Source organism: Cnephaeus nilssonii, assembly GCF_951640355.1.
Source record: "Cnephaeus nilssonii genome assembly, chromosome: 17".
In the NCBI taxonomy this organism is placed as follows: Eukaryota; Metazoa; Chordata; class Mammalia; order Chiroptera; family Vespertilionidae; genus Cnephaeus; species Cnephaeus nilssonii.
In genome coordinates, this window is record NC_137088.1 from 55,162,834 (window position 1) to 55,223,781 (window position 60,948).

At 51.1% G+C, this 60,948-nt stretch overlaps 1 protein-coding gene across 2 annotated transcripts; it reads right to left on the reverse strand.

The window, feature by feature from the left end:
• Positions 1 to 5,977: 5,977 nt before the first annotated feature.
• EOGT (EGF domain specific O-linked N-acetylglucosamine transferase) lies at positions 5,978 to 60,037 on the reverse strand. Of its 2 annotated transcripts, none has more exons than XM_079794843.1 (16): positions 59,902 to 60,037; positions 53,991 to 54,199; positions 52,475 to 52,575; positions 51,142 to 51,250; positions 49,076 to 49,170; positions 48,626 to 48,730; positions 44,339 to 44,445; positions 41,024 to 41,127; positions 30,994 to 31,086; positions 30,507 to 30,578; positions 30,278 to 30,364; positions 29,556 to 29,624; positions 20,179 to 20,240; positions 11,933 to 12,052; positions 9,493 to 9,595; positions 5,978 to 8,937 (listed from the first exon to the last, which is right to left on the reverse strand). In XM_079794843.1, the coding sequence occupies exons 2-16, from the start codon at positions 54,183 to 54,185 to the stop codon at positions 8,791 to 8,793; spliced, it is 1,569 nt and encodes a 522-aa protein (XP_079650969.1). In that variant the 5' UTR covers positions 54,186 to 54,199; positions 59,902 to 60,037; the 3' UTR covers positions 5,978 to 8,790. The 2 variants fall into 2 exon arrangements, with proteins under 2 accessions (XP_079650969.1, XP_079650970.1); XM_079794844.1 differs by lacking the exon at positions 59,902 to 60,037 and adding an exon at positions 59,048 to 59,657.
• Positions 60,038 to 60,948: the final 911 nt, after the last annotated feature.

The following is a 60,948-nucleotide window of genomic DNA, read 5'->3' on the forward strand; positions in this document are numbered from 1 at the left end:
GCCAGGAGGAGGCCTTCTGGGGCCGAAGAGCACAGAGCAGCCTCGTGCGGAGGGCTTGGCAATGCTAAGGGTGCTGAGTACTGACAGGTCACCGTCCAGAGGCCTTCATGCGTGAGGCCCTTCTTTCCTGTGGGCAGGGGCGTGGCTGCCTCTGAGACCACCTCTGGCTCCGGCCAGGGCCTCTGGACCACGACCCCGCAAGGCGCATGAGTAGTAACGCCTGCCCCAGGAGCCTCCCCCCCCCCCCCCCAAGCGGCAGTCTAGTCATTTCTTTTTCACTAACACCAGCCTTGGTTTTCCCTCCTGGAGGGCACTTGCCTACTTACAACGGGCAACTCGGGGCTGGCTGCGGCAGGGCTTTAAGTCTCCGCCCGGCCCACCGCTCAGCAAGTGCATGCAGCCCGGCCCTGGGCCCAGCGCAGACGCTGCAGGAACAGGAGGGGCCCAGCCATGCTGTAACCACGGCTGCCCTCCCCCTGAACGTGAGCTCCCAGAGGTGCGTGTGTTCGCGCATCTCCACGGACAGCTGCCCGGCGCTGACTCAGCCGGGGGGGTGCAGCTTAGATGCTGGTGCCTTCACCAGCTGAGCGCGCTGGGCCGGGAGGGGAGTGGGTGATGCTGGGGAACACGCTCAGTGGGAGCCAAGTTCAAGTCCCACTCCCTGGAGGCCACGCCTCGTCTGTCTGGGCCTTCTGGTCTCCCCAGGTCTCCCCGAGGCTGTCCTGCTCTTAGCCTCTGAGCGAGCACCCCGAGTTACAGGCCTGGGCGACAGGCCTGGGCGCCTGTGGGATTAAAGGTGGCGCCTAAACAGAGGCTTCTCCAGTGCTCAGGGCAACCCTGCTTCCTACTGTCTCCTTTCTGCTTCCCAGCACCTCCTATTCTTCCTCCTGGACCCCTCCCCCCCCCCCCCCCCCCCCGCCGCCCGCCCCTGCTGTGGAGGCCTCTGGGTGCGGTGTTAGCTGTGATTGCGGTCCCCTGGGTAACCGCCCCCCCGCCCGGAGCTGCCCTGGGGCACAGCACGCCCTTCCCTCCAGGGCACCAGGCCGTGTATCGCTTGCCCACCTGCGTGGCTATCTGATCAGCCCGTCTCCCGGCCCTCACCCCTGCTTCCCAGCACATGGGATGACCAAATACATCGCACAACACTCAGGCGGATTCCCTCATAGCCCCATGCACAGATGGGAAAACTGAGCTCCGGGCGTGTGGCCACTCGGACAGCGCCGGGCCTGTGTGAGGCCGGAGCCTGGAAGCCCAGCCACGGGGAGGCCTCCATCACCTCCCATCCCTGCACCTGCACCGCCTCCAGCGCCCGGGCCGGGAGTCTGGTGGGAGGAGTGCATTACCCCAAGTGGCCAGGTCCCCGGGGCAGCCGCAGCCACCAGGAACTCCAAACCGCCCGCAGTGTCCTGGGCCACAGGGGCCCGGAGCGGCTGCAGGAACGGGGACACGGCCACCCCACAGCGGGCTCTGCCGGCTGCTTTCTCCCATCCACAAAGCAGCCGCAAGTGCTAACCTCGGAAAGCGGGGATGGGGTGAGAGTGGTTGGTGGAGGAGGAAACGGACAAAGAAAAGCAAAATAGAAGGTCTTTCCCAGCTGTCGGCCCTTTCCACCAGTTTGAAAGCAAAGCCACAAAAGAAGGGCGCCTTTTCCTGCCGGCACCTCGGTTCCGCCCTCGGGGCTCACTGCTGACACCAGTGGCCGTGGCCCGGAAGCTCTCCACGGAGGCTTTGGGGGGGGGGGGGGCGGGGAGCCAGGCTACTGGAGAGCATAGTGAGAAGGCAAATAGGGGCAGCTTTGGGGTTTCAGTGCCCCGGTGGCTTGGATCTCTGTTGGTGTCAGTACCTAGTTAAACAGCAATCTTACTTCCCCATTCTGACCGGCCTGGGTGGAGCTGCAAAGGCCACCCTGAGGCCCGCCACAGGAAGATACACTGGTGCACGTCAAACCTCCCCGTGGGCAGTTCCGGCTTCGGACCATTCAGGCCCTGAACTAGCGCGCTGCGCACTCAAGGTCTTCCTCTCCGATTCCTCTGGCGCCGCTGTCTTCTCCTGGGCCATCTGCCACACGACAGGGTCCGGTGGGGGGACAGGAAGGACCACGAGCAGGCGGGTCTGCACGGGGACCCCTGGCAGGCGGGGACCCCTGGCAGGCGGGGACCCCTGGCAGGCGGGCCCAATGCCAGCTGGGCGCTCTGAGCGGGGCCCCACGTAGGTGCTCTGCCCTCGCACCCTCCTGCTCATGGGACAGAGAAGCAGGCCAGTGACATCTGAACTGGAAGAGGGCCGCTGTCCTGTCCCCAGAGGCCGAACCACGAACACTGCGAAAGCAGCTGGGTAAGTGCCCTCCCAGGAAGGTGCTCAGTGTCGCCTGCTCTTTTTCTTTAACGACTCCGGGCGAAGGCCTCCGCTCAGGACTCACCCTTCCTCTTGCAGTGAACCGGCTCTCGCCCTCGCCCCCACCTCCTGCCCTGAGTGGGGAGGCTGCTCCAGGGCCTATGGCTCCCTTCCATTCGCCATGGTCCCTTCCCCCAGCCGCTCTGCACGTCCCCCTACCCCCATGCGGCCTCCCCCTGCCTGAGGCCCGTGCCCGCCCTGGCGCTGCCCTCCCCTCGCCCCGCCCTCGGCTTGGTTTGGGGCCCGCACCACCTGCCCGGGGCCTCCTCTGGGGCTGCCACCGTCACCCCCTTCATCTCACCCAGGTGCCTCGGGTCCAGCCGGCCTTTTCCCTGGCACCTCCGTTCGCCCACTGCACAGTGCAGGTTCCACCACGGCTGTGGGCATTTCCACAGAACTGTCCTTGCCATTCATTTTCCACATTTTTCTGGAAACTACAATTACTTTTTGCCTACCTGCTGATTGGCTGGATGGCCTTAAACCGGGGTAGGGAGATCTGGAGAAAAGCACGCGGGCAGTGGGCATGGCTGCCTGGGGCGGTGCAGCCAGGCGGAGGGAGGCCGGTTCAGGAGGGAGGCCGGTTCAGGCACGTGTTCGCGGGGATGACAGGGAAGCTCAGCCCGGGGCCAGGGACCTCAGCGCTCTCCAGGTCCCACCTGTCCCTGCAGAAGGGATCTGGGTGGGTCTTTTATTTACTTCACCTTGCAGCCTCCTGATTGGATAGCTTCGGCTCAGCTATTGATCTCTGGTCCAATCAACGGTGACCACGTGGCACAGCTGATTTAACTCACAAACAGGTGCATCTGGCTGAGCCTCTTCCCGGGAAAGCACTACCCCCCACCCCCACCCCACCCCAAGCAGCCGCCCCAGCAACGCCGGGCGCCGTGCAGCGCTGATGCTGCGGCTCCTGGAGAAAAGGATCGGGCGGCGAAGTGAGGTCGGAAGGAGCACAGCCACATCCACGCGCGGACGCGCAGCCGCACACGCTCTGCCTGGCTCCCTGAGGCCGCGCTCTGGGAGCAGCACTGGGCCTGCCCGGGCACACTCCACACGGAGCCTCCTTTATGCTGGGAGCGTCCTAGCTACCGCTGCACCGGCCGCCGTCCAACCCTCCGGGCATCCGCTGGTGCCGTTTGGTTCTGCGCAAACTGAACGACAGCAGCCATGCATATGCCAATACCAGAAGGAAATGAGCCCCTAAACATGACTGAGGAGCTACGGTGCTATGGATGACCCTAAAGTAAAGCTCCCACCCCAGGGAAATGGCTGCACTTCAATGGAAACGCACCCACTGCGCAGCTGCTGCCCCTGAAAATCAGCCTCCGGGGCTCAAATTCTCCGCACCAGGCGTGCATGCCCTGCAAGGACCCAGGTATTGGCTGCAGCTAAGGAATGTCACACTTCAATGGGGAATGTTTTTCCGTGATAATCTTCCTACTTTCCCTCAACCCAGGGATGGAAGAATCCTTCACACAGAAGCAAGGCCTCGCTCCTGGGGCTCAGGTCCCTGGAATCGGCGATGGGGTTATCGCACCAGGTTTCAGGCCACAGAGGCCATTTGGAAGGGCTTGACTGCCACCTCGCGGTCACAATGTGCATTGCCGTCCAAAGCAAGGGCCCCGCCATCTGTGCACTGCTCTGGGCCACTTGCTTGCTGGCAGGAATGTTTCGGACATTTTGTAATTTGCCCCAATAAGCTAAAACAGAAGAAAGATATCAAAGTTCTGGCAATAGCCGTTGGTTGGGATGGTTAATTTAAACATCTTGTTTCTCTGAGGCAATCGTACCTGCGCTGATTTGCTTACCTGCGCCTAGTTTCAGAAAAGCAAGTCTTCATTGACTGTTTTGAAGAAAACTATTTGTAACACCAAGAAGGGGCCTAACTCCAGGACTATTTGCTCTACTCCCTATTCCCCAACTATTCTCTCTTCTCTTTCCTTCTCTTCCTTCCTATGTCGCCTGTAAACTTCCCTTTAACTTTAAATTATTTTGCAAAGAAGTTCTCTCCAATCCATCTGTTACCTTCTAGCTGTGTGGCTTTGGGAAAGTTCCTTGATCTCTCTGTTCTCTACTTAAACGTCTAGTAGGAGAACAGCTTTTATATATGTTTATTTTTTTATTGATTTCAGAGAGGAAGGGAGAGAGAGATAGAAACGTCAATGATGTGAGAGAATCATCGGTCAGCTGCCTCCTACAGACCCCCACTGAGGATTGAGCCTGAAACCTGGGCATGTGCCCTGACCAGGAATCGAACCATAACCTTCTAATTCCTTCCATAACCTTCACTCATGCTGAAGAGGGTTAGAGCTGGCTTTGCGGGCCATGTGTTCTACACTCAACCGCTGAGCCACGCTGGCCGAGCAGATTTTATATTTTTAAAGATGGGGGAGCAATAAATAGCATGGGAGAGAGAACACATGGCCTGCAAAGCCAGCTCTAACCCTCTTCAGCATGAGTGAAGTTCACTGCGGGTCTCTAGTGAAGCCCACCCATCTAACTGCCAGGTGGCGGGCTGTGAGTGGGAGGCTGTGGGGGTGGGCTGTGGGTGGGGGGATATGGGTGGGGGGCAGGCTGTGGGGGGCGGGCTGTGGGTGGGGGACGGGCTGTGGGTGACGGGCTGCCAGCGGCTCACGGCCAGCTCCTCGCAGGAATCGCCTTGCCCTCAGGTCACCGCCCTCCGTGGGGATGGCTCTTCTCAGATTCATTGATCTGAGGGTCCCTGCCTCATTTGGGGACCCCTCTGAAGAACCACCCGCTCTCCCTCCCCTGAAGAGGCCTCCCCTGCTGCTGCCTGGCAGTTCAAGTCCTCCCTGGCCCACGCCCGGCCCCGGCCCCGCTCACAGGTGCAGATGGTGAGCAGCGCCCCCAGGAAACCTGCATCCACAGCTCCGTCCGGAGGCTGTTTCCGGAGAACTGGACGGAGACAGCCCTCTAGTTACTCCCCACACAGCGCCCGAGTGCCCTGTTCAGTCAGATCACCCTCCTGCTGAGCTCTCATCGGCACCAAAGCCCTGCAGGGACCCAGGACCTGGGCCTCAGCTCCTCTGGGACATGCCGCAGCCCCGCCTCCCGCTCGGCTGTCCTCTCCCTGATCGCACGGTGCCGTTATCTGCACGCTTCCTCCGTGGCCGCCTGCAAATCTTGTCTCAGATGTTGCCCGTGGGACTTCCCTGACCCTCCACGGAAGCCTCTGGAACTCCACCTCCCCGCAGAGCTCCACAGCCCTCCTGCTTGAGTATCCTCTGCAGACACATCGGCACCTCGCACATGCGTGTATTTGTTCCCGCCGTTTGATGTCAGCCTCGTCCCCAGAGGGCCAGCGCGGGCCCTCCCCGTCCTCTCCACTGTGTCCGGACCCCAGCACAGCCGTGCACTCAGGAGCTGCTCATCGCACCGAGGGGGCACACGAGGGCACGGAATGCAAGGTGTGGGCTCAGCCTGGGATCTTCAGGGAAGTCCCTAAACAGCATCTGCTTCTCTTCCACAGAGAAATGGGGACAACGCTTATGTCCTCCTTGTAAGGATTATGCAATACAACATTTGTGACAGCATCATATAATAAACTGCTAAAAAAATGTAAGGTATAATTTTTATTTAAACTGAATTCTCCATCATCAAGATACTTAATTTTTATAATCTAGACTTGGTGGATTGCCAAAAAGCAAGCATATAACATTCAGACACAGAAGACCTTGAAAATGGTCTGGTATTGAAATGAAATATATGAAAATTTATTCCAAAGCCATACCCCAAACCCCCAAATGTATAAACTATGAAATACATCTCTTTTAAAGACTTAGTAAAAAGAGCAGTCTTGACTTTGTAAATTTTATAACATTTAAAGGCCTCTTTTGCTACCATAAAAGTTCATTCCATAGTGTCAAATGTACTTAGTTTATATAAAACATATTCTCTTTAAATATAAAATATTCAAATATTATAGTTTTATTATAAAATTGTTCTCAATTTCTGAAAGTCTCACATCTATTGCTAGCAAATAAATAGAATCCCATTTCCACGTGCTTCTAGAATGAGGTAAGAAGATAGCTTTTCTGATGTTGATGTCTCCAACTAACAGTGCGACTCTGCCTCAGCTCCCTCTGCTCCCCTGGCCACACCCGGGAGACACGCTCTCTGTGACGTGCCCTCCGGCCAGGACTTGGGATCCTGCACAAAACACACAGCAATTCCACTCACTTACACTCATCTTGCCATTCTTTCCACACAACTTCAAGACCCAGATCAAAGCTACTGCTACAGCAGGGCACTGTTTTTTGCAGATGTTTTCATAAATATTCCTAACCTCCAGAAGACTGTTTCTAACCCTTTAAAGCGGGGCAGCAGACTTGTTCTTAGCCGGTTCAGGTTGCTCAGTCATTCCCTGTGACGCATTATTCTTTTCTTTAATAACTCTAAAACGTAAAAGAGTTCTTAGCTCTGCTGTAGTCTAATTTTAAAAGAAGACTTTAAAAAACAGAAGTCACCAGCCTCTAAATTAGACAAGTCAGATGCTAATAAAATGTGAACACCCCGTTTCGCAGTAAGAGAAGCCCATGATTTTCTACTGCAAAAGCAAGCTGATCAACAGTCAGAAATGAGTCCCGTTCCGATGGGCTGCACTTCAGACATGCTCTTCCGTCGACGGCACTTCCTATGGCTTCTTTGCGTTTGAAATGGATGATGCACACGTGTCTTTTTATAGGAAAGACTCTCCATGGGCTCATCTGCAGTTTGCACAAATACTGGAACACGTCCTGGGAGGGGGGGCACGCACGCAGGCACTGCAGCTGCAGCGCCCACGCTGGAGACCAGGGCTGGACAGACATGCTCCCAGCAGGAGCAGGAGCCGTGCAGGCCCGCTGGGAGGTGCCCAGGCAGTCCCAGAGATGTCCCGGTGTGCGGTCATCACAGGGAGAGCATCGTGGGAAGCCTGATTTGCGTATGAAATACATGACTATAAATTAGCACAGCAGAGATTCCTCTGGGCTCCTGATGCCTGTGACCTGCAGGCGGCCGAAAAGACACAGCAGGGAATCAGTGCGGGGTCTGGGCTCGGACAGAGCAAAGCTGATTTGCTTACAGCACATCTATCTGCAGGTGCGTCCTATGGCCTAGCACTGAGACTCGCACCTGTGTGGGGAGGGCTGAGGGGTGTGAGTGTGTGCACGTGCATGTGTGTGTGTGTGTGTGTGTGTGTGTGAGTGAATGTGTGGGGGTGTGAGTGGAGTGTTAGTGTGTGTGTGTGTGAATGTGTGTGTATGTGTGTGAGTGAATGTGTGGGAGGGTGTGAGTGGAGTGTTAGTGTGTGTGTTTGTGTGAATGTGTGTGTATGTGTGTGAGTGAATGTGTGTGAGTGGAGTGTTAGTGTGTGTGTGTGAATGTATGTGTATGTGTGTGTGTGAATGTGTGTGGGGGGTAAGTGGAGTGTGTGGGGGAGTGTGAGTGGAGTGTTAGTGTGGGTGTGAGTGGGTGTGTGTGTGGGGGGGGGGTGTGGGTATGTGAGTGTGTGTGTGTGAATGTGTGTGTTGGGGGGTGTGAGTGGAGTATGTGGGGGTGTGAGTGGAGTGTTAGTGTGGGTGTAAGTGGGTGTGTGGGTGTGGGCATGTGGGGTGTAAGTGTGGGTATGTGAGTGTGAGAGTGGGTGTGTGTGTGTGTGAATAGGTGTGTGGGTGTGCATGAGTGTGTATATGTGGGTGTGAGTGGAGGTGTGTGAGTGCATGGGGGTGTGAGTGTATATAGGTGTGTATGCGAGTGGGTGTGTGTGTATGAGTGTGTGTGTGTGAGTGGGCATGTGGGGGGTGTGAGTATGTGAGTGTGTGTAGGTGTGTGTGAGAGTGGGTGTATGGGTGTGTGTAAGTATGTGTGTGTGTGTGTGTGAGTAGGTGTGTGTGGGGGGTGGGTGTGAGTATGAGTGTAAGTATGTGCGTGTGAGTAGGTGTGTGTGTGGGTGAGCGTGGGGGTGTGTAAGTGTGTGGGTGGGTGGGTGTGAGTGTGGGTGTGTGCTGCATGCTTCCCTTTCCCACCACAAACAGTGCTATGAATAAATTATGACAAACAAAGGCCATGGCGAATTTACTCGACGTCATAACCAGGTTGGGAGTCTCGAGAACAGAACCAGGTACAGACTCTGAAGCTGAGGAAGCTGAGTCTTGGGTCCCCGGAGAAGAAAGGTCAATCCTCGGCGAGCCATGGCCAGTTTCTGGACTACAAAAAGGCATTTCAGTGCAAAAAGAGTATCTTGACAAAAAGCAGTGACACGAATGCCACACGAAACAGTATAAAGCCCACAGGGAGAGCCCTGAGGCCGGTTCGGTCCAGAAGTATCACCGGGCTGAGGAACACCGGCTGCCTCGCTGCGGGGCTGAGGGGAGTCCACCCAGCCCCCCGCAGCCGCAGTCACAGCTCGTCCCGTCTGCTCCTCCACGGCCACTTCGGGTGTCGCGATACGTGGGCTGCAGCCTGCAGGACAAGGTCCATGAACTCTTCGACGTCGAAAGAGTAGTTGGTAAACTTCGGATGTTCCCCCAGAGTGGGGTGGTGGCCCTGGAAAGGCAAACCAAACACGTCTGTAAGTCAGAGGACGTGGTTTTCTGAACAGGAAAAAACTACTTTACTTTGGCCAAAGCCACTGTCTTCATTCATGCTCTCCCTCGGAAGCCAGCAAATATTTTTTGGTAAAGTCCAAAGAACACATATTTCAGCTCTGTGGACCACAGCCTCTGTCACATGACTCAACTCTGCCATCGAAGGGCACGAGCAGCCAGACAACATATACACAGAGGGCATAGCTGTGTCCCAATAAAACTTTATTTGTAAAAACAGGTGAGGGGCCAAATTTGGCCTGCTGGTCTCCAGTCCGCTGATCCCTCCTATATGCAATTGAATAGCCCCTCTAGGCCCCAATTTCATGAAGGTTTCTTACTAACATTAAAGATACAGAGTGAATCTACCCTCTTCCTCCAATTTGCAAATATGAGTTACAACTCAGTGTTCCAGAGAACAATTTCCCTTTGAAGTTCAGCAACGGTGTTTCACATTCATAACGACACATGTCACACGGCCTGAGAAGCAAAAGCGGGCATTTCGCCATGCACTTGCCTTGTCCTGCGGAAAGACCTTGCTCTGCCTGCGCCAGGTGATGTAGTGGACGCCGCGGAGCCGGGCCAAGTCCAGGTAGCAGCGCTGGTCTCCACAGTTGTACCTGAGGCAGGGCAGCCACATGTGAGACTTGTCCGCAGTGTGTGCCCGGCCCACAGTTCTCTGGGAAAAAACACACCTCCCAAACAGGTTCTCGCAAAAGGTCGTGTACACAGTGAACAAGACTGAGGGAGTTTACAGGTGGACAACACAGGCTTACAGGGGTCAGTACGTGAAGCAGTTTATTGTTGTATTCTCATTTATTAATTACTAGAGGCCTGGTGCATGAAATTTGTGCGTGGGGGAGGGGGGGGAGGGGGCTGTGTCCCTCAGCCCAGCCTGCACCCTCTCCAATCTGGGATCCCTCTCACAATCCAGAACTGCTGGCTCCCAACTGCTCGCCTGCCTGCCTGCCTGATCGCCCCTAACTGCCTGCCTGATCTCACCCCCAACTGCCTCTGCCTGCTTAATCTTGCCCCCAACTGCCCTCCCCTGCCGGCCTGATCTCACCCCCAACTGCCCTCCTCTGCCGGCCTGGTTGCCCTAAACTGCCCTCCCCTGCCAGCCTGATCTCGCCCCCAACTGCCCTCCCCTGCAGGCCTGGGTCCTCCCCCAACTGCCCTCCCCTACAGGTCTGGTCCCCCCCAACTGCCCTCCCCTGCAGGCCTGGGTCCCCCCCCCCCAACTGCCCTCCCCTACAGGCCTGGTCACCCCTAACTGTCCTCCCCTGCAGGTCAGTGACCTTGGAAGTGTTATATATTTGGGTAGCACAGGAAGGCAGGCAGGCAAGCAGTTGGGAGCCAGCAGTCCTGGATTGTGAGAGGGATGTCCGACTGCCCGTTTAGGCCTGATCCAGGTAGGGTCTGGCCTAAACAGGCAGTCGGACATCCCTCGAGGGGTCCCAGATTGGAGAGGGTGCAGGTTGGGCTGAGAGATACACACCCCCATGCACAAATTTCATGCACCAGGCCTCTAGTAAATAAATAAATATCCTTGGGTGAGGATTAGCCAAAAAAAGAAAAATGCTCAAGGTCACTAATCATCAGAGAGATGCAAATAAAAACTAAAATAGGTATCACCTCACACCTGCAGAAATGGCTACCATCAATCCTATATAATAAAAGCCCAGCAACCATAATGGCATAACAACCAGAACCACCACTCAACCAGTCGCTATGAGGTGCATTAACCACCTTGCGGTCCCTCCCCATGGCCCACAGATTCCGATTGCAGCATGGCAAACGGAGAATCACGGGAAAATATATAGCCCAGCCGGCATAGCTGAGTGGTTGAACGTGGACCTATGAACCGAGAATCACAGGAAACAGGGTGGGTGGTGGCGGGGCGGGACTGGGGACTGGTGAGCAGGTGGAAGATGGCCCTGATCACAGGCTAGGCGTAGGGACCCTACCCATACACAATTTTGTGCGCTGGGCCTCTAGTAAATCAATAAAGGAGTACTGGTGAGGATGTGGAAAAGGGAACCTTAGTGCACTGCTGGGGGGAATGCAGACTGGTGCAGCCACTGTGGAGAACAGTATGGAATTTCCTCAAAAATTTTAAAATGGAACTGTCTTTTGACATAGCGATCCCACTTCTGAGAATATCCTAAGAATTCCAGAACACCAATCAGAAAGAATATATGCCCCCCTATGTTCATAGCAGCGTTATTTACAATAGCTAAGATCTGGAAACAGCCCAAGTGCCCATCAGTAGACGAGTGGATAAAAAAAGCTGTGGTACATTTATACCATGGAATACTATGCAACAGTAAAAAAGAAGAATCCCTTAACCTTTGAGACAGCATGGAGGGACCTGGAGAGTATTATGCTAAGTGAAATAAGCCAGTCAGAGAAAGACAAATATCACATGATCTCACTCACATGTGGAATCTAATGAACAAAATAAACTGATGAACAAAATAGATCCAGAGACATGGAAGCATGGAACAGACTGACGATTCTCAGAGGGAAGGGGCAGGGCAGGAAGAGATTAACCAAAGAACTTATATGCACATATGCATAACCTATGGACACATACAATAATGTGGTGAAGGCTGGGACAGGGAGAGGACAGGGTGAAGGGAAGCAAAGCGGGGCGGGGGGGGGGGGGACATCTATAATAGAGTAAACATTAAAAAAAATAGTAAAAAAGAAAAGAAATCACAGATTCACATCTCCCACTGAGACAGGGAAGAGCAAGTGGTTTGCTTGCTAAGTGAAATGGCATGCTGCAGCCTTCTCATTTTTAGTATTAGGCCTTTTTTCTTTCCAGATGCCTATATGATGTGGCTTCCCTGGAATGATTAAGTACTTAGCCTTTGGATGCGCTGAGCAGAAGTCTCAGCATGCATACAGAGCATCATGAGCTGCGGCAATGCAAAACCGCCCCGAATACTTACAGTTCAAATACAGCAGCCCAGTCCGGAAGGAAAAGTAAATGGGTAAGACCAGCTCCATGCATTCCAATAAATATATCCGTGTTATGGGTGATCCTTAGCTGATCTAAAAACCCAAGTTCCCTGTGAATATACAGAAGACAGATGGAGAGAACAAAGTATTAAGTCCAGTTGAGCTCAAGACTCATAGTAACAATATTTATACAAGTGTCTTTCCCAATTTAATTCACATTCCACCATGATCTTTTTGCCAATTTCAAGCCTTACTCCAGTATTTAATAACTTAATGAGTCAGTAATTGTACATTTCTCCCAAGTAAACACTTCTTTTTAAAAACTTAAATGCATTTATCTTAGAAGGAACCTTTTATAGCTCTCTTGAGTGGAAAACTAGTAACACAGGCCATAAACAAAATTGTAAAAATAGGTATAATCAGCCCTAGCTGGTTTGGCTCAGTTGATAGAGCATCGGCCTGCGGACTGAAGGGTCCTGGGTTCAATTCCAGTCAAGGGCACATGCCCGGGTTGAAGGCTCAATCCCCAGTAGGGGTGTGCAGTAGGCAGCTGATCAATGATTCTCTCTCATCATTGATGTTTCTATATCTCTCTTCCTCTCTGAAATAAATAAAAATATATTTTTAAAAATAGATATAATCAAACTAAAAAGCATTATTCAAATCAAGGTAGATATCATTGCAAGGCAACCCTCTAAGCCCATCTGCCTGCTCTTGATGAAAAGAGAAATTAGGGAAGGTTGAAGAGACACCAGCACAAACTGAAGACTATTCCCTGGTGATAAAGTGAGTTTTAGCAGGAAAATAATTCCTCCTGAGTGAGCTGACTTATTCTGAAGAACTAAAATGGTCCCAATACCACCTAGCATTTTCTTGCCTTTGCAACAGACAAATCCACAATTTTACGCACGTTAGGGTTGTAAAAGTGCCCTTTGAATTCAAGACGCTAAAAGATATGAAACGCTGAACTAAAATCAATGCCAAGAGATTAAAAATGGCTGCAGAGTAAGTGGATGCTGCACTGACATGCTCCCAGGACCAAACCGGAATTACAACTAAAATACAGAAAAACTTCCTGAATAATCAACGGAAGACTCTCTGGAGAGAACCTTGATAACAGAGAACAGAGAGCAGAGACCACATAGAGACTGGTAGGAGGGGTGGAGGCACGAAAAGGATGGCCAGGCTCCCACAGACAGACAGCTGAAGTTCTGGTGAGATATCTCAGCTGTGGGGGGTTCCCACTGAGAACTCTGGGATCTAATCCCCAAGCTGGGCCCCCAGCGGAGAGCACCAGAACTGAGAAGGGTACCCACATCACATCTGGCTGTGAAAAGCAGCAGGGTTGCTGTCTGCCAGGGAGAGATGGCTAGAAATGCAGGCATCATATTAAAGAGCCAACACACAAAATTCCCTGTGGAGCCACCCACCTTGCGCTCTGGCAGAGGGAGGGCAGAGTGTACTGGAGCTGAGTAAACAGAATCCAAATTGGGGGTTGTGGGGTTAGAACTCAGAAGTCAGACACCCCGGTTTCCTGTGCTGAGTCATTACCTCACTCTACAGAGGTCATCTTTCTCATGCAGACATTTTCTATACAGGCGGCCTTGCCTGGGGGAAGACAGCTGATCCACCCTATTGGAAAACACCTTGCCCCACCATACGGAGGTTCTGATGATGCCCATTAAGAGACTGAGAATAACAATTAGCCTCCAGGCAGAAGCAATTGCCTGACCCTGTTGAAAAAAAAACTCTCAACACACCTGTGGACAATTGCCTGAGGGCAATTCAAGATGGAACCTTATCAGTCTATAGGCAGAGGCTGTCTCTAGAGGCTTTGAGTCTTTGCCTGATCTAATTAGTCAGAAACAGCATTTGACACTGTCCTGCACTAGAAATTGAGAGGTGTAGCAGATCTACCTATTACATAGTCACAAACCCAAACAGGCAGCCAAAATGAGGAGACAAAAAAACAACCCCCAAATGAAAGAAGAAGAGATAAATGAAATGGTGATAAGAAATTTATCTGGGCCCTAGCCGGTTTGGTTCAGTGGATAGAGTGTCGACCTGTGGACTGAAGGGTACAGGGTTCAATTCCAATCAAGGGCACATGCCTGGGTTGCTGGCTCGATCCCCAGTAGGGGGCATGCAGGAGGTAGCTAATCCATGATTCTCTCTCATCGTTGATGTTTCTGTCTCTCTCTCCCTCTCCCTTTCTCTCTGAAAGCAATAAAAATGTATTTAAAAAAAAAGAAATGTTATCTGATACGAGTTCAGAATAATGATGGTAAAATGCTCAACAGTATGAGAAAAGATATAGTAACTATGAAAACAGAAATAAAGAATGGCATAGCACAAATAAAGAACACATTGGAAGGAGATTAGGGGAATCTAAGGATCGAACCAGTGAATTATAAGACAAGGTTGGCCCTAGTTGGTTTGGCTCAGTAGATAGAACATCGGCCTGCAGCCAAAGGGTCTCAGGTTTGATTCCGATCAAGGGCATGTACCTTGGTTACAGGTTCCTCCCTGGCCTGGGCCCTGGTCAGGGCATAACCAATTGATGTGTTTCACTCACATCGATATTTCTTTCTGTCTTTCCCTCTCTCTTCCACTCTCTCTAAAAGATCAATGGAAAAATATCCTCAGGTGAGGATTAACAGCAACAATAAAAAAGAAGAGAGGGTTGAAAAAAATCATTCAATCAGAGAACCAAAAAGGAAAAACAATTACAAAAAAGGAGGACAGCTTAAGGGAGCTGTGGGACAATGTGAAATGTAGCAATATTTGGACAGTAGGTATGCCAGAAGAGGCAGAAAGAGAGAAAGGGGGAGAGAACATGTTTGAAGAAATAATGGCAGAAAACTTCCCTAACCTGGTAAAAGAAAAAGTCATGCAAGTCCAAAAGGCACATAGAACCCCAAGCAAGAAGAACCCAAACAGGCCCACACTCAGACACATCATAATTAAGATGCCAAAAATTAAAGACAAGAGAGAATCTTAAAGGCAGCAAGAGAAAAGCAAACTCTTACCTACAAAAGAGCTCCCATAAGGCTGACACCTGATTACTCATCAGAAACTCTACAGCCAGAAGGGAATGGCATGAAGTACTCAAGGTAATAGAAAGCAAGGATCTGAAACCAAGATTACTATATCCAGCAAGACTCATTCAAAATAGACAATGAAATAAAGAGCTTCCCAAACAAAATAAAAAGGGCTAAAAGGAGCACATCACCACCAAGCCAGCATTATAGGAAATGCTAAAGGGACTGCTGTAATGAGAAGAATTAAAATGGCAATAAATAAGTACCTATCAATAATAACCTTAATTTGCCCTTTCTCTATAATAAAAGTGTCAGAGATAAAAGAAAATTAGTGAAATGTATATGAAAAAAATAAAAAATAAAAAATAATAACTTTAACCCTTTGCACTCGCTTGCTTTTTTCATCGAGCTGCTACCGAAGCTAACCATGTCGAGTAACACTCGACATCCGAGTGCAAAAGGTTAAATGTAAGTGGATTAAATGCTCCAATCAAAAGACATGGGGTAGCTGAATGGATACAAAAACATGACCCAACTATATGCTGTCTACAAAAGACCCACCTTAGAACAAAAGATACACACAGGATAAGAGTGAAGGGATGAAAAAAACTTGCCATGTAAATGGGAAAGAAAAAAAGACTGGAATAGCAATATTCATATCTGACAAAAAAGACTTCAAAATGAAGGCCATCACAAGAGACAACAAATGTAACTACATAATACTAAAAGGATTAATCCAACAAGAGGATATAACCCTGATAAACTTCTATGCACCCAATATAGGAGCATCCAAATATATTAACCCTTTGCACTCGCTTGCTTTTTTCTCGATTCCTTTATTCTAATGCTAACCGTGTCGAGTCACACTCGACATCCGAGTGCAAAAGGTTAAAAATAAACAAGGAAACAGCAATCCTAAATGACACTCTAGATCAGATGGAACTAATTGACATCTTCAGAACATTTTATCCCAAAGCTATGGAATATACATTCTTCTCAAGTGCACATGGGACATTTTCAAATATAGACTACATGTTAGGACACAAGCTAAGTCTCTACAAATTCAAGAAGATTGCAATCATATCAAGCATCCTCTCAGACCACAATGGTATGAAATTAGAAATCAAATACAATAAAAATGCTCAAAAACAATCAACTACATGGAGACTGAATAGCATGCTATGAAACAATTCACAGTTTACCAAAGAGATCAAAGGGGAAATAAAATAATCCTCGAAACAAATGAAAATGAACACACAACAATCCAAAATCTATGGGACACAGTAAAAGCAGTCCTGAGAGGGAAGTTCATAGCACTACAGGCCTACCTCAAAAAACAAGAAAAAATGGTAATAAGTTATCTAACACTACAACTTGAAGAATTAGAAAGAGAAAAACAGGAAAAGCCCAGAGTAAGGAGAAAGAAGAAAATAAAGAGCAGAAAGGAAATAAATGACATAGAGACTAAAAAAAAAAAAAAAAAAAGAAAGAAAGAAAAAGAAAAAGAAAAAGAAAAAATACAAAAGGTCAATAAAACCAAAAGCTGGTTCTTCAAAAGGATAAACAAGATTGATAAACTTCCAGCCAGGTTTACCAGGAAACAGAGAAAAGACCCAAATAAACAAAATCAGAAGCTAAAGAGGTGAAGTAACAACTGACCCAAAGAAATACAAAGGATCATAAAAAAAAATACTATGAACAACTTGATTCCAACAAACAGGACAACCTGGAGGAAATGGACATAATCCTAGAAAAATACAACCTTCCAAAACTCAATCAGGAAGAACCAGAAAACCTGAATAGGCCAAAAACTACTGATGAAATTAAAGCAGTAATAAAAATAATTCCCAGCAAACAAAAGCCCTAGTCCAGACGGTTTCACAGGGGAGTTTTAGCAAATACTCAAAAAACTAACACCCATCCTCCTCAAACTATTCCAAAAATTCAAGAGGAAGAAACACTTCCAAACTCTTTCAATGAGACCAGTATTATCCTAATTCCAAAACCAGATAAAGACATGACAAAGAAAGAGAACTACAGGCCAATATCCCTGATGAACATAGACACTAAAATACTCAACAAAATATTAGCAAATCGGATCCAGCAATACATTAAAAAGATCATACACCATGACCAAATGGGATTTTTTCTGGGGATGCAAGGCTGGTGCAATATCCACAAATCAAGAAATGTGATATAGCACATAAACAAATTGCAAGACAAAAGTCATATGATCTTATCAATTGATGCAGAAAAAGCATTCGACAAAATCCAACACTTTTTCTTGATAAAAAAAACTCTCAGCAGAATGGGAATAGGTTGATCAGATCTCAACATAATAAAAGTCATATGTGACAAACCTATAGCCAGCATCATACTCAATGGGCAAAAACTAAAACCATTTCCCCTAAGAACAGGAATAAGACAGGGATGCCCACTCTCACCACTCTTGTTCAACATAGTACTGGAAATCCTAGCCATAGCGAACAGACAAGAAGAAGAAATAAAAGGCATCCAAATTGGAAAGGAGGAAGTAAAACTCTCATTATTCGCAGATGACATGATACTATACATAAAAAACCCTCAAGACTCCATAAAAAAACTACTAGATTTAATAAATGAATTCAGAAACTTAGCAGGATACAAAATTAACACCCAGAAATCCAAAGCATTTTTATACACCAATAGTGAACTCTCAGAAAGAGAAACTAAAAAAAAAAAAAAAAAAAAAAAAAAACCATTTACCATTGCAACCAAAAAATTAAGATACTTAGAAATAAACTTGACCAAGGAGGTAAATGACCTATACTCGGAAAACTAAAGAAAGTTGAAAAAAGAGATAGAGGAAGACATAAACAAGTGGAAGAATATACCATGTTCATTGATTGGAAGAATTAACATCATTATAATGTCCAAACTACCCAAAGCAATCTACAGATTTAATGCAATCCCCATTAAAATACCAATGGCATATTTCACAGACCTAGAACAAACTTGCCAAAAATTAATATGGAACCATAAGAAACCCCGAATAGCCACAGCAATCTTGGGAAAGAAGAACAAAGTTGGAGGGATCACAATACCAGATATCAAGCTATACTACAAAGCCACTGTGCTCAAGCCCGCTGCTCACACAAGAACAGGCATATAGATCATTGGAACAGAACAGAGAACCCAGAAATTGACCCAAGCCACTAGTCTCAATTAATATTTGACAAAGGAGGCAAGAACATATAATGGAGTCAAGACAGTCTCTTCAATAAATGGTGCTGGGAAAATTGGACAGATACATGCAAAAAAATGAAATTAGACCACCAACTTATACCATATACAAGAATAAACTCAAAATGGATAAAGGGCTTAAGATGGGAAACCATAAAAATCTTAGAAGAATCCATAGGTAGCAAAATATCAGACATATGTCATAGCAATATCTTTACCGATACATCTCCTAGGGCCGTGGTCGGCAAACTGCGGCTCGCGAGCCACATGTGGCTCTTTGGCCCCTTGAGTGTGGCTCTTCCACAAAATACCACAGCCTGGGCAAGTCTATTTTGAAGAAGTGGCATTAGAAGAAGTATAAGTTTAAAAAATTTGGCTCTCAAAAGAAATTTCAATCGTTGTACTGTTGATATTTGGCTCTGTTGACTAATGAGTTTGACGACTATGGCAATAGAAACTAAGGAGAAAAATAAACAAATGGGACTACATTAAAATAAAAAGCTTCTGCTCAGCAAAAGAAATCATTAACAAAACAACAAGAGAGCCCACTGCATGGGAGAACATATTTGCCATTGTTATCTCCAATAAGGTTTAATCTCCAACATTTACAGGGAACTCATACAACTTAACAAAGGAAGATAAACAATCAAAAAATGGGCAAAGGACTTAAATAGACACTTTTCACAAGTGGACATACAGAAGGCCAAGAGACATATGAAAACATGCTTAAAGTCACTAAACATCTGAGAGATGCAAATCTAAACGACAATGAGTTGCCATCTCACACCTGTCAGAATGGCTATCATCAACAAATCAACAAACGACAAGTGTTGGCGAGGATGCGGAGAAAAAGGAACCCTCGTGCACTGCTGGTGGGAATGCAGACTGGTGCAGCCACTGTGGAGAACAGTATGGAGTTTCCGCAAAAAATTAAAAATGGAACTCCCATTTGACCCAGTAACCCCACTTCTAGGAACATATCCCAAGAAATCAGAAACCCCAATCAAAAAGTACATATGCACCCCTAGGTTCATAACAGCACAATTTACAATAGCTAAGATTTGGAAACAGCCTAAGTGCCCATCAGCAGATGAGTAGATTAAAAAAACTGTGTTTCATCTACACAATGGAATACTATGCTGCTGTAAAAAAGAACTCTTACCATTTACCACAGCATGGATGGATATGGAGAGCATTATGCTAAGCGAAATAAGCCAGGGGGAGAAAGATAAATATCACATTATCTCACTCATATGTGGAATCTAATGAGCCAAATAAACTGATGAACAAAAATAGACCCAGTGCCCTGGCTGGTTTGGATCAGTGGATAGAGCGTCAGCCTGCAAACTGAAGGGTCCCAGGTTTGATTCTGGTCAAGGACACATGCCTGGGTTGCAGGCTCGATCCCCAGTAGGGGGTGTGCAGGAGGCAGCCAATCAATGATTTTCTCTCATCAGTGATGTTTCTATCTCTTTCTCCCTCTCCTTTTCTCTCTGAAATCAATAAAAATATATTTTAAAAAGACAGACCCAGAGACACAGAAGCATGAACAGACTGTTGAACATCAGAGGGAAGGTGGGGTCAGTGGGTGGAAAGAGCTCAACCCATGAACTTGTTGGCATATATTCATAACCCGTGGACACAGACAGTGGGGTGGTGAGGGCCTTGGGCAGGGGCGGGGGCAGGCTGGAAGAGGTTAATGGGGGGATAAAAGGAGCCTATGTAATACTTTCAACAAAAAACATTTTTAAAAAGAAAGAGAGAAAAATGAGATGGTTAGATAGCAACATGAGGCCCGGAACAGCGCAGAGCACTCGCCCTGTGCCCGTCCTCACCTGCCCACTTCCCTCACTGCTGGCCTCTGCTGCCCCTTCCAGCCTAGAGGGCCGGCACTCCAGTCCGAAACCCTTCTCTCCCCCCTGACGCATCCAAGCACAGAGATACCAGCTCTTCCCAGGGTGCTGATCACTTACTTATATTTGTAATCGACAATCCGTACTTCAAATGTGGAGACCGTTTTCAGTGCATTCACGAGCTGCGAAAGCAACAGAAACATGTGAAATTTCTTTTCCTTTTCCAGTTTTACTTGTATTTGAGTCTCAATTTCTTCTTTTTCATCCTATATAATAAAAGGCTAATATGCAAATCGACCGAACGCTGGAACGACTGGTCACTGTGACTCACACTGACCACCAGGGGGCAGATGCTCAATGCCTCCTGCCCTTTGGTGGTCAGTGCACTCCCACGGGGGAGGTCTGCTCAGCCAGAAGCCGGGCTCACGGCTGGCAAGCACAGTGGCGGTGGCAGCCTCTTCCACCTCGAGGCAGCACTAAGGAGCAGCGAGCCAAGTGGTAAGGAGCAGCGAGCAGGCGGGCGGTAAGGAGCAAAGGGTCCTGGACTGCAAGAGGCATGTCCGACTGCTGGCGTAGACCCGCTCCCTGCCGTCAGTCGGACATCCCCCAAGGGCTCCCGGACTGCAAGAGGGCACATGCTGGGCTGAGGGACCCCTGCCCCGCCCCCCAAGTGTACGGATTTCGTGCACCGGGCCTCTAGTATAAGATATTTTTCAGGTACTAAATACCTCAGGTCTATTGTTCTAACCTTCACTGAGTTCCTGTGTGGGCTGTGCCCCTGGACACATGACCTCCCTGAGTTCTGCAGAGGCTGGTTCTGAGGCTGCTCGGACCCGCTCAGGTCAAAGTGCTCGGAGGGAGTCTGGCTGCGTGCCAGCTCTTACTATCACCATTTGCTAGTTTTTCCCTCGAGTTTCAGCCTGTAGTTCCTGGGCCCTTAGCTGGTTCCAGACGTTATGTTAAGAATTTTCTTTCTATCCGTTTTCTCATTTCAGACAAACCATTAGTGCTTTGGACCTCATCCTCTGGAAATACTGAATTCTTGGCAGAAAGACATTTTTAATACTTCTACACAGAGAAACAACTGTTCTTTTAGCAAACAGAAAGTAAAAAAGCAAATTAACCTATTAGTAAAATCAAAGCCAGGGTATTCTATGTCCCTGAGAATTAGGCCACCTTAATCGAACACTGTGACTCCCGGCTCTTCACAAATGTCTGCGCCTGTGGCCTATGCCCTGTGTCTGTGTCCTGTCTCCTGTGTCTGTGTTCTGTGTCCTATGCCCTGTGTCCTGTATCCTTTGTCCTGTATTCTGTGCCTATACCCTGTGTCTTGTGCCTGTACCCTGTGCCTGTCCTGTACCCTGTGCCTGTACCGTGTCCTATGCCTATACCCTGTGTCCTATGCCTGTACCCTGTGCCTGTGCCTATACCCTATGTCCTGTGCCCTGTGTCCTGTGCCTGTGCCTATACCCTGTGTCCTATGCCTGTACCCTGTGCCTATGTTCTGTGCCCTGTGTCCTATGCCCTGTATCTGTGCCCTGTGCCTGTGTCCTGTGTCCTGCATCCTATGTCCTGTGCCCCATATCTGTGTCCTGTGTCCTGTGCCCCATATCTGTGCCCTGTGTCCTATGCCCTGTATCTGTGCCCTGTGCCTGTGCCCTGTGTCCTGCATCCTATGTCCTGTGCCCCGTATTTGTGTCCTGTGTCCTGTGCCTGTGCCCTGTGTCCTGCATCCTGTGTCCTGTGTCCTGTGCCTGTGCCCTGTGTCCTGCATCCTGTGTCCTGTGCCTGTGCCCTGTGTCCTGCATCCTGTGTCCTGTGCCCTGTGTCCTGCATCCTGTGTCCTGTGCCCGTATCTGTGTCCTGTACCCTGTGTCCTGTGTCCTGTGCCCGTATCTGTGTCCTGTACCCTGTGTCCTGTGCCCTGTGTCCTGCATCCTGTGTCCTGTGCCTGTGACACACAGATGCACAGCATCGATGGTTATAGAAGCCTTGCTGACCATGCCCTTACATGGTGCTGCCACTTCTCAGCGTAGGTGCAGGTCTCGATCCACATCCACTCCTCCCCGGAGCCTGACTGCTCTGTGCGCCTGTAGGTGATGCCCCGGAGGCTCCGCCCCTGCAGGACCACACCCAGGTCTAACAAGTCCCAGATCCCACGTTTAAGTCTGGGGTAGGCAGCTCCCCAGGAACACGCGTGAACCCTGCACAGTCCCCACGGCAGCGTTCCAAGGGCCCACATGCCCGGAACCTGAACTCGGGAACCTTTCTCAGAAGCAAAAGTCCATTTTCCAGGAAGAATCGGTGCTGACACCCGCAAAGCCCCACCGGGCCTGGGTCAGGGACTCAGACTTGAGCCTTGCCTCCCGCCTCCTCGCCCGAAGATCCGCCAAAAAGCCTCCATTTCCTCCACGGCCGACGTCATAGCATGGGCTTCTGTGTGGGCGGCGGCCCCGCTCGGTGACCATTCGGGCGGCGGCCCCGCTCGGTGACCATTTGGGCAGCGGCCCCGCTCAGTGACCATTCGGGCAGCGGCCCCGCTCAGTGACCATTCGGGGGGCGGCCCCGCTCGGTGACCATTCGGGCAGCGGCCCCGCTCAGTGACCATTCGGTGGGCGGCCCCGCTCGGTGACCATTCGGGCAGCGGCCCCGCTCAGTGACCATTCGGGGGGCGGCCCCGCTCGGTGACCATTCGGGCAGCGGCCCCGCTCAGTGACCATTCGGGCAGCGGCCCCGCTCAGTGACCATTCGGGGGGCGGCCCCGCTCGGTGACCATTGGGGCAGAGGCCCCGCTCGGTGACCATTGGGGCGGCGGCCCCGCTCGGTGACCATTCGGGCGGCGGCCCCGCTCGGTGACCATTCGGGCGGCGGCCCCGCTCGGTGACCATTCGGGCGGCGGCCCCCGCTCGGTGACCATTCGGGCAGCGGCCCCGCTCAGTGACCATTCGGGGGGCGGCCCCGCTCGGTGACCATTCGGGCAGCGGCCCCGCTCAGTGACCATTCGGTGGGCGGCCCCGCTCGGTGACCATTCGGGCAGCGGCCCCGCTCAGTGACCATTCGGGGGGCGGCCCCGCTCGGTGACCATTCGGGCAGCGGCCCCGCTCAGTGACCATTCGGGCAGCGGCCCCGCTCAGTGACCATTCGGGGGGCGGCCCCGCTCGGTGACCATTGGGGCAGAGGCCCCGCTCGGTGACCATTGGGGCGGCGGCCCCGCTCGGTGACCATTCGGGCGGCGGCCCCGCTCGGTGACCATTCGGGCGGCGGCCCCGCTCGGTGACCATTCGGGCAGCGGCCCCGCTCGGTGACCATTCGGGCGGCGGCCCCGCTCGGAGACCATTCGGGGGGCGGCCCCGCTCGGTGTCCATTCGGGTGACGGCCCCGCTCGGTGACCATTCGGGTGACGGCCCCGCTCGGTGACCATTGGGGCAGAGGCCCCGCTCGGTGACCATTGGGGCGGCGGCCCCGCTCGGTGACCATTCGGGCGGCGGCCCCGCTCGGTGTCCATTCGGGTGACGGCCCCGCTCGGTGACCATTCGGGTGACGGCCCCGCTCGGTGACCATTCGGGGGGCGGCCCCGCTCGGTGACCATTGGGGCAGAGGCCCCGCTCGGTGACCATTGGGGCGGCGGCCCCGCTCGGTGACCATTCGGGCGGCGGCCCCGCTCGGTGTCCATTCGGGTGACGGCCCCGCTCGGTGACCATTCGGGTGACGGCCCCGCTCGGTGACCATTCGGGCAGAGGCCCCGCTCGGTGACCATTGGGGCGGCGGCCCCGCTCGGTGACCATTCGGGCGGCGGCCCCGCTCGGTGACCATTCGGGTGACGGCCCCGCTCGGTGACCATTCGGGCGGAGGCCCCGCTCGGTGACCATTCGGGCAGCGGCCCCGCTCGGTGTCCATTCGGGTGACGGCCCCGCTCGGTGACCATTGGGGCGGCGGCCCCGCTCGGTGTCCATTCGGGCGGCGGCCCCGCTCGGTGACCATTCGGGCGGCGGCCCCGCTCGGAGACCATTCGGGGGGCGGCCCCGCTCGGTGTCCATTCGGGTGACGGCCCCGCTCGGTGACCATTCGGGTGACGGCCCCGCTCGGTGACCATTGGGGCAGAGGCCCCGCTCGGTGACCATTGGGGCGGCGGCCCCGCTCGGTGACCATTCGGGCGGCGGCCCCGCTCGGTGTCCATTCGGGTGACGGCCCCGCTCGGTGACCATTCGGGTGACGGCCCCGCTCGGTGACCATTCGGGCAGAGGCCCCGCTCGGTGACCATTGGGGCGGCGGCCCCGCTCGGTGACCATTCGGGCGGCGGCCCAGCTCGGTGTCCATTCGGGCGGCGGCCCCGCTCGGTGACCATTGGGGCGGCGGCCCCGCTCGGTGACCATTCGGGCGACGGCCCCGCTCGGTGACCATTCGGGCGGCGGCCCCGCTCGGTGTCCATTCGGGCGGCGGCCCCGCTCGGTGTCCATTCGGGCGGCGGCCCCGCTCGGTGTCCACTCGGGGGGCGGCCCCGCTCGGTGACCATTCGGGGGGCAGCCCCGCTCGGTGACCATTCGGGGGGGCGGCCCCGCTCAGTGACCATTCGGGCAGCAGCCCCGCTCGGTGACCATTCGGGCGGGGGCCCCGCTCGGTGACCATTCGGGGGGAGGCCCCGCTCAGTGACCATTCGGGGGGAGGCCCCGCTCGGTGACCATTCGGGCAGCGGCCCCGCTCGGTGACCATTCGGGGGGAGGCCCCGCTCAGTGACCATTCGGTGGGAGGCCCCGCTCAGTGACCATTCGGGCAGCGGCCCCGCTCGGTGACCATTCGGGCGGCGGCCCCGCTCGGTGTCCATTCGGGTGACGGCCCCGCTCGGTGACCATTCGGGTGACGGCCCCGCACGGTGACCATTGGGGCAGAGGCCCCGCTCGGTGACCATTGGGGCAGAGGCCCCGCTCGGTGACCATTCGGGGGGCGGCCCCGCTCGGAGACCATTCGGGGGGAGGCCCCGCTCGGTGACCATTCGGGGGGAGGCCCCGCTCAGTGACCATTCGGGCAGCGGCCCCGCTCGGTGACCATTCGGGCAGCGGCCCCGCTCGGTGACCATTCGGGGGGCGGCCCCGCTCGGTGACCATTCGGGCGGCGGCCCCGCTCGGTGACCATTCGGGGGGCGGCCCCGCTCGGAGACCATTCGGGGGGAGGCCCCGCTCGGTGACCATTCGGGGGGAGGCCCCGCTCAGTGACCATTCGGGCAGCGGCCCCGCTCGGTGACCATTCGGGGGGCGGCCCCGCTCGGTGACCATTCGGGCAGCGGCCCCGCTCGGTGACCATTCGGGGGGCGGCCCCGCTCGGAGACCATTCGGGGGGAGGCCCCGCTCGGTGACCATTCGGGGGGAGGCCCCGCTCAGTGACCATTCGGGCAGCGGCCCCGCTCGGTGACCATTCGGGCAGCGGCCCCGCTCGGTGACCATTCGGGGGGCGGCCCCGCTCGGTGACCATTCGGGCAGCGGCCCCGCTCGGTGACCATTCGGGCAGCAGGAAGGGACTGTGGCCTGGGGCCGCCTGCCTGAGGCCCTAGACCCGGGAGGTGCGCTGGAGGCTGTCTGCCCGCACGCTCACCTCCTCCGTGCTACTTTCTAGCGTCACTTCGGGAAAAGCAGCAGCGGTGCCCATGGTTGTCTAACTCCTGTCAGACCTGCGGGTCAGAGCCCTGTCCTGGGGCCCTGGGGGGAGCTAGGGGGCCTTGAGGGGCTGCGTCCCCAGCCCTGCGGGCCTTCCTCCACAAGAGCCTCCACCCTGCACTGCACGCGTCTGCGCCAGCGTCTGTGGGGGTGAGGCTCTACACGCCACCTCCAGCCGACCCTGAGGGCGAGCGAGGCGCCCGCAGCAGCCATGGCTCCGTCACCACCCTGAGCGAGCACGTGCGTGGCCACCCCAGGTCAGCCTCCCACTTCATGGACTTCATGGGTGCTGGTCCTGGGTGGGCAGCAGAGAGTGTGTGTGTGTGTATGTGTGTTTCTGTGAGTGTGTGTGTCTATGTGTATGTCTGTGTCTATATCTGTGTGTCTATGACTTTGTGTATCTGTGTGTGACTGTGTGTCTGTATGTGACTGTGTCTTTGTGTGTGACTATGTGTCTGTGTGACTCTGTGTGTCTGTGTGTATCTATCTGTGTCACTGTGTGTATGTGTGTATGTCCATGTCTCTATCTGTGTGTCTGTGACTCTGTGTGTCTGTGTGTGACTATCTGTGTCTGTGTGACTGTATATGTGTCTGTGTGTGTGGTTGTATGTTTGTCTCTGTGTGTGACTGTATGTGTCTCTGTGTGTGACTGTGTCTGTATGTATCTACCTGTGTCACTGTGTCTGTGTGTCTGTGTCTGTCTGTGTCTGTGACTGTATGCGTGTCTGTATGTGTCTGTGTCTGTGTGTCTGTGACTGTATGTGTCTCTGTGTCTGTGTGTGTGTGCGCGTGTCCCCACCCGCGCTGAGAGGCACCTCACTCAGCCCGAAGCTCTGCAGTCCTTCAGACACGGGAGCCCCACATGAATCACCTTGGAAGTGAGATGCTAACCCTTAACCTAAGCTACCGATATGTCTGAGGTCTTTTATTGTCACTTTGGGCAAATGGGTAATTTAATATTGTGTCACAGTGATATATGATCTTTTTGGTCAAGTATGTTTGACAATATTCCCAGGGCCCAGGTTTTAAAAGGAGACTCTTTTTTAACCTGGAAATGGCTTTGGGTTATTCCCCTATAATGCCTCAAACATTTGTTCTCTCTCCCTATAAAGGAGAAATTTTAAACTAATTTGGCCTACTTAATATACTAAAATTACATGGGAAGATTTGTCAAATGAAATAATTCTAGTTGCTATCTTGAAGCATTAGTGTTATTGTATATATGTTCAAATCTCAGTGGAGGCACGACTCAGGCAATTGAGTGTCCACAGGAAGGTGCTGTGGGGAGCCAGGCAGACACCACAGCAGGCAGCGCGCTCGGCCAGCGCGGGCTGGGCACTGTCAAGGCCCCTGGCCCTGTGCCCTGCCTGGCTCACTGAAGTGGACACCTGGTACTGGGGCTTTAAAGGGCCAAAGGAGCACCGTCCCCTTCCCGGACGGGGTGTTTGCGCTCACAGGCTGACATGAGACAGCAAGCTGCTCAGCTCGGCACCCGCCAGTATCCCTCAGGCCCAGCCAGGCGCTGGCTGGAGCCGGCAAACACCTGAGGGCCAGGCCTGGAGCCCCGACTGCGAGGGCTGCCCCGTCAGGGCGGCAACAACATACATGTGAAACAAGAGGGTAACGACCAGGTGTGACAGGCCCTGGGCGGCCCTGAGACCTATCAGCTGGACATTGCCCACAAGGAGCCCTGGGGGACAGCTGCTGTGGGAAGGAGACGCGCAGGCTTTTCAGTAGACACTGCGGCTACATATTCTGTCCTAAATACCAGACAAGGCCGCTCCCCCCTAAAACCATAGCTACCACAGACGGGGGGAGACCCCCAGGCCCTTCCTCCAGGCACTCACGTCACCTCGGGAAACCTTTAGGACACAGCCTCTGTGTGCACCTGAATGCCCTATTCCCTGTTAGGATGAGACCCACTAACAAAACTAAATGCCCAAGTGACTTTCTCACCAGAAAACGTCGACATCAAAGTCCTCCCAGATCAAGCCCACGCCCTCCAAGGTGTTGTTACAATCCTAAGACAACTTGAGCCAGAAACCCCTGAATAAACCTACAAAAGGTGACAGCGGTGTCTGGGCGGACCGCGGCCAGCGAGAGCCCACGCTGAAGAGCACAGCGTCATCCAGGCACTCAGATCTAAACGTGAGGCGACACCCTTCGGAGAGCCCTGCAGCCGCAGGGGCCACCTGTCTCAGTGCCAGTGAACGCGGCCCTGTCAATCCCCATGGAACACTGCGGCCGCGGCAGGAGCCCGGGACGGAGAGGATCGCTTTGTACGCAATTTGAGAGCCATCACACTGCAGAGGACATGCGTCTGGTGGCGCCAGATCCTTTTACTGTGCTACCACCTCGTCTGAGGCCTTCGCTGCTTACAGTTCTAGACTTAGAAGATGCCTTTTACCACACACCCCCGAGTCCTGAGTCCCAGGACCTGTGTGCCTTTGAATGGGACGGTCCAGAGACTAACGGGAAACACCAGTGTTGCTGGATGGTGCTCCCACCAGGAAAGACGGGAAAGGTGCGAGGCCCTCGGAATTACAGGCTCCACGGAGCACTGAGTCTAAGGCAGGACTGAAAAGATGACTATGTTATGAAACCAACTTAACTTGGGATGAGGTCTTATCAGTTGCCCTAGAGCAAGCTCGTCGAGGCCGTATGGAGCTTCCTTAAGCATACTGTTGAAAGGGTTAAAGAGAATAAAACAGGACAGAGAAAACTTATTGTGCTTAGCAGGTATCTTGCAGAAAGCTTGCAACCTTGGGCACGGCATAGCCCAGAGAACCCTGGACATCTGGCGCCAGGAGGAGCCAAGGACAGGACACGTCAGTCAAGCTCTGTATGTCAGCAGAACTGTTAGCAGCCTGCAGAGTGAATAAAACCCTGCCTCCCCCTTCAGTCTCTGCTTTGTCGGACTCAGCCCACCTGCACCCAGGTGCCTGAAAGCTTCTTTTGATACATTATGGCCTCATGTCATGGGTGCATGACCCCGGCCCACTCCAAACCTTTCAATTGTAAAAATGTTCGACACTATAAAATATGTGCAGTCTCCAGGTGCTACTTTATCTAGCTCTCAACCTAAATGGAAGGGACCCTGTGAAGTCCCTCTAGTTAGTTCTTTTTCAAAAGAAACAGGACGACAGACCCCACCTGGCCAAGAGGAGAAGACAGGAATCTCGGAAGAGGACTGCTCCGGCCAGGATCCGGACCAGGCCTGTAGAAACCTAAGTGACCCACCTTAACGTGCTATTGGATGAGTTTAAACAATGTTTTCCTTTCCTGTGGTATTTGCTTGCACAGTCCTAGCATTCAAGTATTCTATGCATATTTCCTGTGCTTTCTTGCACTCTTCCTGACTCACTGCCCCTCTTGGCAAGAAGTGGCTAGAGCAGTCATCCCCGCCCCCCCCCCCCCCCCCCCCCCCCCCCCGTTCCCCAAGACTGAGGAATGAACAATAGGAAGGAGCGGTTATAACCTGGTCCTACCCTGTTTCTCACCCGACCCAGAACCAGGACCCAGCACATGGCAGGTGCTCAGTGAATTTTTGGGGAGTAAATCTCACTGATGTGAGTACATCCCCAGCCATGCTGCTGCAGGCCTGGTGGCCGCAGGCGAGATGAAATACAATCCATGAGTTGATGCAGATGAAATCAGTTTGGGACTCTAACAAGTGGTTTGGTGCCTTTCAGTAAAAATCCAATAAATGAACTGGGCATAGCCATCAAACTTTTCTAAAGGCTAATAAATTCAATCAAAACATTTAATGCAATGTGAAAAATAAAACACACCAATTAGAGGAAGTTAAGTTCAATGTGGTGACATTAAAAATGCATGCCACAAACTCACCTCATGTTGGTTGAGTATTTTCCGGTACTCTGTGCTCCGTGAAAGAATGGTGACTCTAATTTTTCCATCCTGTAATCAGAAGGCAAAGGCAAAATAATGCTGTCTATGCCTGGACAGGTGAGTGAACACCTAAACCTAAAATGTGATTTTCATAAAGAGATGAAACGCAATAAGGATACATTTATGGAACTTTTTTTAAAAAAAAATTTGAGCCAAATTCCTTCACCGTTTTCTCGGGGAATAAAAAATGTATTGACTTTGGCCACAGAAGACAAACCAGCTCATTACACTTCTGTCTGGAAGGGTGGGTATATTTTTTAGCAGAGGCTGTGTGGCTCAGGTGGGGATTTGGGCTGTATGGGGAAATACGGCAAAAGGAAGAGAAAGAAAAGACAGCACACTCTTCCACTCTCCCTAGTTTATCTTTCATAAATTGTAGACATCTGACTTCTAACACTCAGGCTCAGAAATTAACACAGAAAACCTTGTCTTCTGAATACTTCTTTTCCTGCCAAGGTGGTATTGGCTTTTCATCCAGGGTAAAAGTGAACCCCAGAACCCAAAACGCAGTAAGTCCTCACTTATCATCTTTAAGCAAAATGACACCTAATGAAACAATGGTACCACAGGCCAATGAAGTTCCTACGGCATCTCATCCATGGTACAAGGAAACGGCATTGAGCGAAGCGGCATTATTCTAGAACCTGCTGTGGATCCATTACCTTGGGTCCCTCCTGTGTGATGTTCAGTCTGTGTAGCACATGCTGGGAAAACGCCCGGAACAGCCCGGTACTGTGGCAGCCAGAAATCTAAAATAAAAGAATAGTTCATATTACAGTGAATATTTCTGTTACTATTTCAAAGGATATCAAGTTGTATGCAATGTTACCTTAAAATAGATCAAGAATAAGTTTTATAAATATGAATGTTTGCAACAGATAACATTCTTACCAGAGGGGTATTATAGAAGAGCCCGTATCTCATCCTGGGCAGCAGTGAAAAAATCGCTTCTTTAAAACACACCTAACAATAAAGACATTTTAAAAGGTAAGAAGAGGCGATTTGTACCCTTCACACCAAAACAGCACTTACGATTACAGAAAATAAATTTTAACTAACCTCTATTTTACATTAAAATATTTTTGAATAGCAAACTATTTCATTCAAGTGAAATTTGTGTTTTTGGAAAAGCTATGAAAAAATGTTTTTAAAAGCTACAGAGTTTAACAATGAGGATTCCAGTTACCAAAAAGGAAACTAAACAGTAAGAGATCGATGGTGACAGTGACCAGAAACCCATATTCAATCTATGTGTGATGAGAAACTAAACAGTGAGAGATTGATGGTGAGAGCGACCAGAAACCCATATTCAGTCTATGTGTGATGAGTGTGTCATCGGCAATGACAAGCATTACAGACATTCAGCAGGTTCCATTACCCTTTTGGAGTCATAGGTTTTCAGATGAATCACGTCATAATCTGTAAATGCCTTCCACGTGTCAGAGAAGAGGTCCCCATAGCCATAGGAGCTCTGAAAGAGGAAACAAAATAAGTCAGGGCAATAAAACCGTCCAATGTGGCTCTCCAAGAACGTACAACACACCAGCACTGGCCTCAGTGTGAAGAAGGAACAATCCTAAGCAAAGTCCAGGTAAGAAAACCGGCGTCCACCGTGAGCCTCATTTGATGTGCTGTCATCAAAACGAATCACCACAATTTCAGCCTCAGTCTCCTCAGAGCGGTTTGTTTCTCCACCCCAACCCTTTGTATTTGCATGTCTGCAACCTCAGCTGCTGTGGGCTTTGTTCCTGTGAGTTTTCTATCCACGGTACACGTACACACCACACAACACCACCGTCTGCACACACTCTGATATGCTCAGTGAACAAAACCATTTGGGTAAATATCTTTGGAAATAAATTTCAGAGCAAGAAAAATACTTTGAAAAGTTTTAACATTAAAAACATAATGTGTGTAACTCTGAAATGATCTACCCATTGACTAATGAGTAATATGATTACGTCCCATTAACATCTATACTACTAATAAACAAATATGTAAATTGACTGTACTTCCGTGACACCCACAGCCAATCAGGAGCAAGTATGCAAATTAACCCAACAAAAAAATGGTGGGCCTGTAGGCAGCACGCACACGCGTAGGCACCGACTGGCCAGGAGCAGGGTTGGACGCCTGCCCACCCGCCGCATTGCCAGGGTGACACAGCGGGCATCCCCGGAACCCCACCCACTCCAAGCCTGTGGCCAGTGCATGTGCACGCCGGCACCGAGGCCGGGGTCCTGGGGACGCCACTGGAGTGTCCGGTCCTGTCAGCCTGGCCTGGGGGCGGCTGGAGTTCACAGTCCTTTTGGTTTCTGCAGCCCCTGGATCGGAAGTAGAAACCAAGAGTGCGGGGAGCACCAGGAATTCTGGGAATCGTAGTTCTGGTGGCAGACATGTTGCGGGATCTCCTAGACACTAGAGCAAAGTGAGCCTGGAGCAAGTTACTGTTGCGGGTGGGGGATGGAGGGAAAGCAAAGGTGAGAGACATAAGTGAAGTCAGAGTGTTGAGGAAAAATTAAAGGGAAGATATCCTGCAACTTCTAGGAAATCTTCACCAATGGAGCAAAGAAAAAAAAAAAGACCTCTATTATTCTGTGAGCACTAAACCAAACTGGGTTGGGGTCTCAGACAATTTGCTCATATGATTGCAAAGACAGACAGAAACTCCCGAATTGTAGAGGGCTCCCTGAGGGCTCCCAGATTGGAGAGGATGCAGGTCGGGCTGAGGGACCCACCCCCCATGCACGGATTTCATGCACCGGGCCCCTAGTTAATAATAAGAGAAATAATAATAGCATCTTGCATGTTCCTATGTCCCAGGCACTGTTCTAAGAATTTGACATTATTAACACATTAAACCAGCCCACAAACTTAATGAGCTATGTAATATCATTACCCCCTTTTCACAGATGAGGAAACTGAGACACAATTTGCCTAAATTGTAGAGCTGATGTTTGCAGGGCTGGGATGAACCCAGTCTGCTTGGTTCCAGACTCCATGTTCACAGCCTGTGAACATGTAGAAACTGATACTTTCCAGTCCATTTACCAAATGCATTAGATTTTTAAAAATAGAAATTAATTACATGTTCCATCAGCTAAAGGAGTCAGATTAATTTATTTTTTAATTGTATAACTTAGATTGAAAATCAACCAATAGAAATAAGAAATATCGAAGTCTCAGTTGGTTATATATTATGTTCATGGCTTTTTATCCTTATAGCACTTTTTTCAGATTATGAAATTTTATCTTTATGTTGCACATTTTAGAGGTATTTCAAAATTATTGAGAACTGTTGCCTTGGCTGGTATTCACAGTGGTTAGAGCATTGACCAGCACACCAAAGGGTTTTGGATTCAATTCCCTGTCAAGGGCACGTAACTGGGTTGCAGGGAGGCAACCAATCAATATCTCTCTCATATCGATATTGCTCTCTCTCCCTCTCTCTGTCTCCCCCCGCCCTTCCACTCTCTCTCTCTTAAAAAAAAAAAAATCAATGGAAAAATATCATCAGGTGAGGATTAACAACAACAAAAATATTGAGAAAAATGTGGTGATAAAAAATAAAATATTCCTTCCTTCAATGTCTCTCCAATGCCAGTCTAAGAAAGGCCCTTCTCGACACCACAAAAAGTGAAATATCCCGGTTCTGGCTCAATGGTATATAATAAAAGGCTAATATGAAAATTGACAAAACTGCTGAACAACCGGTTGCTATGATGCACACTCACCACCAGGGGGCAGACACTCAATGCAGGAGCTGCCCCTGGTGGTCGGTGCGCTACCACAGGGGAAGTACTGCTCAGCCAGAAGGTGGGCTCACGGCTGGCTGGCAAGCGCAGCGGTGGTGACGGGAACTTCTCCCACCTCAGCGGCAGCACTAAAGATGCCCGACTGCCAGCTTAGGCCCACTCCGGGGCCTAAGCCATCAGTTGGACATCCCCCAAGGGCTCCTGGACTGCGAGAGGGCGCAGGCCGGGCTGAGGGGACACCCCCCTGAGTGCACGAATTTCGTGCACCGGACCTCTAGTAATAAATAAAGGGCAATTAAAAGGCGTGACTAGACAATTTCAGATAAAATATGATACTTTGAAAGGAAAATTTAATAATATAATACAGTACTCCTGAATAACCTCTCTTCAAGGAAATCAGTTAATATTCAGAATAACCACCCCTAGAAGCTTCTTTTCCACATCCCTCAATGCCAGGGTTCTTTTCCCAGCCTTACAAAGGGTTCAGCATTCTGGAGAAAGGGGCTGTGCATAGATGATTAAAGAGTCCATGGATGAAAGATAGTTTTGAAAGGCATTGGGGGTCAGAGGAGCTTCAGCTGAAGGAGCTAGAAGACTCTCCCTTGACCAAGGACCCCGTGCTATTTATTAACACAATTTGTCCTAAGGCAAGGTGGAAATATACACTTCAAAGGGTACAGTATCAAAGGATATACAGAAACATTATCAGTTTGGGGAATAGCCTACAGCTGTTCAGGTGTTTGGCCAACAGGAGGCAATAAAATGCCCTGAGCTGTCTGGCAGTTAACAATCCTATTCAGGTTTGGGGGAAGTGCCTTAGCCATTTCCCACAGGTAACTACATATGTGGCTCACCCTTGTTGAGCCGCCAAGTACCATCAACCTTTTGACGGAACTCTTGTAATTATTACATCCTGGAATTGGTTCTCGGCACCTCAAATTCAAATTATCTGCGACAGATGAAGGAGGGACTTCTGTCTAGTCTCATACTGAAGAATATTTGGATATCCCTAGAAATAACATACCACTTCCTGCTGTGTACATCTCAAATTTATTTAAACATGCACATAACTCACGACTTAGGATTTCTACCTGTAGGACTCTGTCCTACAGCAATGCTGGGAGGAAGGTAAGATCCATGGACGTGGGAAGGATGTTCACTGCTGCACTTCAGTAAATAGCGAAGGGCTGGAAAGGACGGCACGTGACAGAGGTAAGGGCATGTGCTGAGGCATGCACCCCACCTCATACAATGAAAATGAGAGCCTGTCACGTCCGCACAGGGACAGGTGTGCGTGCCATGACACCCGGGAATAACGTGAGTGAGGGCATACTTTCCATCAGGATATATTTACATTTATTCAAAAAAAGTCGTACAAGGCACGCGCATGTGTTAACTCAGTTACCTTTAAGGGAAATGGAGAAGAGGAAGAACTTACGGTGCCATTACATGCTTCGGGTGGTCGGGACTCATTATAACCAGGTGTTATTTGCGTAATTAAAAATAATGAAGTGCCCTAACCGGTTTGGCTCAGTGGATAGAGCGACAGCCTGCAGACTGAAAGGTCCCAGGTTCGATTCCGGTCAAGGGCATGTACTTTGGTTTCGGGCACATCCCCAGTAGGGGGCGTGCACGAGGCAGCTGATCGATGTTTCTCTCTCATTCATGTTTCTATCTCTCTCTCCCTCTCCCTTCCTCTCTGTAAAAAAATCAATAAAATATATATTTTTTAAAAATAATGAAGCTGCAGTACCCTCTCAGCACAAGGAAATAAGGAGAGCCCGTCTTCCTCCTCCCGTTAAGAACAGCCCTGCTCTGCCCAGGGCTCTGCAGAGTGTCCCCCAGTGTGTCTCCGGAGGTCAATGGCCTTCCCCATCCCACCAGGAAGCCACGGGCCTGAGTTCTGCAAAGGCGAGAGGGAAGGCCTCACAGGCTCCGCTTGGGGAACAGTTCGTAAAGGTCAGCAAGCTCTGGCCTGCAGCCCGGCCCCTTCCCTCTCCTGCCCTGGGCACCGGCTCGTGGGGGCCCTCGGGACCGGCGCTGAGGCAGCGTGTCCACCGTCAGGGCTCCGGGTCACAGCCGGCCCGTCACATTGCTGCTTCCTTCAAGGCCTAACCAGCAAGAGAGGACGGCAGTGGCCCCACGCGGCCTTGCCACTGTCCCCGTGCAGCCTCCAGCCTTCGGTGGGCCTCCATGCCTGCCGGAGCGGCCGGCAGACCTGGCTGCCCGAGAATCAGGGTGAGCAGCAGGCAAAGGCCTCTGCCCCAGCTGGCAGGTTTGACATGGATGCAGAGAGCCGCCAGGAGGGAGGGAAATCAGGGCGCTGCCTGCTGGGCCACCCCCACCTGCCTGCCCGACAGCCCCAGCCCCTCTGCCTGACGCACGTGCCGGGAGCATCTGGTGGCTGAGCAGCCTGCTCCCCTAGCAGCTCAGGGGGGACGCCAGCCCGCGGGGCTCAGTGCCCGCGAGGAAGACAGGGACAAGCACACAGCAAGAGCCCAGGAAGCTCCGGGGAAGGAAGTGCAGTGTCTGGAGAACCTCCCATCCACGTCCCCGATCCTGCAGGGACCGCGGGGGAGGATAAAGCACTGGCTTCGGGCGCAGATTTGGGTCAGATCCCTGACTCCACCTCCATGACTGTGTTCTCGGAGGTCAGCCGGCTGCCCGACCTCGGCTTCTCTCCTGTGAAATAAGCTGCTCGCCTGCTCCCCTGATGGCTGTGAGCATGACAGGAGAGAGCCCCAGGTGTCGTTGTTTAAAACCCACCACCACACTGAGTAACCGTTCAGGGCTGCCGACGGCCGGCGATCGCAGCCCAGAAGCCCTCACACAGGAAGAGGGGAAGAAAGAGACAGCGCGCCCTTTGCTCACAGAAACATTTCCAAGAATTGAAACCGGTGGCAGCAAAACTGGAGGACAAGGAAAATGTAAACCCATGACACATCCGGACTCAGAGAACCAGGGACGCCATCACAGCCAGACTCAGAGAACCAGGGACACAGTCACAGCCGGACTCAGAGAACCAGGGACGCCGTCACAGCCAGACTCAGAGAACCAGAGACGCAGTACAGCCGGACTCAGAGAACCAGAGACGCCGTCACAGCCAGACTCAGAGAACCAGGGACGCCGTCACAGCCAGACTCAGAGAACCAGAGATGCCGTCACAGCCGGACTCAGAGAACCAGAGACGCCGTCACAGCCGGACTCAGAGAACCAGAGATGCCGTCACAGCCAGACTCAGAGAACCAGGGACGCCGTCACAGCCGGACTCAGAGAACAAGGGACGCCGTCACAGCCGGACTCAGAGAACCAGGGACACTGTCACAGCCGGACTCAGAGAACCAGAGATGCCGTCACAGCCAGACTCAGAGAACCAGGGACGCCATCACAGCCGGACTCAGAGAACCAGGGACGCCGTCACAGCCGGACTCAGAGAACCAGGGACACTGTCACAGCCAGACTCAGAGAACCAGAGACGCCGTCACAGCCGGACTCAGAGAACCAGGGACACTGTCACAGCCGGACTCAGAGAACCAGGGACACTGTCACAGCCAGACTCAGAGAACCAGGGACGCAGTCACAGCCGGACTCAGAGAACCAGGGACGCACCCACAGCCAGACTCAGAGAACCAGAGACGCAGTCACAGCCAGACTCAGAGAACCAGAGATGCCGTCACAGCCAGACTCAGAGAACCAGGGACGCCGTCACAGCCGGACTCAGAGAACCAGGGACGCCGTCACAGCCGGACTCAGAGAACCAGGAACACTGTCACAGCCGGACTCAGAGAACCAGAGATGCCGTCACAGCCAGACTCAGAGAACCAGGGACGCCGTCACAGCCGGACTCAGAGAACCAGAGACGCCGTCACAGCCGGACTCAGAGAACCAGGGACGCCGTCACAGCCGGACTCAGAGAACCAGGGACACTGTCACAGCCAGACTCAGAGAACCAGAGACGCCGTCACAGCCGGACTCAGAGAACCAGGGACACTGTCACAGCCAGACTCAGAGAACCAGGGACACTGTCACAGCCAGACTCAGAGAACCAGGGACGCAGTCACAGCCGGACTCAGAGAACCAGGGACGCACCCACAGCCAGACTCAGAGAACCAGAGACGCAGTCACAGCCAGACTCAGAGAACCAGAGACGCAGTCACAGCCAGACTTAGAGAACCAGGGACGCAGTCACAGCCGGACTCAGAGAACCAGGGACGCAGTCACAGCCAGACTCAGAGAACCAGGGACGCACCCACAGCCAGACTCAGAGAACCAGAGACGCAGTCACAGCCAGACTCAGAGAACCAGGGACGCAGTCACAGCCGGACTCAGAGAACCAGGGACGCAGTCACAGCCGGACTCAGAGAACCAGGGACGCACCCACAGCCAGACTCAGAGAACCAGAGACGCCGTCACAGCCGGACTCAGAGAACCAGGGACGCCGTCACAGCCGGACTCAGAGAACCAGAGACTCCGTCACAGCCGGACTCAGAGAACCAGAGACACAGTCACAGCCGGACTCAGAGAACCAGAGACGCCGTCACAGCCAGACTCAGAGAACCAGAGACGCCGTCACAGCCGGACTCAGAGAACCAGGGACGCACCCACAGCCAGACTCAGAGAACCAGGGACGCACCCACAGCCAGACTCAGAGAATCAGGGACGCCGTCACAGCCAGACTCAGAGAACCAGGGACGCAGTCACAGCCAGACTCAGAGAACCAGGGACGCAGTCACAGCCGGACTCAGAGAACCAGAGACGCCGTCACAGCCGGACTCAGAGAACCAGAGACGCCGTCACAGCCGGACTCAGAGAACCAGAGACGCCATCACAGCCAGACTCAGAGAACCAGGGACGCCTTCACAGCCAGACTCAGAGAACCAGGACGCCGTCACAGCCGGACTCAGAGAACCAGGGACGCCGTCACAGCCAGACTCAGAGAACCAGGGACGCCTTCACAGCCAGACTCAGAGAACCAGGGACGCAGTCACAGCCAGACTCAGAGAACCAGGGACGCAGTCACAGCCGGACCCAGAGAACCAGGGACGCACCCACAGCCGGACTCAGAGAACCAGGGACGCAGTCACAGCCAGACTCAGAGAACCAGGGACGCAGTCACAGCCAGACTCAGAGAACCAGGGACGCCTTCACAGCCAGACTCAGAGAACCAGGGACGCCATCACAGCCGGACTCAGAGAACCAGGGACGCAGTCACAGCCAGACTCAGAGAACCAGAGACGCACCCACAGCCAGACTCAGAGAACCAGGGACAACCCACAGCCGGACTCAGAGAACCAGAGACGCACCCACAGCCAGACTCAAGAGAACCAGAGACGCAGTCACAGCCGGACTCAGAGAACCAGGGACGCAGTCACAGCCGGACTCAGAGAACCAGGGACGCAGTCACAGCCGGACTCAGAGAACCAGAGACGCAGTCACAGCCGGACTCAGAGAACCAGAGACACAGTCACAGCCGGACTCAGAGAACCAGAGACGCAGTCACAGCCGGACTCAGAGAACCAGGGACGCAGTCACAGCCAGACTCAGAGAACCAGGGACGCAGTCACAGCCGGACTCAGAGAACCAGGGACGCCTTCACAGCCGGACTCAGAGAACCAGGGACGCAGTCACAGCCGGACTCAGAGAACCAGGGACGCAGTCACAGCCGGACTCAGAGAACCAGGGACGCAGTCACAGCCGGACTCAGAGAACCAGAGACACAGTCACAGCCGGACTCAGAGAACCAGAGACGCCGTCACAGCCGGACTCAGAGAACCAGGGACGCAGTCACAGCCAGACTCAGAGAACCAGGGACGCACCCACAGCCAGACTCAGAGAACCAGGGACGCAGTCACAGCCGGACTCAGAGAACCAGAGACACAGTCACAGCCGGACTCAGAGAACCAGAGACGCCGTCACAGCCGGACTCAGAGAACCAGGGACGCAGTCACAGCCAGACTCAGAGAACCAGGGACGCACCCACAGCCAGACTCAGAGAACCAGGGACGCAGTCACAGCCGGACTCAGAGAACCAGAGACGCAGTCACAGCCGGACTCAGAGAACCAGAGACGCCGTCACAGCCAGACTCAGAGAACCAGGGACGCAGTCACAGCCGGACTCAGAGAACCAGGGACGCACCCACAGCCGGACTCAGAGAACCAGGGACGCAGTCACAGCCGGACTCAGAGAACCAGGGACGCACCCACAGCCAGACTCAGAGAACCAGAGATGCTGACACAGCCGGACTCAGAGAACCAGGACGCAGTCACAGCCGGACTCAGAGAACCAGGGACGCACCCACAGCCAGACTCAGAGAACCAGAGATGCCGACACAGCCAGACTCAGAGAACCAGAGACGCAGTCACGGCCAAGACTTAGGGAAGGATTCCCATCAGACTTCAGGGCAAACAAGGGCCTCGGGAGTGGGGAAAATGAAAACCTTCCTACGTAGCTTGACCACGAGCTTCCTGTAAGGGAAAAAATGTTCGCAAAAAGATTTCCCCTTCTGCACAAGAACTGAACCTCCAGTCCGCTGTCTCGCTCTGCTCTCTGGTGCGTGTCACCTGTGCTTCGAGCTAGCATTGCTTATGGTTTAAAAGATGCTTTCTCGGGCAACTGCGCCTGCACCGGGAAACCGCGTAATGACTCTGGGAACTGGCCGTCTCTCCCTGGGGAGCCTGGAGGCATTGCCAATGCAGCTGTCCCAGGACATACGAGGGACATCCTGTAGGACCCGAGCACCCAGGCCTGCCCCCGGGGTGCGCCTCCTTGCACCTGAGCTGTGCTATGTGGGCGGCTAGAGAGACTCCTTCCAGAAGGGGCGGATGCGCCCTGCCAGCAAGCTGAGTTCCCCTGCAAGATTGTCTGAATAGACTCGTGCCACGAGGGAGCCAACGAGCGTCCTGCGAGTTGGAATGCTTAGTCGAACCTGAGGTCACTGCTCGGTGAGTATTCCCACTTCCCAGGTTAGGCAGCCTCTCCTGTGTGTGCAACAAACCACGTGTCCTCACCTGTCAGAGGAACATGCGGAGCCCAGGTGCTGTCGGCATTGTGACTGTTCATACACCACATGGTTTATTCACAAACTGACACTTGGGTAGAGATCACAACTGTCCTATTTCACAGCTGGGTGCACGGGAGCAACTCTTGGGGGGTTACCTTGGCAGGTGGAGGGGTCAGCATTGAAAGAATAGGGTAAAGGCAGGAAAAGAGAGAGAAGAAAGAAAAAAGACAGCAGTAAAAACAAACAAGCAAAAAGCAGGTGTGGTACTGATGTGCACGCCTAGCACCGCCCTGTGGTGAGCTCATCCACACGGCACAGCTGCACGCGGGGGCAGCTCCCCGCCGGCCGCCGCGCGGTCGCCGAGGTCAGGGAGTGCGGTCTTTGGTCTTGGGAGCCCCACCTGCCCACACGGGGAGGAAACTCTCACTGCCTCCCTCTAAAGCGCCCAGACGAAATGTAAGCCTACCTATGTGTCCGCCCATCTGCACATGTACATGTACACACACAGACACGCCCCCGCTCACCTGCACGCCTGTGGACGTATGTGCGTGCATGTATATCTGAATGTGGTGTCTTACAAAGTCCCATTCACCACGGCGGAGCCATAGATCTGAGGAGCAAGGCCAGAGCGGAAGCGAGGCAGCCTACGCACCGTGTCCCACATCACGACGTACACGTCGGTGCTGAAGGAGTTGTTCACGTGCTGCGTGATGTACAGGTTCAGGAAGTCGCAGAAGTGGTGATACATGTTAACACCTGGCGTCGGAAAGAGAAGTCCGCGTTAACGAGCCCCAGCGAACACATGAATAGACAATTTTACTCCACCCCTCCTATTTATCACCTGATGGACTTTCAGCTGAAATAAATGAGAGGAAAAAAAAGAGTTCTTCCAAACATGACATGGTTTATACTCAGATAATCCTCAATTTACACTGATTGCATTCAAAAATTCACTTTAAAATTGATTATTTAGAAATCAGGACTGCCTTTTCCCATATAAATTAAGTAACAAATAATCATTAAGTTCCCAGGAGAGAAAATAACAGAAGTCTATTTAGCTCAAAATTGAGTAGAACTATAGGACCATGAATTTATTTTTAGGATCGTTTACTTTTAAAAATAAACTAGGCTACACCTGTTCATCATAGGATTGAAAACGACAACAACTATTAGCATTTGAGTATTTTTTCATTCCTGTCTCTTTTTTTCATAGTTAATCACTACTTACAACATTGCTCCTTGGGGAAATATTAGCCAACTATTGTTTATCGTGTTCTAATTGAAGGAGCCTGAACTTTGGAATCAGAGGAACTGGGCTGAATCCCAGCTCAGCCATTCACAAGCCACGTTCTCAGGCAAGTTCCTGAAGTCCCTAAGCCCCTCAACTAGAAACAGGAATCATTACACTGAGGCGCCAGCTTTGTGAGAAATTACCCACCACTGCCCATCCAGGGCCTGGCACCCAGTGAAACCACGGTGACTAGCTGGGTCGGGCGGGGTCAGACGGATGGGGAGGAACGAGAGTCCCAGGTCCTCGGACGCCCCTCCCAGGCTCAGCGCGCAGGACCCAGGATTCAACCTGGAAATGTGCAACTCTGAACAGGATGAGATCCCAGGAACTGGCATTTAAAACATGTACTTTAAAGGAGGAAAATGTTGATTAAAAGAAAAACAGTGGCTCTTAAAAACAGAAATCATGAACTATTCTGATTTCATTCCCATAGTGAATAACTACATTGTGTGCCAGAAAATGAGTTTTTTAAAAATCAGTTCTTTTTTTTAATCCTCACCCAAGGATATTTTTTCCATTGATTTCTAGAGAGTGGAAGGGGGGGGGGGGAGGGGAGAGAGAGAGAGAGAGAGAGAGAGAGAGAGAGAGAGAGAGAGAAACATTGATTGGCTGCCTGCTGCACGTACCCCAACCAGGGCTGGGGAACCTGCAACCGAGGTCTGCGCCCTTGACCAGGAATTGACACTGTGACCCTTCAATCTGCAGGCCAATGCTCCAACCACTGAGCCACACGGACCATGGCAATACTCAGTTCTTTTTAGACGAGTAATTTAGATGGATGTTTGAGGGACTCCTTTTTCACCCAGAGAAAGGTTGGCAAAGAGTGTATTTTCAAGTAAACAGGAAAAAGGAAATTCTATTCCAGCACAGCCCTTTGCCCCGGCCAGCCCACGGCACACGCCAAGTCTCGTGCGTCACTCCGCAGGTTCACAGCATGTGCCTGCAGCACAGCACACAGAACAGCGCACGGGGCCAGGAGGGTGCTAAGCGAGGGACGATCACAGGCTCCGTCCTCAGACACGTGCCCCCTCGTGAGCCCTGCTTACTCCCACATGCTCATTCCCTCCGGGAAGAGTGCCCATGAGAGGGAGACTGGGACGGAGACGTGACCTGGGGTCGGGACACAGTACAGTGAGCAGGTGATATAGCATTGTGCACCTGATTTTGTTAACCAGTTACCCCAATAAATTCAATAAAAAGGAAAATAAATAAATAAATGGATCAGCAAATGAAAAAAATAACTTCATTAAAACTTTATATTTAAAAAAAAAAAAGGAAAACTGGAAGACAGCATAAGTTAGAAGAAAAATGCAGAATAGGAAAGAACTGGCCGATTACTCCCCCTCAACATACGCTATTGCACAGGTATCTCAGTGCACACATTCAACCCTTTTACAGGCAAATCAGTGTTCTCTTGGCCCCTTTTAATTAGCATATTTTTTAAATGAGTCAGGACATCAAACATAGCATTTTTACTTGCTCTTATTTATTTTTAAATATATTTTATTGATTTTTTTACAGAGAGGAAGGGAGAGGAATAGAGAGTTAGAAACATCAATGAGAGAGAAACATCGATCAGCTGCCTCCTGCACACCTCCTACTGGGGATGTGCCCACAACCAAGGTACATGCCCTTGACCGGAATCGAACCTGGGACCTTTCAGTCCGCAGGCTGTTGCTCTATCCACTAAGCCAAACTGGTTAGGGCTACTTGCTCTTATTTTAAAAAGATGTAAATCTGCCTGATTCCTGAACTTAATACTTTGTAATGTAAGAATTATGACATCAGAAAGCAGAACACATTAAAAATACAATCAATAAATCGTAATGCTGAAACAGCCAGGACAGAGGGCTCTGTTTCGCCATAGGCCGGCACTCTTGAGCGTGATGTGCGCGGCAGCGTGACCCTCACCTCCCACAGCAAGCGAGCGCAGCACGACCACGTTTCCCTGCAGGACAAGCAGCTCACAAAGTGAAGCGTGCTTACAAGTTGAGTTAGAAGGTTTACGCATAAATGGGAAAATCACTGTAATTCCAACTTTTCTCCCAAGAATATACTGCAAACCCAACTTCCAGAGGAATTTTAAGTTCACTTCCATCCTGGGAACGATGTCAGAATGTTTGCAGAAGAGGTCACGGACCCTTTCCTGCCCACAGTGCACTCAGGCCTTCTACTTGGAGGAACATCCCAACGAAGCTCAACCTACGTCAAGTGCTCAGAGAAAGGTGATGGGTACATCCAGCTACAAAGGTATTCATACACCCTCTTCTCTCACCTTTTGATTCTGACTGAGTCACGGGATACAAATGTGCAGATTTCTTCTAAAATACCAAAGGTTACTGAATGAAGGGAAATCCCAGCCAGTTCACTGCTTCAGGGAAGAAAGCAGAAAGCAAACCCACTGTTTAAAGTCACACTGCTTCCCAAAAAGTTACCGGAAGTCACATAATGTATCCAAAAGGAACACTGCCCTGGCTGGGTGCCAGCTGGTTAGAGGATGGTCCCAGTGAGCCAGGGTTTCAGGTCCAATCCCCGGGCAGGGCACATGCAAGAATCAACCAACCAATGCACAACAAATCGGTCTCTCTCTCACTCTCTTTCTAAAAATCAATCAATAAAATTTATTTAAAAGGAACAAAGCCTCATTAACTAATAAATTACAAATTAACTTCTCACCTGCATCCAATTTCATGAAGTAGGCTGGTTTCTCAACCACAATGTCACATTTAGCATCTTCTATTGGCCTGAAGTTGAGCTGAGTGTAGCTCTGGAGCTCAGCGAACCTGGAATCATGAATCGGGAGACGTTTTCAGAGTGATTCTCCTGATCTCCTCCTGCGACACTGTAACTGAAGCTCTGTCCATCAGGGGGACTTCACCTCCAGAGCAGCCTCCTAGGAGGCTTCCCAACGCTCACATAACTTGCTGTCCATTTCAATACTGAGACCGGGAACAAAACTGATTTTACATTTCAGTGCGACATGCACTGATAACCTTCCAGACAAAAGAGAAATTTACACAGTGAATGGCCTAAATAATCTACCAGTAGGTGCCAGGAACCAATTCCAGCATGTCATAATTACAAGTTTCACCAAAAGGTTGGTGAAGCTTGCGGGGGGAGGGCGGGGGGGGGCCTCAACAAGGGCTGAGTCACAAAAAGTAATTATCTTTTGGAACGGCTAAAGGCACTCCCCCCAAACCTGAATAGGACTGTCTACTGCCAGACAGCTCAGAGCATCTTAATCTGCATGTTATTGCCTCCTGTTGGCCAAACACCTGAACAGCAGTAGGCTATTCCCCAAACTGACAATGCTTCTGTACCCTACCCTTTGAAACCTTGCCCTTTGAAGTGTATGTCTCCACCTTGCCTTAGGACAAATTGTTTTAATAAATAGCACAGGGTCCTGAATCAAGGGGTAGTCTTTAGTTCCTTTAGCTGAAGCTCCTCTGACCCGCAATGCCTTTCAAAATTATCTTTTGTCTTTGGACTCCTTCTTAATCTACGCATCAGCTCCTTTCTCCAGATTGCTGAACCCTTCGTAACGCTGGGACAAGAATCCCGGCAAGTAGGGTGGAAAGATTCAAAGGTTTCTGCAGTCACCCTGACCCTGAGGCTCCTGGGGATGGGCTTCTTGGATTCCTGGAAAGACGGCATTCCAAGAATCACCGGGTATCTCGGAGAGCAGCACACAGCTAAGCTTCCCAGAAGAAAGGGAAGTCTTTGTCTTGGAAACCTCTTTGGAAGCCACAGGGCACAGGTCTCTCCCATAGAGACGAAGGCAATCACACACAGGGACCAAGAGACTTTTAGTGTTAACCTTCACAACACTTCAGTGTTGAAACCACGTCTGATGTAAAACAAATATCAAATAGATCCTTTTAAAACACACAATGGTGAAATATTGTGGTTTCAGAAATATATCCACAATTCTTTGAAACTTTTCCCTTCCAGAAGTGGTGATTAGTCCCTCCCCTTGAGTGTGGGCGGGACTTAGTGATTCACTCCTAAGGAACAAAGTGAGGCAGCGTGATGGTGTCACTTCTGAGACCGGGCATGCCGTGTGTGTGTGTGTGTGTGTGTGTGTGTGTGTGTGTGTCTCTCTCTTTCTCCCCACATGCTCTCTTGGGGAACCTGGCTGCTATGAGTAGCACTAGGAAGAGACCCACATGACAAAGAAATGACGCCCCCTGCAATAGCCAGAGAGAAGCTGAAACTTATGTGAAGATTGGTTCACAGAAGGCTCACTTACATTGGAGTTCCGAGGGCCTGTAGAGGGAGCTCTCCTACCCTACCATCATGGTCAATGGCCCCAAACAGGGAGAAAATCTCCACAGGGAAATGACTACCCTAGGACTGCAACAGTAAGGAGACTCTTTTCACTTAGGAACCCACCCAACCTGTGAACGACGACCACAACTCAGCCAATGAAAAGCTGCTGCATTCAAACTCCCAGTTTCCTCCAGTGGGGTCTTCATTTACAACAACCCTTCTAAACTTCCCCTTTTCTCTTTAAAATAATGTTCTCCTTTGTTCTCTAGACTTGGGCATGGTTCACCATGAGAATGTGTGGCCGTAATTGCAATGCTTTGCTATACCCAAATAAACATGTTTTGCTAGAGGAGTATCAAGCTGCCTACTTGTTTAAGGTCAACTGACAACAACATGCGTGAGCTCAGAAGCAACCTCCAGGCTGCTGAATCTAGAGATGACTGCAGCCCTTGTCAACAACTGGACTGGGACCCTGTGAGAGACCCTGAGCCGGAGCCCCCAGCGTGGGCGCCTCCAAACCCTGACCATCAGAAACCTCGTGAGATGATGAGTGTTTGTTGTCTTAACCTGCCCAATTTTGGAGTAATGTGTCACACAGCAATAGATAATGAATGCAAATATACTCCAAAGTATTTTTTGGAGTAATTTGTTGTAGGAAATAAACAACTAATACAAATATACCCTAGGCAACTACCATGTGAAATCAGATAACAAAATGTACAGGACGAAGAACGCCCATTAGAATACAGGAGCTCCTACAGCAAAAGTCTGTTAAATCAAAGAAGATCCCGCACTACCATGTGAAATCAGATAACAAAATGTACAGGACGAAGAACGCCCATTAGAATACAGGAGCTCCTACAGCAAAAGTCTGTTAAATCAAAGAAGATCCCGCATGGCCGACTATAAAATGTCACACAGATGCACGGTAGATTATTATCCTGAAGGATTTCCTTAGAATGAGTGCTTGACCTCAGAAATTAGCATAAGAGTATCCTATGTGACTTGTGATATTGTGATTTATAGTAATATTACATTAGATCTTCACCCCCATTTCTGGCACAGAGCTCCTAAAACCTTTAGGATTGCTGAGGTCATGAGAATCATAAGGGTGTCTCCTGTTGTGTTAGCGAGGTAGCTTTTGGCCCACCCTTAAAGTTGGGAGCTGGTCGCCAGAAGAACCAACCACGTGATGAGAGGTTTGGAATTTTCAGTCCCACCTCCTGACCTCGTGAAAGGAAGACAGGCTAGAGGTTGAACCAACCAGTGGCCAATGGTTTAATCAGCAATGCCTACACAATGAAGCCTCCATAAAAAACGAAAAGGAGAGCTTCCGGGTTGGGGAACGCTTGGAGATTTGGAGACTCCTGTGCCTGGAGAGGACACGGAAGCCCGGCACCCCTTCCCCACACGTACCTGCGCATCTCTTCCATCTGGTGTTCCTGAGCCATACGCTTTTATAATAAACCACTTAATAATTAAAATGTTCTTCAAAGCTCTGGCAAACTAAACCCGAGAAGGGGACCCTTAGGTCCTCCAACCTATAGTCAGAGGACACGTGACAACCTGGCCTTGAGGGACTGGACCCTTAACCTTGGGACATGGCATCAGAATTGAGTTGCACTGCAGGACGCGCAGGTGGTTTTGGAGAATTGCTTGGTGGTGGGGAAACCGCCCACACACACCAGAACCAGGTGCCGGGACCTCCAGCTGGAAAGAGGTGGCGAGAGCATCTCTCTGCACCCTGACTGTGGTAGGTGTGGTATAAACTTCAGAAATATGCATCCTACAAAATGAAAGTATATAAGCAAATACTTGAATTCAAATGAGTTCATAAATCTATATTGAACCAGTGTCAGTGTCCTGGTTTTGATCACTGTGCTATGGTCATGAAAGACGTCACCATTCGAGGAAGCCAGGATAAGGCTACAATGGGAACTCCTTGTACTATCTTTAAACTTCTGAGTCTAAAAGTATTTTAAAATTAAAAAAAAATTTAAATTACCCTAATTCCTTCATTTCTAGAGATGGTAACTTTCTTAGTAAACACAGAACTACCGTAGTTTAATTTTAAAAATGTTTTAAATCAAAATGTATTCCCCAACTTATATAAAGTTCAAAAAGCTGGTCAATGGTGTTGAAAGTCAGAAAAGTGTTTATCTTGGAGAGGAGGACGGGGTTGGGACTGGAAGAGAGTCTGGGTGCTGATGATGGCCTGTTTTTTGTGTTTTTTTTTAATTTGTCTTTATTGTTGAAAGTATTACAGATGTCCCCTGATGATGGTCTGTTTCTGACCTGGGTCAGAGTCACACAGGTAGGTTCACTCGTTCACGATCCAAACTATACACTTCTCTCTATGTTTGTTACAGACGTCAATAAATTGTGTTTCTTTTTTAAACGTATTCCCTAAAACACAGCAATTACGAGTTAATAAAAATTCATTATTTTTGAACTCGTTTTTTTCTTTCATTAGCAAACAGTATGTACTATATCATACTTCCTAATATTTTATAAACATATATTTAATTCAGTTGTAACTGGTGGATTTGCTCTATAGCCATCACTTCCTGAAAACTCATGCCAAATTATTCACAAATGAATTAAAACTTTCCATTTGAGATTCCCTACCAAAATCTTCAAGTTCCAGAAATAAAGGCAAATATTTTACAAACACAGTAAAAAAAAAAATCTCACCAAGACTGCAGGGGGCTTTTGCGCTGACCTTCAGACATCAACGTATGCACATCAAGTTTACAGTGTCCTCCAATCTCACCAGTCTGGAAAATATCCTCCTTAAACCTGGTCGATAACAAAAAATTAAATTACATTGGGAAAATTTTTTCAGGACTCAAGCACATGAGCTGTAACCAAAGTGGTTTACCAAAATCAGTTTTTCATCAGAATTTAACTCTTTATAATAGAACATTTCAAATGTATATAAAAGCAGCAGAATGGTACAGGAAGGAAGCTGATGGACCCAAAACCCAGCTTCACAACAATCAACTCGTGGCCAATCGAGTGCCCCATCCTCCACCTGTCCCGGCCTCATCGCCATATCTTTATGAAGCAAACCCAAGGCATATCCCTGGGCCTGAAAATATTACAGAATTTCCTTTCGATTTTTAACATCAACCACTTAAGTACCTGTCATGGTTTCTCTTAATGTTTCTTAAGTCAAGGTAGAGATTGGTTGCTCTGCAATACTGAAGGTAGCGGGAACATACCAGACTCGAGTCACTCTGAAATAAGGTTGAGAAAACAACTCTGAGTATTAACATTCCGAGGACAGCATGTGCACCTTGAGATCGAGCCCCACAGTGTGATGAGGCACGCTCCCGAAGGCTGCTTCTGTTTAGGGCATTTCCCTCCCACACAGGCTTCGGCCACACATAGTTTTGCCCATTTTCACATTTTCCAGTGACTAAGAACTCCCATGTTCTATGTATATCACCTCTTGTTAAATAAAGCAAGAGCAGAATTCCATAAGAGGTGCTGTCTGCAAACATAGAGCTGGTGGGAGTCCCTGTCTCCACGGTGACGCGAGGGCAGTGTTTTCTAAATCACTGACAAGCGAGCTGGCGAGGCGACCGCCAGAGCCTGCTCCTGTCTCTGCCAGTCTAGTTTGTGCTGGAAGAGGGAGTTTCAAGAGCTTTATCTGCTCTGGATTTTATTTCTAGATTAAATGCCATTTGTTTTTCCTGTAACTCCCATGAACACAAGGCCTTGACCAGCACGGTGTTCTGGAGTCCACCGTTGGTAAGGGATCAGACTCGGAGAGCACAAAGCACATGGAGGCAGATTGGCCAGGAAAACATTCTACACACCGCCCGGCGGAGTGTGCCAGGTGGGCGTGGCTCCGCCCTGCCCTGTCCAGACAGCAGACTCAGGCCAGAGACTGGGCGGGTGAGACGGGTCTGCTACGGGCACGAGCAGCAGTGTGGGTCCCGCCAAGCTTCCTGCGAGAAGTGCCTCGTTCTATTATGTGACAGCCTCCAAAAGCTACAGAGCACATGCAAGTGCATTAAAAAAATCTTTCTTTAATTTTCTGATTGCCTGAGATCATGGAGAAGCCTGAGATATCCGAGGCTTGGCCAGGGTTCAAGCACATGGGAAAAAACAGACCCTAATCATAAGTGCCTACAACTCCCTGGACTTGAAAAAACAAACACCAAGCCCTTTGCTTGGACTCGGGCCCTGCACTGAGCGTTTTTACATACAGAATCTCATTTCATCCTTACCACCAGCTCTGAAATAGGCCTGGCTTCAAAGCAGAAGAAATTGCCCGGCCAATGTGGCTCAATGGTTGAGCATTGACCTATGAACCAGGAGGTCATGGTTCAATTCCCAGTCAGGGCACACACCCAGGTTGTGGGCTTGATCCCCAGTGTGGGGCATGCAGGAGGCAGCCGATCCATGATTCTCATCATTGACGTTTCTCCCTCTCCTTTCCTTCTGAAATCAATAAAAATCTATATTTTTTTAAAGTTAAAAAGCATAAGAAATTGGAAAACAGACAGTTGGGTGCCTGTCAGGAATCAGGATTTGAACCCTGCAGTGTGGGCCTGTCCTTCTGACTGCCCCCAGCTGCCTCTGGCAAAGGTGCGTTTACCAGCGGAGTGTGCTGCGGCGAGGGGGACAGCGCACAGACCTGCGTTCTAATTCCAGGCGCACAGTCCCCGCAGCAGCTGTGGTCTCACCGAAGCTGCTTACTGTCCCTGAGGCCCCGCTGCCTGTCTGCCCGCCTTCTGCTATGCTTGTGAGAACCCAACCAGCTCACCTGCAGAGAACAGCTGTCTGCACACTGTGAAGTCCTAAGCAAACATGAGCAGCACGGTGAGGTGTCTCATCTGTCCCAAACTACTTGCAAGCAAATTTGTAAAGATGCATTTTATCAACTTTTCTTCTTTAGCACATGTGGGGGGGGAATGCTAATCCTAGTGATATTTTACTGCCTCACAATATGGCCATCTGATGTTCGTGTGAAACTAGGACACGGTTCCCAAAGGACACAGAACAACTTGTTTCCAGAAGTTAAAAGAGTCTAAGCCAATAAACACACGGGAGCGAGGAGTCCTTTCTCAAGGCCGTCCGCCTTGCTTCCTCGTCATGATCTAAACACGGGAGCATGTTAAATAAACCGCCCACCGCCCGCCGCCACCGGCCGGCCGCCAGCCCACCGCCCTCCGCCTGCCCGCCACCCGCCAGCCCACCGTCTGCTCGGGCCGGCAGAGCTCCCGCAGCTCCCGCCGCCGCGCGCCTGCGTAGCCGAAGTCCGCTTGCTGCCAGAAGGTGTCCCGGGCTGACTCCAGGGTGTCCGTCCTATTTGCAAATAAAGACTTTCCGTCACTTTTTTTTTCTTTTTCTTTTTTCTGAGACTTGAATCTTCTTTCGAAAGGTTAAATTGCTATACGTTTTTCATTAATTTTTTTAAGTAAACGATCATAATTTTCTTAAAATGATCCTTTGCTACATGAATAAGTTACCAAAATACGTTATTTACAGACATACTCACTTAAAATACAAATGCACACATAAACGTATTAAGTTAGGGTCATCTGGAACTGGACTACTAATGAGACTGGATTACTAATTACTGTATTTTACTTACTCCATTAACCTGGCATGCATTTTTATTTATTTTATTTTTCCATCATCATTTATCCCCTCTATGCCTCTTCCACCTCCACCCACACTCCTCCCCCCCACCGTGAATGTAATGATTACAGTCATTGTGGCGGGGGGGACTCAAGATGTTAAAAGTGTTTAGCTTTAGGTATAGTTAATAGGCTTGGTAATCAATGCATGTAGAAGGCTGTTGTTCTGGAGACTGGAATGTAAGACCTGCCTGCAATCCGACCCCGTGCCCCAGCAGGACTGCGCGTGGCCAAGACGCGTCTGAGCCACGGTGCTCCCGGGAGGGAACGCCCACCGCCCAGGACGCAGATCAAGAGTCACGGTCAGCAGGTGAGAGGATGCTCGGAAAATCACAGACGCAGCTTTACCTGGCTAACCTTTTCCGCTGAATTCCAAACCCCTTACCTCCTTGCTCCTGAATTCCAAACCTTTACCTACACTTCTCTTCTCCTTATAAAAGGGTTGGTTTGAGATGACAGGTAAGACAGTCTTTTTAGGGTACACAACCCGCAGTCTTCTCAGATTGCAGGCCCTCTGAATAAAGCGCCCGTAAAGACTCAATCCTCGCCTCTACCTACTGGTTCTGGTGGTGACCGGCAGCACAAACACCGACTTTTCCAGTTTCGATTACACTTAACTTTCCCCTCCAGAATCGCGAGGAGAACATCAGTTTATCTTCCTAGTGTCTGCTGGGGGAATATTTTCTGTGACCTATGCCGTTTCTCCCCCTGACAGAGGAAATGACAGCTATTCCTGGGGCTAGTCAAGTTGAACCCATGACCCTGTGAGCAAACTGATATCTAAAGGAGTTACTATCTAAAACCAAACAGCCTCGCCGGGAACGGGCGCACAGCCTACCGGCCGTGAAGGAGGCTTACAGGGGAGGCATTACTCCATCGGGAAACTCACCATCCCATGTCCACGTAGGTGCAGACAGGGTAACTGAACCGGAACTCGGGTCTGCAGGATTCCTCATAGCCCCAGCAGTACTTCAGGTTTTCTAAGTGTTTCTAGAACATAAAACATGTGTGTTGGGTCTGATCAAATAATTGAGTCTCCCTTCCCTGGGAGACTGACCTTTAGGCCACTTCACAACGGACATTCCCTTTCGCTTAGACCACCTTCCACTTGCTAAAACCTTTCTCCTTCCCCTCTGGACCTTTCCAGGATCCGGACCTGCCCAGAGACCTGAAAAAGCCCACCTAGATTCCTTTAGCGCCTCTGACTCCCAGTCCCTGGTGCTGGCGCCATTTGGGGGCTCAGCCCATCTGGTCCCCAGATGACCTAATAAAGTCACAATTCTTTCCCCCTTTTGGCCTCCTGCATTCCTCCTTCGGCGCCCCTGACAATGTGCATTTAGATGAGGCTCCCTTCTGACAGTGAGAGAGGACCCTTAGATTTTTCCATGAAGAAACAAAGCATTATAGGACTTTCACTTTTACATGTTACCATGCAATAAAAATTACAAGAGTAAACTCTAAGAATAGGAGTCTTAAGGTTCTTAACAACAATTACCTTTAATTACCAGCCCCTCCCCATGCTGGTTCCCTAACCGAAAGTCCAGGCTTTACCTGACTACCAAAGACCACTTGCACTGAAATTTCTGGAAGCAGCTTCATGAATCAGCCTTCCTTTCTCAGTGAGCAAACTGATTCTAAAATCAGACCCTAAAAGTCACCTAAAATGGAATTTCTGTCACCAAAAGAATCAGCTAAATTAAATGGATCAGCAACTTTACTCATCCATCCGGGTCAGCGGAGATCCCACAAGACATGGAGGTTATGCAGCCCGTGGGGGCACAGCAGCTGCTGGTGGCCGGAGAGCCCGCAGGCTCTTGCCCGCCCAGGGGCAGCGTGTGTGGTTCCCAGGCCTCCGGTCAGCGGGCTGGCTTCCTGTGCCGGCACCGTGGGAAAGGAAGTGCCCACAGGCCAGCTTTGATCTCTAGGGCCTCCTGAGCTGCCTGAATGGGCTCCCATTGAGGCCTTCCCAACAGCTCTACACCAGAAGGTCAGCCTCCACAAAGACCTTAATTATGCGGAGACGGAGACGGGGCAGAGGTGTGATTATCGAAATGAAGTGCGGAAACAGACCCAGCGCAGCTGAAGAAGGAAGAGGTGTCAAATTCTTTAGTTACTTTGAACTAGATATTCTTTTGCGCAAAACATCTAATTGGACTCAGTTACGGAGTATACACATAGGATTGGTTTCCTATTTACTTTACTAGTGATTTAGATTTTAAATCTCACTGCTGTGAGTGGGACATAGTTTTAAACAAAGTTTGGTCGGTAGAAGCCTCATATGAAATACAATGATCAACTCACCTTACAACCAAAAGATAAAATGCTACCTTCGAGTTCAAGCTGTAAAGCAGCATTAGTAAGCTAGTCTGAACCGCACGCTTTCATAAACAAGGGAAGTAGCCTACCTTATAAGGACAGTGTGCGTCCTTCTTACAGGCGCTGGCAACGTGCCCGTTATTGTGCAAAAAGCAGGGGATGTGCTCCTCCGGCAGGCGGATGCTGGCGTAGTCAAACCCCGTCCCGTCCCAGGGCGCAGCCTCCTCCGGGCGACTCAGTGGGAGGTCATGAAGCCACATTCCAAAGACAAGCAGCATTAACATCGCAGCCTCCACACCTGGAGATCAAATTGTAAACATGTCCCTCAAAACATACCCTTGAACAATCAATCGAAGGGGGCCAGCGCTCAGCATAATTACAATGAACTTGGCTACATCACTGCATAATGTTCCTTTATTCCATAAACACAGCATTGATGGTGCACCTGTTATGTGCCAGGCCCTGTGTTAGGAGCTGTTACACTAAAACTTTTTAATTTCCGTGGCTGCAAATCTTTTTACTTTTTAAAAAACGTATCTTTATTACAAGTCTTTATCTTTTTTACAAGTCTTTTTAAAAGTAAGGTTTTCTTGAGCCAAAGAAGCTAGCCGAAATGAAGATGGGTCTTGGGGCACGGAGTCTAAACCCGCAGCAGCATGCAAGAAGATAAAGCATGTCTGTCCTCCTGGAGTTTTGCAAGCATCATTACACATCCAGGAGGGGCAGGGGAAGGAGGAAGTGGTCGGGAAGAATTTACGGGAGCTACAGGCAACGCGGTGGGGGCGGCGACGCCCCTGCAGGAGACAGCGAGTCTGCAGGAAAACGCCAGCGCCCATGGGCTGGCTGGGAGAAGCAGGGGTTCCTGGGATTAGATGGTGCCTGGCTAAAATAATCTGCAGAATATCACCTGGAAATTAATTCAAAATCCCCACAGGTAAAACAAGAATGTGACTAGTTTTTTGTTAGCAGGCCCGTAGCCATTCTCAGACTAACAGCGCCGTCTCTTTCTCTGGCTCTCCAGCTGCTGTAATCTAATTGAGAACATTTCAGAATTTTTTTTTTTCTTATCAGAGCTAAGAATACAGGGGAGAACAAAGCAAGAAAACCTCTGCTCCCCTGGAGCTTGTAACCTAGTGCAAGAGACATAAAATAAACGACACACAACTTCAGATGATGACACGGGCTATGACTCAAGTAACCCAGGGGCCGGTGACCTTTCTCTGCAAAGGGCCAATTCCACTTTGCATTCGCAGGCTGTACAGTCTCTGTGACAACTACTCCGCCGGTGCCTTTGTCAGGAAAGCAGCAGAAGGAGGGGGTGTGTGGCTGTTCTAATAAAACTTTATTTACAAAAATGGGAGGAAGGCCTTAATATGACCCGGTCTGCTGATGCCTGAAATAAAAGTAATATGATAGACAACATAGCATAACATAGTTAAGAACTTGGACTTTAAAACTGGACCAATTAGGTTTGAATCCAGATGCAGCTTCCTAAGCTGTGTGACCTTGAGAAAGTTATTTAACTTTTCTGTACCTCAGCTTTTCCATCTGTAAAATGAAAATTATAATAAGCCTTCCTCATAGGGCTATGCGTTAAATATTGCTACAGTGTTTAGATGTACCTGGTTAGTTAAATTTTTGTATGTTTATTAAATAAATGTTTAGCCTGGCTGGCGTGACTCAGTGGTTGAGCCTCGAACTATGAACCAGGAGGTCACAATTCAATGCCCAGTCAGAGCACATGCCTAAGGTTGGGGGCTCAATCCCCGATCCCTGGTCCCTGGTGTGGGGCATTCAGGAGGCAGCCAATCAATGATTCTCTCTCATCATTGATATTTCTCTCTCTTCCTCTCTGAAATCAATAAAAATATTTTTTAAAATATTAAAACAAATGTTTAAAGCCATGTTGGATGGGGTGCAGGGTGCTCAATGACATCTGAGCGGAGACCTGAATGATGAGGAGCAGGGACACAGGCCAGAGAGACAGAGAAAAAGAAGTGCCATGGCTCGGAGCCAGCACGTCTGCTGAGTGAGATGATAACACAACCAGCACGAGCAAGTACACCACGCGCCAGGGATTCGGCACCGAGGATGCAGCAACAGCACGCAGCCAGGAACTGGACTCCCTGCCCTTGTGACGCTAACATGCTCCTGGGTGTATAACAAGCTATGATGGTAGTAAGAGCTAAGACTTGGAAACTCCAGGAGTGAAATCCGGCAGTCTGCCTCCCCGAGGCTCTCCCCGTCCGGCTCAGAATTGCGCAGAGATAACGGTTACAGAACTCAGTGCACTTCCAATTCTCCCCACCTAAATCTCTTGGACCAGATTTCCCTCTATATCATCTATCTATAATAATCTATAATCTATAATAATAAAAGCATAATGTGCTAATTAGACCAGACAGCCGAACTCCCTTCTGGACGACTTCCAGATGACCACACTATGACACCCACTGGCGCCAGGCCAGCCAAGGCAGGTGCGATGAGATTAGTCGGGGGCCCAGCCATCGCCCCATGATCGCCCAGGCCACTGGCCAGCGGGGCGATCGATCAATCGGGGGGGCTCCATGATCACCCCAAAGAGGGAGGTCCAGGCGGTGGCCTGGCGGGCTGGGGTGGGTGGGCGGGGCCTCCTTCTGCGGGGGCAATCCATCGTGGAGCCCCGGCCAGGTGGGCAGGGCCTACCTCTTTGGGGCGATCGATCACAGGGCTCCCAGACTGTGAGAGGGCACAGGCTGGGCTGAGGGACCCCCACCCCAGTGCATAAATTTCGTGCACCGGGCCTCTAGTATACTAGTATATATAAAAGCCTAAGTGACCTAACGACCGGAACAACCGGAACAAACAGAACGACCAGTCGCTATGACATGCACTGACCACCAGGGGGCAGATGCTCGACGCAGGAGCTGCCCCCTGGTGATGAGTGTGCTCTCACAGCGGCAGTGCCGCTCAGCTGACAGACCCCTCCCATGGCCCACCAGCCCGGCAGCAGCCACTCGCTCCCTCAGTAGTCCTGCAGGTCCAATCTCTGGAGAACGGGCCAGGCACTGATGGACCAGCACCACTGGCACGATCCTGACAGTGCTGACAGCCTCCTGGAAGTCGGCCTCAGGCACCAGGCCACTTCCCCTCCCTAGATGCTCCGCAGGAAGAAACAATATAAAAGCGGCTGCCAGGTGGCTCCCAACAACCAGTGGGAATGTCAGCGGGACAGATCGGATCCCAGGCCGGTAAGGGCGTCCCACTGCCCACCCAGAGGGCCAATCATGTCCCAGATCCCCCTACCCCCTCGGGACCCCACCCGTGCACAAACTCATGCACCAGGCCTCTAGTAGACAATAATCACAGTATCATAGACAACATATCATAGACAATAATCTTCTCGGTTCACTTTAGTGGTATCTTTTCTCTATTTAAAAAAAGTGCTCTTGCCCTGACCAGTTTGGCTCAGTGGATAGAGCGTCGAACCTTCGGACTGAAGGGTCCCGAGTTCGATTCCAGTCAAGGGCATGTACCTTGGTTGTGGGCACATCCCCAGGGGGGTGTGCAGGAGGCAACTGATCGATGCTTCTCTTTCATCGATGTTTCTAACTCTCTATCCCCTTCCCTTCCTCTCTGTAAAAAATCAATAACATAAAAAAGAAAAAAAAGAAAAAAAGTGTTCTTTCCACAAGGTGATCGAGTTGTATACACCTTAGCTGCTCCCGGCTAGGTCTACTGTCACCGGGGCACACTGGGAAACCCAACTTTCAAAATCAGTGTTTGTTCACTGTGGGCGATAGAGGGGGCTTTCAGAAGCAGACTGCTCTGCTCCATTAAGCCCCAACTTCCAAGGCCAGCAGGTCCCCTCCGGACAGGGGCACACCAAGGAGAGACCCTTTCCCCCTGGAGTGTAAACTCCGATTTTCTTCTAGGTGGAGCTAGACTATACTGTTATCTGTTGTAAGGGTGATCTGAATTAATCTTTTTGGTTGGGACTTTTATCGAACAGGGAGTTGATCGCAAATTTATAAAATTTAAAAGTATAAATTAGCCCTGGCCAGTGTGGCTCAGTTGGTTAGGTATGTCCTGTGCATCCAAAGGTGGTGGGTTCGATTCTAAGTCAGGGCACATGCCCAGGTTGCAGGCTTGATCCCCAGTAGGGGGCATGTGGGAGGCAACTGGTAAGTGTTTCACTCTCACATTGATGTTTCTCTTTCTCCCTCTCCCTTCCTCTCTCTCTAAAAATCAATTTAAAAATCTTTACAAAAAGTACATTTAATAGTAATAGTATCGCCCAACCGGCATGGCTCAGTGGTTGAGCATTGATCTATGAACCAGGAGGTCACCATTCAATTCCCAGTCAGGGCATTTGCCCAGATTGAGGGCTTGATCCCCAGTGTGGGGCATGCAGGAGGCAGCCGATCAATGGTTCTCTCTCACTATTGATGTTTCTCTCTCTCTCCCTTCTTCTCTGAAATCAATAAAAATATTTTTTTAAAAAATAGTAATAGTATCTTATAATGAACATATTTAACACTTTAATCCTCAAAACCTCCCAGCAGCTGTTGTAATGTTTCAGATATATAAAGTCAGAAATGAAACATATTACCTTAAAAAGATGCAGAAGTAGATTTTACTACCCAGGTGATAGTCTGAGTCAATGGAAATAGTAAGAGAGGAAACAATTTGATGAGATAACCTGTAAGCCAAGGGTCTGGCATTTAGTGAGCTAAGGCCTAACTAAAAGGCCTGGTGGCTGGTGCTCTCTTTGCCTTAATGAAACCACACTCAAGAGTTACAGGTACCAACCTCGAGCTGAGCGGGAAGGAGATGCCCGCTGTTCGCAGGCATCCACTGGTACAGGCGGGTAAGCATTCCTACAGCAAACAACCTGCCTGCTCTCAACCTAGGAACCCTCACTGAATCACACTGACTGGGCTGGAGCCTCCCCGGGCAAGAGGCCGGACATCCTATCCTTCGACTCATCCTCCCCAGAAATAAAGTCATTGTTGTGACCAAGTCCTCCTGCCCTTGGGTTATCCACGTGTATTGTCCTGGACTGAGCTCTAGCCATAATTAACCCACGGACCCACGGAGGGGTAATGCTTAGGTCATGGGAAAATCCAAATCAGATCAGAGGCCTGGCTTCGCACAGGGCACATACCCACTTGCCTAAGCTGGAGGCAGGCGGCTGCGGGTGCCAGGAGGCACACCCTGGGGCCTGGCGGAGGCCGTGGGGTGTGAGTCCTCACCAGGCCCCCGGGGCGGGGTGGGGGCCCTTCTCAGGCCGATGGAAGCTTTGGCAGCTGAGCTACTTTTTCCTTCAGCACGAGGCGGCCGGCTCCCTCCACTCCTGCGTGCCCTGAGCGGATTTCCAAAGGCCCGAAGGAGGCAAGAGAAAGCGGAAAAGCCTAGAAGGTGAGAGAGGAAGCAGACGGGGAGCGCAGCGGGTGAGCTGGGGCGGTGCTCCGAGGCAGCCGGGCGAGCTCCAGGGACGCACTGGACACATGGGAAGCTGCACGCGTCGGAAACAGTGACCCCTGGGCGCTCGCCCCGCGGTGCCCGAACCCTGGCGGCGGCCGATGGCCGGGTGAGCGGCCTGGCTGCCCGCGGAGATGCCCGCAGCGCGGCCAGACCGTCCACGGGGAACCAGGCTGCGGAGTCGGCGCGAGCGCCCTTCCGCGGCCACCCAGCCGCGCTCGGGTTCCACACCTGGGCCCTGCGGGGCTGCAGGGGACTCCGAGATCCTGGCCGCCCGCACCCTGTCCCGCACGCCGCACCCGCCGACCCAGTCCCCGGCCGCCTGAGGGCCACGCGGCGCCGCCCGCACCCAGAAGGGGCCAAGCGCCGGGAGCCGCCGGGAGACAGGCGCTGGGATCAGGGGCGCGCAGCCCGGCCGCCGCGGGAAGGGAGGGGAGGGGAGGGGAAGGGAAGGGAAGGGAAGGGAAGGGAAGGGAAGGGAAGGGAAGGGAAGGGAAGGGGGTGCTGAAGGCGCCGCGGGTCCCGGGGGAGTCCCACCTGAGCCGGGGAGTCAGGGCTCAGCCGCAGCAGAGGCCGCTGCTCAGGAGGAGGGAGCCTGAACGCGCTGCTGCGGCTCAGCGGAAACCGCGCCGCGCCGGGCCAGGGGGCGCCCGGGAGCCCCGCTCCGCCAGCCCACGCGGGCGGGGGGGCGGGGAGGCGGGGGGGCGGGGAGGCGGAGCAGGAGCCCACACAGGGAGACGGGGAGGCGGGGAGGCGGGGAGGCGGGGAGGCGGGACGGGGAGGCGGGGAGGCGGGGAGGCGGGACGGGGAGGCGGGACGGGGAGGCGGGAGGGGATCCCGCACGGGGAGGCGGGGCGGGCCGTCGCCCCCCGCGCTCCCGGCCGGGTTGGGGTGCGGGCGCCGCAGAGCTGGGAGGGCAGCGGACTGCCCACTCGGGCGCTGTCCGGGCTCCAGGACAGGGCAGGGGAAACCCGGCTCTGCTTCATCTGGTTGCCTGGCGAGGAGGCGGGTTTTCCTGTTCCCTTAGTTAGGACCCAGCGGCCGCCCTAGCTTTCAAAGTGGGGCACTTTCTGGGGTGGGATTGTTTTGGGGTCCACTCACACTATGTGTAGTATACTCTCCTCTCTCCCTACCATCAGAAAACTCGCCAAGTTCAAATGCTACTCTGTGGAGTTTAATTTTAATTTTTATTTTTTTTATTTTTTTTAAATATATTTTTATTGATTTCAGAGAGAGGAAGGGAGAAGATATAGATAGAAACATCAATGATGAGAGAGAATCATTGATCAGCTGCCCCCCTGCACGCCCCCTACTGGGGATCGAGCCGGCAACCTGGGCATGTGCCCTTCACTGGAATCGAACCTGGGACCCTTCAGTCTGCAGGCCGACACTCTATCCATTGAGCCAAACCAGCTAGGGCGAGGAGTTTAATTTTTATCATTTTGTTATTTTATAATTACTTTAACTTTTATTGTATCGTTTTTTGAACCCCCATCCACCACACTGGTCTAGAGCATACTAGAGTTGATCAGTACTGACTCGACTTGAACAGATTGCGGATTACATGGAGGTTGACACACAAAA

Bases quoted from the DNA above. Each gene is read 5' to 3' on its own strand.
- EOGT (XM_079794843.1), bottom strand. From the start codon at position 54,185: ATGTTAATGCTGCTTGTCTTTGGAATGTGGCTTCATGACCTCCCACTG. The intron at 44,446-48,625 runs GTGAGATTTTTT...TCATGATTCCAG, and splicing joins AAAAGCCCCCTGCAGTCTTG to GTTCGCTGAGCTCCAGAGCT. The intron at 31,087-41,023 runs GTGCGTAGGCTG...TTCCTCTTTCAG, and splicing joins ACGTCGTGATGTGGGACACG to AGCTCCTATGGCTATGGGGA.